This window comes from Sciurus vulgaris (genome assembly GCF_902686455.1).
Source record: "Sciurus vulgaris genome assembly, chromosome: 6".
Classification (NCBI taxonomy): Eukaryota; Metazoa; Chordata; class Mammalia; order Rodentia; family Sciuridae; genus Sciurus; species Sciurus vulgaris.
This window is the reverse complement of record NC_136466.1, coordinates 69,659,951-69,732,039: the sequence shown is the minus strand read 5'-3', so window position 1 is coordinate 69,732,039 and position 72,089 is coordinate 69,659,951. Positions and strand designations below refer to the sequence as shown.

The 72,089-nt window shown below is 38.0% G+C and overlaps 1 protein-coding gene across 2 annotated transcripts; it reads left to right on the top strand.

The window, feature by feature from the left end:
* The first annotated feature begins 15,370 nt into the window (after positions 1 to 15,370).
* On the top strand, positions 15,371 to 67,077 carry NDFIP1 (Nedd4 family interacting protein 1). Of its 2 annotated transcripts, none has more exons than XM_079146099.1 (8): positions 15,371 to 15,635; positions 39,568 to 39,655; positions 45,326 to 45,489; positions 50,316 to 50,403; positions 52,176 to 52,300; positions 55,589 to 55,655; positions 58,728 to 58,833; positions 66,082 to 67,077. In XM_079146099.1, the coding sequence occupies exons 1-7, from the start codon at positions 15,573 to 15,575 to the stop codon at positions 58,829 to 58,831; spliced, it is 699 nt and encodes a 232-aa protein (XP_079002225.1). In that variant the 5' UTR covers positions 15,371 to 15,572; the 3' UTR covers positions 58,832 to 58,833; positions 66,082 to 67,077. The 2 variants fall into 2 exon arrangements, with proteins under 2 accessions (XP_079002225.1, XP_079002226.1); XM_079146100.1 differs by having other exon boundaries at positions 15,372 to 15,635; positions 45,359 to 45,489.
* Positions 67,078 to 72,089: the final 5,012 nt, after the last annotated feature.

Genomic DNA, 72,089 nt, shown 5'->3' with positions numbered 1-72,089 from the left:
AGTCAAAACACATTAGGTGTTTATACCAGCTTAAAAATTAAACCTCAAAAGTACATAAACAAATGGAGTTACTTCAGCACCACTGCCATTGTTGGGGTTCAGAAAGCAACACCCCAGAGTGTGGCACTTTGACATGCTGAATTGGAAAAATAGTCTCAGATCCCCGCCTTTCAATCTTTTTTTCTTTAATATTAATATTGCTATTTATTGAGCACCTTTTCTTTTTTTCTTCTTTCTTTTCTTTTTACAGTACTGGGGATTGAACCCAGGGCCTGGCACACGCTAGGCAAGCACTCTACTACAGAGTATTTATTTATTCTATTCTATTTTGAGACAGGGTCTTGCTAAGTTGCAAGGCTGCCCTTGAGTTTGCAATCTTCCTGCCTCAAACTCCTTAGTACTTGTGATTATGGGCTTGCACCGCTATGCCCAGCCTTTCAATTATCCTTGACTCCTTTTCTCTTCTGAAGTATAGAAAAGGGCTTTCTCTGAATTTCCCTTATCTACCAAAAGATGGAATCTGCCAAGGAACACAATTTTCTTCAACTCTTCTTACTGAAATTTCATTAACCAAGGAAGATTAAATTCATATCACAGAGAAGGACACTGAAAATCAAACACTACACCTAGAACCCAGAGGAACTTTGTCCTAACCCATTGTCTGTTCTCTGGGCTCATTCATTTCTCCTAAAAAGCTTTTACTACCCCTCTGAAATCACTTCCCCCACATTTGCCTTTCCCTTTACCACTGTGAAGTCGGTATTTAAGATCCAACATCGAACTTTTTTCTTTCCTCCTCCTCCTCCTCCTCCTCCTCCTTTTTGTGGTGCTGGGATTGAATCCAGGCCTCACACAGCACGTGTCCTACCACTTAGCCACACCCCTCACTGACCCCTTCTTTGAGTTTTATATTTCTGTACGGTTCCCATGCACATGTGCATGTTAATAAATTTGTATACCTTTTTTTCCTCTTAATCTGTCTTCTGTCAGGTTGTTTCAGCAGGCTCAATCACAGAACTTTCACAGAGAAAAATTAAATTTCCCTCCACCATCATTATCACTGGATCCTCTAGAGCACCCACCTAGTCATGACACTACTCACCAGACTGCTGTTTTCTTAATTTTTTTTTTTTTTTTTTTTTTTTGTAGAAAGGATTGAACCCAGGAGCACTCAACCACTGAGTGATATCCCCATCCTTTTTTTGTATTTTGTTTAGAGACAGGGTCTCACTCAGTTGCTTAGTGATTTGCTAAATTACTGAGTCTGGCTTTGAACTCTTGATCCTCCTGCCTCAGCCTCCAGAGCCACTGGGATTAAAGACGTGTGCTGCTGTGCCCAGCTCTTTAATAATTTCTTAATTTAGTTTTCTTATTGGTGGTTTGAATAACATAGGCTAACAGGATTAAAGCACTCACAAATGAAATTGCATTTGGCTTCAGAGAAATAAGGCTAAGGCTATGAGCAAATAAACTTTTTTTTTTTTGGTACTGGGGGTTGAACCCAGGGGTGCGTACCCATTGAACCACATCCCCAGCCCTGTTTTTCAGATTTGGGAAATTTTCTGATATTATTTCATTGAATAGATTGTTCATTCCTTTGGTTTCTTTCTCTAAGCCTTCCTCAATCCCAATAATTCTTAAATTTGGCCTTTTCATGAAATCCCATAATTCTTGTAGATTCTGTTCATGATTTCTTACCATCTTCTCTGTTTGGTCAACTTTGTTTAAGATTAAATATTTTGTCTTCAATGTCTGAGGTTCTGTCTTCCAGGTGTTCTATCCTATTGGTTATGCTTTCTATGGAGTTTTTAACTTGGTCTATTGTTTCCTTCATTTCAAGGATTTCTGTTTGTTTGTTTTTCAGTATCTCTAACTATTTATTGAAATGATATCTTGCTTCCTGTATTTGGTCTTTTAACTGTTGATTGCTGCAATCATTTAATGCCTACATTTACTCTTTCATCTCCTCCTTCAATGCCTGCATTTGCTCTTTCATCTCCTCGTTTGCTTCCCTGATTGTTTTAATTATGTACATTCTGAACTCCCTCTCCGACATTTCTTCTGCTGTGCTGTCATTGGGTTTTATTGATATAGCATCTAGGTTTGTTTGGGGCATTTTCTTCCCTTGTTTTCTCATATTGCTCAGATGTCAGTGGGACTCTGAGATATTGCAGATTTCCTCTATTGGCTTACAGCGTCCCTGTAGATTTCCAGTGTATCACCTCCCAGCCTTCAGTAGCCTGAAGTCTTGGAGGAGCTTGATAATGCAGTGCTTCCGAAGAAATCTGCCCCTAGCCCGCTACTGGTTCCAGGGCTTGGAGCTGGCTCTGTGCAGAAAGGCTCTCACTGGGCAGTCTGCTCTGAGAAGCTGGCCGTGAAAGGAGCCTGTCACCGGAGGGAGCAGGGCTGCTTGGGGAAGTCCCTGGTTGCCCTGTCCTGGTCCCTGAAGCTGCCTGCAGGCCGGAGCTCACTGCTAGCTCCGTGACTTGGAGCTGGTTCTGTGCAGAAAGGCTCTCACTGGGGGGCCTGCTCCGAGAAGCTGGCCGTGTGGGAGGAGCCCACTGCCGGAGGGAGCAGGGCTATCTGGGGAAGACTCTAGCTGCCCTGCCCTGCTCTGATAAGCTGCCGCTATCCAGGCCTGCTGCCCAGGCCGAGTTTCACCTGATGGGGGAGACTCACCCCGTGGCTCTATTTTAGTCCGAGTCTCTCAATGCCTCCCCTTCTTGAATCCTGGGTTCTAGAGCAACAGGAGATGCAGTCACCCTCTAGTCCGCCATCTTAGATCCCCCCAGCCCCGATTTTTATATTTTATTTGAGATAGGGTCTTGCTGAATTGCTAAGTGCCTTGCTAAGTTGCTGAGACTGGCTTTGAACTTGAAATCCTTCTACCTCACCCTCCCGAGCGACTGGGATTACAGGCACACACCACCACACCTGACACAAATAAACTTCTGAATGGTACTTACACAAGTATATAACTGGTATTTGCATGAAGCACATAACTACATGCAAAATATAATGCTTTTTTTGTTGTTGTTGTTTTGTTTTGGGCAGTAATGGAGATATACTAGGCAAGTGTTCTACCACTGACCTATACCCTCAGCCCTGATAATGTTCCTTTTAAATCAAGTACATAGAACACTCAAGAACTTGTACACAAACTTCATAGCAGCATTATTTATAATAGCAAAAAGTGGAAATGACCAAAATGAATGAATACACAAAGTGTGGCATGTCCACACGAGGGAATATTTGACAGTAAAAGGAAATTAAATGTAGATACATGCAATAATAATATGGAACAAGTTTTGAAAACATCACACTAAGTAAAAGAAACCAGTCACAAAAGGTCACATTGTATGATCCCATTTACATGAAATGTCCATAACAAGCAAATCCACAGGGACAGAGAATTGATTAGTGGTTGCCAGGGGCTGGAGGAGGAGTGGGGAAGGACCACTTAGTGAGTAGGTGGAGGAGATGGCTGGACAACATAATGTAGTGAATGTCACTGAGCTATATGCTTTAAAATGGTTAATTTCATGCTATATAAATTTTGCTGCAATAAAAAATTACTATGGATGAACTTTGAGAATATGTTCAGTGAAAGAATCCAGACACAAGAGACCACGTATTGTCTACGACTGGCAAATCTATAGAGACAGAAAGGAGTTTAGTGGTTGCCAGCAGCTGGAAGGACTGGGAGAAAAGGGGGAGTGACCATTAATTGGTTCAGACTGTCTTGTGAGGTCATGGAAATATTCTGTTGAACAAATTTCAAAAAAATTTTGGTTTCAAAGATCATGCGCATGCACACATGCAAGTGTATGTGTATGTGTGTGTGTGTGTGTGTGCGTTCCGAGGAATCAAACCCAGAGTCATGCACATGCTAGGCCAGGGCTCTGCCACTGAGCTGCATTCCCAGCCCCAGTTTCAAAGAGCTAATTGTTTTCATTAGTGATTCATGAACAGGGCAGCATCTCATCTAAAGGGGAACTCCGATGAGCAAGGAAGAGTTGGTGAGTTTTACTGGCAGAGTAATGTAGAGGAACTGGTTTAATGGCCCTCACCTGTAATCCCAGAGACTCAGGATCCTGAGGCAGGAGGATTGCAAGTTTGAAGACAGCCTCAGCAATTTAGTGAGACCTTAAGAAATTTAGTGAGACCCTTTCTCAACATAAAAAATAAAAAGGGCTGGTGATGTAGCTCAGTGGTAGAGTGCACCTGGGTTCAATTTCCAGCATGATTGAAAAAAAAAAAAAAGAATGAGGTGGAGGAAAGCAGTGAAGGAGTTCAGAAAATGCCACCCCAAATACCCCAAATACCAAACTTTCAAGTACTTATTGCATTGAACTGAGGATTCTTGGGGAACAGGGTGCAGTCTTTCTCTGGGACCCCTTTATCTGCCTAAAAAGGGATCTTCCAAAAGGAACTCAATTGCCATGAATCCCCTTCCCAGGAATCTCATCAGTCAGTACAGACAGACTCAATCACAGGGGAGAGACTGGAGGTTGACTCCACCTCCACCACTTGTTCCTCTGGGGGCTGCTCTGAGACAACTTTATTTACCTGAGAGATTTTTCTGCAGACAACTGTTACCATGCTTCCCTCTCCTCCCCCTCCCTTTGTCACCATCCTCATAACATGAGCATAAATAAATTCCAACTATCTGACCTTCTTTAAAAGTCTCATGTTTAAAAAAAAAAAAAAAAAAAAAAAAAGGACTTGGGATATAGCTCAATGGTTATGCACCCCTGAATTCAATCCCCTGTGTAAAATAAATAAATAAGTAAAATTTTTTTTCACAGTTCTAGAGGCAAAAAAAAAAAAAAAAAAAAAAAAAAAAAAAAAAAAAAAAAAAAGTCTCATGTTTGGGGGAACTCCCATATGTAGGCAGAAAATTAGAATTTTTTTTCACCTGCTAATTTGTCTCATGTCCATTTAACTTGCAGACCAACCAAAGATCCTAGTAAGGAAGGGTGCTGAGGGTATAACCCAGTAGTAGAATATGTGTGTAATTTGCACAGGGCCTTAGGTTTAGTCCCCAGCACCAAATAAATAAATGAACAAAAACCTAGAAAGGTAGAGGGAAGCTTTTTTTCCTCTCCCTATAGCAGGAACAATGAACAACAGGGTTGTTTCAAGAATATTTTCATCATGGAGGTGTTAAAAAAAATCTTGCTGGCTCAATAGGATTTGGTAATTATCTCTCTCCTGAATTTTTGGAAGGTCAGATTTTACAAGCAAACAATTCAGGTTTTGGTTTGGTGATATGAAACATGAATGATTCCATGTTGGACTGGCTGCCTTTTCTATCACAGTTCTAAAATTGATTGTAGTGAATGTTGTGCAATGGCAAATATATTGAAAGCCATCAAATTAAACATTTTAAATGGGTGAATTACATGGTGTAGGAATTATGTCAGTAAAGCTGTTATAATAAAAAGAATATGTAAACATTAAAGCTTTTTAAACATTGATTTGGCCGGGTGTGGTGGCACAAGCCTGTAGTCCCAGGAGCTCAGGAGGCTGAGGCAGGAGGATTATGAGTTCAAAGCCAGCCTCAGCAAATTAACAAGGCCCTAAGCTATTTAGTGAGAACGTGTCTCTAAATAAAATATATACACATTAAAACAAAAAAGTGCTGGGGATGTGACTCAGTGGTTAAACATCCCTGGGTTCAATCTCCAGTATCAAAAAAAAAAATTGAAACTGGGCTGGGGGTGTAGCATGTGTAAGGTCCTGGGTTCAATCTGCAGTGCCACTACCACCACAAGAAAAAAGTATGTGTATATGCATAAAAAACATCTGAACATAAAAAAAAATCTTGGAAATATTAAAGGTTTTTATATTTTAATAGTGAAAATTCAGGTCCATTTTATTTTCTTCTTTATTACAACCAGCTGTGTTTTCTAATTTTTCTGCATTCGATATTGATTACTTAGAGGACCCCTGCTAGCTCACATGGAAACTGTGCAGAATGGGAGTATGCAATCCTTCTTTCTGGGGATGCAGCACATGCCAAGGTGAAATGTTTGGCCACAGGTGTGCCAGCTTGAATTCTTCCATTTTTTACCTGAAAAGCAGGCACAGTGTTCACGATGGCCCTAAAGCTTATGTAGAAAGTATTTAAAATGGAATAAGACAAACATAAAGAAAAATTTAAAAAAAATATAATAAATAAAAATAAATTCTAAAACAATGAAAGAAGAATAGTGCTGTGGCTTCCCCTCCTCCCCCAGTACTGGGGATTGAGCCCAGGATTTGTTCTACCTCTGAATTACATTCCCAGCACCTTCCCCTCTTTTTTTAAAAAAAATTGTTACTGATCTTCTCCAGGCAGTTTTTTAAAAAAAAAACTTTTTTAGTTGTTGACATACCTTTATTTTATTCACTTACTTTCATGTGGTGCTGAGACTCGAACCCAGTGCCTCACACATGCTAGGCAAGTGCTCTACCATTGAGTCACAACCCCAGCTCTCCAGTCCTTTATTCTTTTAATTTTGAATCGGAGTCTTGTATTGTTGCCCAGGCTGGCCTTGAACTTGGGGTCTTACTGCCTCAGCCTCCCAGCTGGAATTACATGTGTGCAGCACCATCTCTAGACATATTATGACCTTTTAAAGCAGGTATGGTGGTACATGCCTATAATCCCAGTGACTCAGGAGGTTGAAGCAGCCTCAGCAATTTAGCAAGAACCTGTCTCAAAATAAAAAATAAAAAAAGGTTTGGGGATATAGCTCCGTGGAAGAGCACCCCTGGGTTCAATCCTCACTATCAAAACAAAACAAAAACAAAAACAAAAACATCCACTCAGGGGCAGGTTACTCTCCTTTGACTGACAGACCATAGCAGGCCACTGAGCTCATTCTTCCTCCCTCCTCTTCCCTGTTTACTCATTCTACCCAAATATGACTAAGCCTACAGGACTGAGCTAAAATTGCCCTCCCCTATGGCTTCTTTTGTGGACACTTCAGCACAGATGGCCATTTTTTTCCTTTCCTGAACTTCTGTTGAACTTGGTAACAAAAAAAGAGACACATGGATGGAGAGAGGAGGTGGCTGGGTGATTGTTTACCTGGCAATTCCAGATGACTAGCAGTGGCTGCACAGTGTTGGGGAGGGTGCACCTGACCTCAGTGGGAACACCACCACCCATCACTGATGTCTGTCATGGGTGTGGGAACTGGGAATCACGTGCATTTTCTCTGCCAGGATTGGACATTAACATTCCCTGTACCCACCCTCACTTGAGTGAGATGATGAGCAGTCCTTTATGTCTTGTTCATCTTTTGGTTGGTTGGTTTGTTTTTATCAACCAAGCGAGAAGCACTGATCTTGTTCTTTTTTGTGATACGTCATCGCTTTTACATTCCCTCATAATCTGGCATGAGCTAGGCATAAAAATACTCAATAAATACTGTAAAAATACTATATAAAAATTATAAATGGTATGATGGCATTTTGAAAATAGTCCTTTCTAGAGCATGATAGTTCCCAGAAACAGAAAATAGCCCAAAAGGGACCTCTGGTTTATAGTCTGGGCAAGAAAAATGGCAGGGAGTAGATGCAATGGTAATAAGCACATTTTTACCTTTTGTATTTAAACAAACTATACTCCCTGTATATGGGCAGAAAAGGGAGGTGTTTTTTAAAACAGAGAAAGCTGCCTATGGAGTAAGAATTAAATATCTATTTATTGGAAGAGTGAATGCATGAATAAAAGAACTGAAAACATTTCTAACATGACAAGTTTCCATGGAACTCAAGCATTGCCTGGTTCTGGCAAGAAGCCAGCAGACAAGTCTTTGTATGATGACCAGCTCCAGGCTGAAGTGGCAACTGAATCCATTGCAAGATCCTCCCAGATGGAGCAAAATTCTTTCCTTGTCTGCCCAATTCTTTTGGCTTGTTTGAAACTCGGTTTTATCTGGCATAAGCGAAGCCTCAGGCCTGCTTTCTGCAGTGATTCTAATCTCATCACAGCACACAAAAAGTTACCCCCACACAGCCTGGGACAGGAAGTCTCCCTGGGTTGTTTGGCTGGAAAACCTATCCCTGGAGGTATCGTTAGTGAAGTCCCCTTCCACCCACTGAGATGTTGAAGAGGCAGGAAATGTGTGCAGAGTGTGTGATAGGTTCTGGTATTTGTAGATGACAAAGTACTTTTACGTACATTGTCCATGAAGTCGATCTTCAGGAGGTTTAAGAGGAAGCCAGAAACTCATACCCTCAAATCATGACAGACTGGGGTACAGACTCCTTGAAGTCATCCTGCTTTAGAGAAAGCAATTTTTGCTGAGATTCCTAGAAAAAGTCTTTTCTGCCCGGCAGGAGACCTTTTTCTCCCTTCCACGAGAAGGAAACCCAGTCTCTGGGTGGAGGAAAGCACACTCCCTGGAGTGGGAAGGAGAAAACACACACACACACACACACACACACACACACACACCCCGGTGAAGACTTTTTTTGTTTTTTTGTTTTTTGTTTTTGATACTGGGGATTGAACTCAGGGGCACTTGACCACTGAGCCACATCCCCAGTCCTATTTTGTATTTTATTTAGAGACAGGGTCTCATTGAGTTGCTTAGTACCTTGCTTTTGCTGAGGCTGGCTTTGGACTTGTGATCCTCCTGCCTCAGCCTCCTGAATCACTGGGATTACAGGCCTGCACCACCATGCCTGGCTTGGTTTTTTGGTTTTTTTTTTGGTTGTTGTTGTTTATTTTTAAAAACATTTTTTTGTTTGTTTGTTTACTGGGGATTGAACCCAAGGGAATTCTACCTCTGAGCTATATTCCCAAGCCCCCTTTTTACATTTTAATTCTGAGGCAGGGTCTCTAAGTTGTTGAGGTTGGTCTGAAACTTGCAATCCTCCTGTCTCAGCTTCCTCAGTCTGCTGGAGTTATAGGTGTGTGCCACCACGACTGGTGCAAAGGCTGTGTTTTAGAAGGGAGTGACATTTTTAGGTTACAAGCCTGTTCTGGGAGAGCTGGGGACTGATCTATTTTTAGATGTGTTCTCTGACATCCGTGAGGAATTCAAAAAGATAACCAAGCACCTGGCAGGTCCTGAGGGGAAGGGGCTAAGGGGCAGGGATGCCTATTTTGAGTCTACTCTGAGTTACCAATCTGATGCAAAGAAAAAAGAACACAATTTTTTTTTTTTTTTTAATCATAGTTTGGTTGTGTGCATGGTGGTGCAGGTCTGTAATCCCAATGGTTAGGAGACTGAGGCAGGAGGATCACAAGTCCAAAGCCAGCCTCAGCAAAAGCAAGGTACTAAGTAACTCAGTGAGACCCTGTCTCTAAATAAAATACAAAATAGGACTGGGGATGTGGCTCAGTGGTCACACTAGAATGGCACAAATCCTCAAAACATGACAGGCTGGGGCACAGACTTTGAAGCCTCAAGACTTCAAAAGCCAGGAGCATAGCTTCTATTCAACCACTAGACAGGTGCTTGCTGTGTCATTTAGAGATGAAATCTGACATTTTGTAATAATCAACTCTGGGAAGGCTTCATTTCCAGGGTGCCATCTCACCCTATACCACCATCTGTATTAGCTTTCTGTTTCTGTAACAAATAACCTGAGAAGATCAACTTACAAAAAGGAAAGGTTTATTTTAGCTTATGCTTTTTGTTGTTTCAGTTTATGGTCTTTTGGTCCTATTGTTTTTGGACCTGTGTCAAGGCTACACATTATGGTGAAGCAAAACTGCTCGTCTTATGGCTGGGACCCAAGCAATCCAAGTGTCTCTAAGTCCCAAGTAGCTGGAATTATAGTTGCATACCACTATGCCCAACTTTTTTTTTTTTTTGCCCCACCTCTTAAAGGTTCCACCACCTCCCAGCAGTGTCAGATGGGGACCATGCTTTTACCACATTGGCTTTTGGGAACCGTTGGGTTCCAAATTATAGCACCGTCGTATTATACCATGGCTTACTACAGAGGAGGAATTTGGCATCAAAAGGAGCGTGTCCTTATCTGTGGGCTTTGTTTTTGAAGAAGTGTGATGAAGGATAGTCCCTATTGTTAAAAAAGAAGTCCTGAATAATTTGGCCAGGATTTCAATCTTCCTTTAAAACTATGGTTTTGTGCCCTGGCTCTCATGTTTAGACTGGAGATCTGCTCTTACCCTTTGACCTTTGATCTTGCCTGAGACCTGCCGTAAGTCACCTGGGCAGAGTTCTCTGGAGACCTGTGTGAACCAACATGCATGCCCACAGACTCTGCTGAGTTTCCACCAGCCAGCATCCAGTGGGGGCCCCTGCAGGTGACTTCTCTTGTGTGTCATAATTAGCACATATTGCTTCTCCCTTGCCACATCCCAGGCAGTGCAGAGCTCCCAGCTTTAGCATTTCCCTTGTGTAATTTTGTTTCTTATGATGCTCCCTAAACATAGTGAGAAAACTGCCATCTTGGGAAATGGGAGAAGCCCTTGATTTACCTCATGAATGAACCAGGAGGCTTGGAGGAGTTAAGATCTCTCCCTATGCCCCTTTACTTTATTCAAGGAGCTCAGTTTGCTGATTGGAACATTGCATTCAAACATGAGGCACAGAGACTTGATTTCCTTGTGGATGGACTTTTTTTTTTTTTTTTTTTCTGTTCCTTCTTGTGCGGGAAGGGAAAAACAATTTTCCCTTTACTCTTCTAAACTCTTGACTGTAACAGTAGACATATGGGAGATGTCCAGGAGAATCAGAACCCTCAGAGAGGTGGCTTAGGGCTTGGGCTTAACTCTCATCTTCAGCTATAGAAAGAGAGGATTGGGGAGGTAAATTATGGAAAGGGAATCAGGAAAAATAGAGTGAGCATGCAAACGTGTGTGTGTGTGTGTGTGTGTGTGTGTGTGTGTGTTACTGAGGATAGAACCCAGTGGGGTTCCACTTCTGACTCCATCCCCATCTCCTCCCACTTATTAAAAAATTTGAGGTAGGGTGTCCTTTTTATAAAAACTTTTTTTAGTTGTAGATGGATATAATATCTTTATTTCATTTACTAGTTTTTTTTTCTTTTTTTTTTTTTTTAATGTGGTGCTGAGGATCGAACCCAGTGCCTGACATGTGCAAGGCAAGCGCTCTACCCCTGAGCTACAGCCCCAGCCCAGGCTATCCTTTTTTGATCTCCCTTCATGGTGGTACTAACTTAATATTTGTTGAATAAACGAATCAGTTGTATTCTAGTGGCCAGAAGGTAAGACAAAGAATTCCGAGTCCCACGTTGGATTCCTAGTTAACTCTTTTCCTTTCATTTTTTCCCCTCCAGAAACCATTTACCTGTCTGTATTTTAGGATCTTTTATTCATTCTTATTCTCCTTTCTCATTCCTGTCCCTTTCCAATAGGTTTTCTACATTACTCTCTGGCTTAAACTTCCTTCTCAAACTCTTAGCAAATAATTTTCTTTGTCTTGTTACTAAGCTGAGGGTTGGCAAAATATTGGGGTAGTGTGGGTGGGGGCAGATGGAGTCCACGGACTGTTTTTGTGTGGCCTAAGAGTTAAGAAGAGTTTTATTTTTATATAGTTGAAAAAATTGAAAGAATAGTATTTCATGACTTGTGAAAATCATGTGGAATTCACATTTCAATGCCCATAAGATAAATTTCATTGAAACACATCTATCTTAGTCCATTTTGTGCTGTTATGACAGAATACAAGAGTCTAGGTAACTTATAAAGAAATTTATCACAGTCTGGAGGCTGAAATGTCCCATATTAAGGTGCCAGCATCCTCCCTTCTTGCTGTGTCATTCCATGGCAGAATAAAGAGGGCAAGAGAGGACAAACAAGCAAGTGGGCAGTTTTCTTTTATAACAACTTGCTCTTGCAATAACTAACTTGCTCCCAAGATAACATTAATTCATTCATGACTTAATCACTTCTTCGGCTCCACCTCCTAATTCTGTTGTATTGGGAATGAAGTTTGGGTGAACAATTCCATAGCAACAGCCTTGCCAATTTGTTTGCTGTTGTTTATGACTCTGTGAGACAAGGGCAATGTGGAAGAGCTGTGACAACTACAGTCCAAAAAGCCTAAAATAGTTACTGTCTAACCCTCTATGTAAGATTGTGATAAACCCTGTGCCAAGCTCAATATAGCCGCAGTTAACTTGCTTTTTGCAAACACAGAACCAGGCACCTCACCCATGGTAGGCAAGCACTCTGCCACTGCCAAGCTCCAACCCACAATTTTTGTTATTTGGTTTCGTTTTGTAATTTTTGTACTAGGGATTGAAACCAGAGATGCTTTATCACTGAGCTCAGCCCCGCACACTGCCCCCCCCGCCCCCCCCTTTTTGAGATAGGTGTCATTCAGTAGCTTAGGGCCTCTCTTAGTTACAAATACTGGCCTCAAACTTGTGATCCTCCTGCCTCAGCCTCTGGAGTCACTGGGATTATAGGCATGTGCCACTGCTACCAGCTCCAATTTGCAATTATTATATTTAAAAAGGCCTTGAATATCTGTTTACTATTTTCTCTATTTCATTGTGAAGACCCAAAGGTTGGGAGTGGCCCTTCCGTGTCCTCTATTTCCTTCCATGTACACAGCATTTCTCATATTTTGGAATCAGGCAGTTTGCATTTCCACCACCTCCTAGCTGAGCAAGTGTCAATTTCCTTAATCACTTTATCTGCAGAATGGGTTTGTTATGGGAATTAGGGAGATGGTGTGTGATAGAATACAAGACCCAGGAGGTGCTCCACACAGCAGTAATTATGAGTGGATAAGTTCTTTATCTGTAATATGAAGAAATTACCTATTGCCTTTGATGAAGCTCATGGTAATGCAGAAAGAATTCAAAGAAGTGGTGAGTAGAAATGAAACTGCATGGTTCAACTGGAGCCCTGTAAAGATAAGATGGAAAAGTTCAAGGGCTCAGATGGGATGTTAGACTAATGAGGCTTCGAACAAATTGAACTTCCAGGTGAATTACTGAGCTAAGCACTGCCTAGGTCCAGCCTTGTGTGGATGCGAAGGAGAGAAGACCACATCTATCCTGAACATTTTTATCTAAATTTGGAGGAAAAAAGCAATACAGACATGAGCTATGCTCTTACTGGTCCATAATGTTTCTTCTCTCTCAGGATGGATGATTCAGAGTCAGCAATTCACATAAAAAGTATTGCACATGGAAAGGATTACTGTTATTCTGTGGGGAAATAAGTTTCTAAGTGCAGCAATCTGAAATTAATAACTTTTCTCTATGGAAACTCTCTTGACAACATCTAGAGATGAAGCCAGGGTGCAATTTTTATGGCCTTGGATTATCTTCTCTGTCTGCTTGGCTTGTAGCAGGCATGGATCTCGGGTATAAGAAAGTCAGTTTTCCCCTTCATTGTACAGTTTGCTTGCCAACTGGAGGCCTAATACAGCAGAGACTCAATTTCTCAGTTCTCCAATTTTTCCAACCATTGAATCAAGGCAAAAAATATAACTTACTTATTATTACAGACTTTGGGGAATTCAGAGGAGAGAAGAAAGAGAGAGACAGACAGACACCAAGGTCTTTACTGTTACTGCAAAACATTTTGATTGAGGACATCAGAAAAGGAGCAGGGAAGGTAAATTGAAAGTTAGAAATCAACTTTCTTTTGCTTTTGAGAGAAAATATTCCTATGAGAAAGCCTGTTATTTGTACTGTGGTAAAATTTATACTGTGTCCACATGTAAAAAGTTTATAGATACCGAGGAAGAAAGTAATTTAGGAAAGAAATAGATGGAAGGCAGCACTCCTTTTCCAGAAAAAGACACAGCACTGCAGACATGCATAAAGATGGCAGTTGTTTCTCCAATAACCATATGTGGCAGGACAGACATATTCTTTTTTATTCCTTCTTGTATATAAGTTTAGACAATCTGGACAAAGAAGCCTGGATTTCTATTTTCTACTGATGATAGTTTTTTTAAAAATTTCAAGTCAGACTTTTCCCCCCTTATATAAGGCCACAGGGAAGGACGTTATATTTAAATGTTGTTTCTCTGGGTTAAAAAAACAAAAACAATGAAGAGTGAGGAGCCTCTGAGGGTAAGGAGACCTAACTCTTTAGCATGTTGCTGAATTTGTTCACTTTCCCTGTATTTATATATGTGAGGCTAACACTTGGAAATAGGGACAAATAGGTAGGATTCTGGGTGCTAACAGTGACTTCAAAGTAAGGAAGGTAAATGTATAGAATTTTTATTGATTGCGATTTGCTGCTACATAAACCTCAGGGTGATCCAAAACACAGCTATGTTTTATGTAGTTAACTAAACTTGAAAATTAGAAGTTAAGATAATCATATTAATATCAACTCTAGACTTTCAACATGGAAAAGGCAATCAAGAAGAAATGGGAATTGCAACAAGCTTCAAAGACTGAGGGTGGTTTTTGTTTTTGATATTTCCCCCTGTGTTGGACATGTGGTTAGAAGCAATTCCAGATGGCTGGATGTGCTCAGAGGAAACAGACCCTGAATGTCTGCATAACTGTAGTATACTATATGTTGTGGACCATCAAAGACTGAAAAGACAAATATTCTTTCTTCACAAACCTTATAATTTAGTTGCTTGATAATGGCTAAGGGAACTGGCTTAATGGGCTTGTATGCCAACTTTATCCTTTTTTACCCAGTGACTAGCTCTGTGTCATTGGGTAAAATATTTAATCTCTTCAGGCATAATTTCCTCATCTGTGAAGCACTGATAATTGTATCTCTTACTTCGCAGCTATGCCAGCCTTCTTTCAGTTCCCCCACAATGCAAGCTCTCTCCTTACTGGCTTTTGCACATTCCTGTCGCTTGGAAAGATCTTAGCGGGGCTCAGTCCTTCAAGTTTTGACTTTCATGTTCCGAGATCTTTAATTCAGAAAATATGATTTCTGTATGCACAGATGAAGCTATCAAAATGCTAAAGAACCGCATAGATTTTAGGCTCTATTATTAACAACCCCCTCTAAGTAGGGTTTAGGATCAGCAAACTTTTTCTGTAAAAGTAGATAGCAAGTATTTTAGGGTTTCCAGGGTTATACTAGTCAAAAGAGCTGCAGGGTTCCAATAAAACTTTATTTATGGGCAGTGACATTTGAATTTCATGTACTTTGCATCAGGGTCACAGTGACGATCTGGCAGCCGCCCTGGGGCTGGCTGCCCCCTGACCCAAGAGAATAACAACTGGGAGTGGATAAGAACCTGGATGCTGCCGCCCAACACCGGGCGTCGGATCCCAGCTCTGTGGCTCCGCGGGCGCCAACGGCCTCTAGGACCCGGCTGTGGCCCCTCCGCCCGGGGCGGCGATGAGGCAGAGGCAGCGCAGGGCGAGGCCGGGCCCGGCAGGGCGGCGCGAGTCGGGGGCGGGGCGGCGGCGCAGCGTCGTCGTCGTGGTCCCCGCCTCCTCCCCAGGGGCCGCGGCGGAGCCTTGGCGGCGGCGGCGGCGCTCACATCCTGAGCAGAGCGTCTCTCCGGGAGCGGCGGCCATCGAGACCCACGCGAGGCGCGTCCCCCTCGGGCTCGCAGCGCTTCCAGGCCGCAGCGCCCGTGCCCCTTCAGCTCGTTCGCTTGCCTTCCTTCCCTGCGGCCGGCTGCGCCATGGCGTTGGCGTTGGCGGCGCTGGCGGCGGTGGAGCCGGCCTGCGGCAGCCGGTACCAGCAGGTGAGCAGCACCCGAGTCCTGCCGCGGACCCCGGACCCCGGACCCCGGCCCTGGGACCCGGGACCCCGGCCCGGCCTTGCCCGCTGGTCGCTTCAGGCCTCTCCCGGCCGTGGTCTACTCGACGCCGGGGCTTGGCAGGCCGCGCTGGGCCTGGGGCGGGTCCGCGGGCCCTGGCCTCAGTTCGAGGCCGCCGCGGGCCCGGGCGGAACCTGGGCGGTGAAAACCCGACGCCGGCCTCGTTGCCTACATTTCCCAAGGCGGGCGGGTCCCGGAGTCAGAACTCGCGACTTTGAGGAGACAACGACCTGGGGACATTTTCCCCCTTTTCACCTTTGGTTTGATGTCATTGGAAAAAAAAAAAAGAAAGAAAAAAAAGGAGGAAAGGCATGAAGTGGAAAGGGAAACTGGGTGAAGAGGAAAGATAAAATCGCTGTTACTGCCGCCGACCGCTCCCCGCAGCGAGATGCGATTACTCAGGGTTTCAGAGCCTCGTCTGTTTGTCGAAACCCATCCCCCTCGCCAGCGTTTTAAGACAAAAGTAAAAAATGTAGCCAGAGACAGACCCGCAGTTTGCAGCAGATTCGGAAGAGGCGATGTTTAGCTGGGGTAATGCCCCAAATGTAGAGCGACGGTGAAGCCACAGGGCGTGTGCCAGGGTGTATTTTAAACGCTTGGAAGTGACGTTTCAAGAGATTTAATAGCATAGCTAGGGAGGACATGTAAAAGAGATGATTGGATTATTATCTCGCGGGTGTGATTTGTAAATTGAGGCCCTAGGGAAAAGAGCTGCTAGTTTTACTCACGGTCTGTACCGGCTTTCCCTCGGAAATTTAGAGACCTGCGGAGTTTTTAAAGGTATTAATCTAACACCTCGTAATTGTGGGAATTGAGCCAGGTAGTGACTGATGTTGATTGGAACCACAAATAACTCCTTGTGTTTTGTCACGTTTCAAATGCTTTCGGTTATAATTCGCATACGATGTTAGTTCTGGTTATGAACTAGAAAATCCTGTCTTAGATATATCTGCAGTTTTATGTTTTAGAAATAAGGAAAATGGGTATGATTACAACGTGTAGATGAACCCCGGTGCAGCCAGTTGCTGTTCTGTTTTGCTGTTTTCAGCCCTGTGTTGTAATCCGCCTCCCGCCCCCACTACCGCCGCCTTCCGCCCCCGCCTCCAGCTCGGACTCCTGAAATGACTGGTTAAGAATTTAGTTTTTTGGTTCCATAAACCCACCCAAAATTGTGGCAGTGCGGTCTTATTCTCGGATCTCTTAACAGCTTGGGGTGTAGCACATGCTTTTCTGTATGACCTTGGATGAGACTGAGATGTTACCTGCTTTAATAAAATGCTAATCACAGATGTCACTTAACTGTCAAATCGCCTGTTTTCAAATCACCTGTACCTTGTAGTGTCATCTGATTCATTTTTTTCATCGTGTCTTGGATAAGGCAAACAAGCAAAAGAGCTCTGGTTTTCTTTGTACTGCCATCTTCTTGAGCTATTGGGTAATGCTGATGTACTGCTAGAATAGAGAATTTGTTGGAGTACGCAATTATGGATTCCGTGGTGTAGTATTTAATAGCTTTCAATTCTGCAGAATTGAGATATGTTGGGGTAGGCCATCTTTATTTCATTCTTTTGAAAATAATTATTTTCAAGAAATAATCTTCAATAAAAGAATGAAAGCATAATGAAGAAAATTTATAAAATATGAAAGCCAAAAAAAACAACATCTCCCCAAACATTAATCTATTATTCATAGATAACCAAAGTTATTACTTAACTGTGTATTTTTGTGGACTTATAGCCATGTAAATACACACAAGTGTAGATCAGAATACATGTGTACAGATAAGGAAAGCTAAAATCGATTTACTCTGCACCAATCACAGCACTAAGTAGTTTACATCCATTTTTTCATTTAATCCTTACAAGTCAGGGTTTGTTCTCATTGTGTATATAAAAAAGTCAAGTCTCAAAGAGGCTCAGTAACTTTTTTCAAGGTCACAAAGCTGCTGAATTGTGATTACAAGAATAAACACACCTACTTAAAACACAGGGCTTGCTGGGTGTGGCCACGAATGCCTATAATCTCAGTCTATAATCCCAGCTACTTGGAACACTGGGCAGGAGGATAGGAGGTTCAAGGCAAGTCTGGGCAATTTAGAGAGACCCTATCTCAGAATAAAAAAGAGTAAGGGACTGGGTATGGTGGCACTTGCCTATAATCCCAGCCATGCAAGAGGTTGAGTCAGGAGGATGACAAGTTTGAGACCAGCCTCAGTAACTTAGTGAGACCCTATCTCAAAATAAAAACTAAAAAGCACTGGGGATGTAGCTCAGGGGTAAAGCACCCCTGGGTTCAATCCCAGTACCACAAAAAATATATAAAACTAAAAAACAAAACAGACTAATGATTCAGTTATAGGCACATGAATTAGCAGATAGATGTGTACATATGTACTCTTTTATATCCATACATGTATATACAAGCATATCTTTATATGCTAATGTGCAGTTCTGTGGGCTTCTGGTCATACTTGCACATGGTCACTTTTGTACATGTGTCCATGTTTATTATGTTTTCAGGCATATACAGATATAAACTTGCAGATGTATTTTTGTGAATGTATTTATGAAGACTAGATATATTAAAATGGATTCATATTTTAGTACTCTTTTGTAATGTACCTTTTCACATAATTATGTTATGAATACATTCCTGTATCAAATATTTTATTTATTTTTTGGTACTGGGGATTGAACCCAGGGGGACTTAACCACCTAGCCACATCCCCAGCCCTTTTTGTGTTTTATTTAGAGACAGCTTCTCGCAGAGTTGCTTAGGGCCTTGCTGAATTGCTGAATCTGGCTTTGAACTCTTGATCTTCCTGCCTCAGCCTCTGGAGCTGCTGGGATTACAGGCATATATCACCGCACTCGGCTGTATCAAATGTTTTTAATGTCAGCATGGCGTGTAATTATATGCCCGAACTATAATTTAATCAGTTGCCTGTTGGTGACCACTAAGAATTTATAATTTTTTCATCCACTGAGGTGTCTATTACATACATCTTTATCTATTTCCTATATAAGTTTCTAGGTGTGGCAATGCTTGATCAAAGAATATACATATTTAAAAGACTTCTCAATTATAGAATGTTGGCGAATTGTCCCAGCAACTTGATAGGAGCTTGATACCCCTGGGTTGTCACAGAAGGCTGTTCTCATTTCTATTTAATCTAGTTAATCAAGTTGAGGTGGTCTCCAACTAAATAAATGTAACAGGAAATGGTATGATTTATTCATAAATGCAAACAGTTTTCTTTGCCTCTATGGTGTTTGTTTGCAGGACTGGGGATCAAATTCAGGTCTTGTACATGTTAGGAGAGTGTTCCGCCATTGAGCTACACTGCCAGCCCCTTTATGGTTGTTTTAGGATCAATCTCTCTCTCTCTCTCTCTCTCTTTTTTTTTTAAACAACACTGGGGCCTTGCACATACTAGGCAAGCACTCTCCCACTGAGCTCTGCACTTTTAGACCCACTTTGTGGTTTTTTAAATTGGTTTTTTAATATATGTATAACCTGAAAGACTCAGTTTGTAGGTTTCCTGTGACATCACTTGTTTTATTTTTTTTCCTTTTTTACATTTTGAAACTGCGGCTATGCATCCAACCATGTAGATACATTATTTTGAAAAGTACTAAGTAGGCCCATACCCAGTGTTGAGAAACTCGCTATGTGTAGCTTTCTGAGGTCATTAATTCCTGTTCATTTATTCCAAACCCTCTGCCTTACAGCAGATCTTTGTCTATGTCATGAATTTTACTCTTCATGCCAGATGTTTTGAGATTTGGATCTAAATGCAGTGTAAGTGGGTGATGATGACAATGCCATATAGGTTGAAAAATAAACTGCAGAATGTTCAGTTTCATACTTAACTCATTGCCTGCTAATGAATGTATGTATGCATTGAGAGCATCACCAGTAAATTTGTACTGTAGTCTGATAAGAATATAGAGTAGATTCGGGAATGATACTTTTGAGTTAAGTTCTCTCAAGATTGTGGAGGAACATTTTGATAGATCAGGGAATGAGTCATACACACACAGTATATTTTTTGGTACCTGGGATTGAACCCAGGGGCACTTAACCACTGAGCCACATGCCCAGCCCTTCTTAAAATATTTTATTTAGAGATACGGTCTCGCTCAGTTGCAGAGGCTCGTTTTGAACTTGTGATCCTCTTGCCTCAATCTCCCAAGCTGCAGGGATTACAGGCATGCACCACTGCACCCAGTGAGTCTCATATTTTAACAGGTCAAATCATATTTATATTAAAGTATTAGATGAAGTCATGATTTTGAAGGAAGGATTGAATAGTATCCGATTATTTGCTGTATGTGTGACCTACATTGTCAGTGATTAAAGAAAACTTACAAAAAACTTTTGTAAAATATTTTTTACAGAAGATTGAGAAGATGAATAAATTGTTTCTTTGACAATCTTAAAAAATTGTGGTAAAATACACATAAAATATACTGTTTACTTTTTTTTTGGGTGCTCTAACCTGAGCTACACCCCAACCCCATTTTTAAGTATGTAGTTCAGTGGCATCAAGTACCTTTACGTTTGTGCAACCAGTCTCTATCTAGAAGTTTTTCACTTCACAAAACTGAAAATCTGTACTCATTAAACAATAACTTTCCATTACTTCTGCTCTAGCTCTTGTCGACTACAATTCTACTCTAGGTATCTCTTATAAGTGGAATCAATATTTGTACTTTTTTGACTGGTTTATTTCATTTACCATAATGTCTTAGCGTTTCATCCATGTTGTAGTGGGTGTCAGAATTTCTTCTTTAAAGCTGAATAATTTCCTATTTTATGTGTATACATTCACTTTATCTAGTCATCTGTTGATGGACCTGGGTTTGCTTTCACTTTTTGGCTGTTACACATAATGCTGCTATGAACATGGCTGTATTCTGAGTTTCTGCTTTTAATTCTTTTGAGTTTATACCCAGAAGTGCAATTCCTGGGTGATATGGAAATTCTATTTAAAAATTTTTGAGGAATTGCCATGCTGTTTTTCATAGCAGCTGCACCATTTTACATTCACATCAATAGTGCACAAAGGTTTCAATTTCTCCATATTCTTGGCAACTCTTGTTCCTGTTCTGTTTTTTGATAGTGGCCATTTAATGGGTGTGAAGTGGTATCTCATTGCAGTGCTGATTTCCATTTTCCTAATGATTAGTGATATTGAGCATTTTTTCATTGCATTGATGATTGTATATCTTCTCTGAAGAATATCTATTCAAGTCCTCAGGCCAGTTTTGAGTTGGGTTGTTTTGTTATGTTGTAGGAATAGAGTTATTTCTTAATGATATATTTTCAACTTTTTACTATCAGGATTTCAAACATACAAAAATAGATTGGGGGAGGGGAATAGGAAAGACAGTAGAATTAATTGGTCATAACTTTCCTAGCCTTGTATTTGTATACATGATCAGGGTAACTCCACATCATGTACAACAAAAAGAGTGGGATCCTGGGTAGAATAAGTTATACTCTATGTATGTATATTCTGTCAAAATACATTCTACTGTTTCGTGTAACTAAAAATGAAAAAAAAAGAAGAAAATAGATTAGTAAATTTTATGAACCCATCACCAAAGTTCAGCAATTATCAATAAATAGCCAGTCTTGTTTCATTTATGTTTCTCATATTTTGAAGCAAATCATATCATTTATAAATATTTTGGGGTGAAATATCAAAATATGGTATGATATTTTAGGCAGATATTAGCACATGAAGAATATATCACGAGAGCTCTTTTGTAATATTAGGAATATGGAAACAGGATTTGTGAATGTCAGAAGCTGCAGATCTGTAACTGTCCTTTGTATTTGTTTTGACTCACTCTTGGTAAACCTTGTTCCTCATGTTGTTTTGTAGCAGTGATGGATTCTTATTGATTTTTGCCTGATCTCACTGATGACTCCTTGTTAAAGAAGATTTGTTTGGCTTTCTCATTCTGTCTGTCCCCTAAAACAGAACAGGATTTCCTGCTTTGGGCAGAGACCAAGATCCAAGTGAGCTGCTCTAGAAGTCCTGCTCTTAAGATTATGCCACCCACTTATTCTCTACCTAACTTCAAATTATTTTATTCTGGACATCAATTATAGCACATTATAGTAAATTGTATAATAAAATAAATCCTGTCATGAGAATGACTTTGAATTTTTTTAAGAAAAAAAAAAAGGACTTGAAGAGATTCAAGTTACATCCTCTTATTTGTTCTTAGGGCTTCAAAATAAATGCTCTGGTTTTTTAAAGTATTCTTAGGTTACCTTCAAATAAATACAATTGCTTAGCAGATCCATATTCTCATTATAGTGAATAGTGAACATTTAGATAAAGCTATTTATCTTACAGATTAATGTTGAAAATCATATTGATCAGTCTTTTTTCTCAAGTTACTGTTGCCAGTAACCTAAACAATTGGTAAACATCATATTAAATTTATTGAACTTTACAGACTTTCCATTTGTAATTGCTTCTAGTGACTGGCTAGGTAGAAATACAGTATGTATTATTAACTTCAAGTGTAGTCATACAAAGCAAGTGTTGTCAGACACCACTTAACACATTCTGCTGTTAAAATTAGGCTAACTCTTATTTTTCTGAATAACATAGTTTATATTAAAGGTCCCAAATACTACTTTTACCAGTCAAGTTTAACAATATTTGTAGTGAAGTATTTTCTTAGTGCTTATAGCAGTTCCTTTCACATGTATAGTAATAATAATAAGAAGAAGATGAAGAAGAAGAAGAAGAAATAAAAACTCTTCCTGTTATACAATAATACATAGATACATTCTTCAAATGCTGAATTCAAACAGTAAATTGATAAAGGAAAACTTGGTTTTCCTTTTTCTTCTGGTCTTTCTCCAGAAGTGTAACTGCTCAAGTTTGGTGTGCATACTTTAGGCTTTCTTACCTTTTCCTTTGCTGTTCAAAAATTTTTATTTTTTATTTGCGTGCACGTGTGTGTGCACACACACGTGTACTGGATATTAGACCCAGGGCCTTGGGCTGCTAAGCATTCATTTTACCACTGAGTTACACCCTCAGCCCTTTTTCTTTTTTTGTTTTTCTTTTTGATGGCACTGAGACTTGAACCCAGACATTTCACATACTTTTAACACTGAGCAACATCCTTAGTCCTTTTTGTTTTATTTTGGGACTAAATCTTGCTAAGTTGCTCCAGTTATTCCTTAACTTTGTGATTCTCCTGCTTTAACCTCCTGAATAGTTGGGATTACAGGTGTGCATTATCACATCCAGACCTAGTTCATATTTTTAAATGTGCTTTTTGGAGAATTTTTATGTTAACAGAAACACTGAGAAGACAATATTGAGTTTCCATAGTCCCACACCCAGTTTCTTCTGTTAACATTTTACATTAGTATGATAAAATTTTCATGATTAATGATCAAATATTGATAGATTATTTATTTATTTGCAGTACCGGGGATTGAACCCAGGGGCAATCTACCATTGAACTACGTCTCTTGCCCCGCTTTTGTACTTTTTATTTTGAGACAAAGTACCCCTAAATTTCACAGGTTGACCTCAAATTTGTAATCCTCCTGTCAGCCTTCTGAATAGCTGGGATTATAGGTATGTACCACTGTGCCTGGCTCATATCTAGGTTTTTTACCTAATGTTCTTTTTCTTTTCCAGGATCCCATCTAGTACATTACATTTAGTCCTCATGAACTTGACTATGATAGTCAAACTTTTTGTTTTTGATGAGCTAGACAGTTTTAAGTAATACAGTTTAGATATTTGTAAAGTATACCTAAATTTAGATTCTTTTGATGTTTTCCTTATTGTAAGACTTGGGTCGTAGGTTTTGGGAAATAAGATCACAAAGGTAAAGTGCCAATCTCATCACATCATATCAAGAATACATGCTGTTATTGTTTAGATGTTGGGTGTCCCCCAAAAGCTCATGTGAGAGGTGCAAAAAGGTTAAAGGTGAAACTAGAAATAATCTCTGGCTTCTCTGAAGTTCCACATGACTTTACTTGTACCTCCTTCATACATAAGTTCTTAAAGGTAAAATGATTGGATTATGAGAACTTTAACCCAATCAGTGGATTAATTCCCTGACAGAGATTAACCGAGTGGTAAATGCAGGCTGGGAGACTGTGGCTGGAGGAGGTGAGTCACTGGGGGTGTGCCTTTGGGGTATATATTGATGGGCTAAGCTTAGTCTGTCTCTCCTTTCCGATCATCATGTGAGCTGCTTCTCTCTACCACACTCTTTTGTCATAATGTTCTGCCTCACCTTGAGCCCCGAGCAATGGAGCTGGCTTCTGTATACTGAGACCTCTGAAACCATGAGCCCCCAAATAAACTTTTCCTCCTCTAAGATTGCTCTCATCAGTCTTTTAATCACAGCAACAAAAAAAAAAAAAAAAAAAAAAACAAAAAAAAAACTGACCAAAACACATGCTGTCAACATGACTTATTACTATTGTAATATTTGTCAGGTTTCTCTCCTATAACATACTCTTTTTCCCTCTTCCCATACTGTACTGTTTGGGAGGAAGTCAGTATGCAACAGCCTGTACATAAGGAGTGGGGACTTAACACAAAAGACAGGGTATTTACATAAATAATGCAGAAATGTTTGTTTTTTCTCTAATTTCTATGTACTTTCTCTTAATTTTGGTTTATATCTGTATAGATTCATAAAAATTTATATCCATATGTACTCATAAATATTTATAATTGTTTTAGGTCATAATTCAGTAGCACTTTATTTTGTCACTAGAATTACTTCAGCTTTGGTCAGCAGGAACTCCTTGAGATGGTACCTGTGCCCCCTTGACAAGTGAGGACCATCATTGTGGCTTTGTTTATTTGTTGTTGTTGTTTTAAAAATACTCTTTTGCTTTTTGGTACCGGACTCATCTTATGTATTTCCTCATCTTCCTAGAATTGGACATTTCTCCAAGGAAAATTGCTTTTATTGGGGAATAATATTAGAATCCAGTTCTACATTCCTTTCTATTAGGCTGTTGTTTCTTCTAGACCTTCTAAATTAACAAAGCAAGAAAATATATATGTATATATTATCCTGTGGGTATACCCATCTATAAATATTTCTTTGCTTTTTTTTTTTTTTTTTTTTTTTAGTGTTGGAGATTGAACCAAGGGCCTGGAGCATGCTCAGCATGCACTCTACCATTGAACTATACCCCAGTCTTATAAATATTTCTATATGTAATCATCTGTCTATATGAAGCTAAATATAAGTTCATACTAATATCTTCACTCTAATCCATTACCACAGGATCAATCTAGCCTACTTCCCTTGTAAACTCCCTAACCACGAGATATTGGGCTCCCACCATCTGGCATCCATTTACTTAGTTCTTCAGTTGTGATATGCATGTGTAGTGAGCATTGGACTTGTTAGCTCATGCCCATGTGGGAAAGCAGTTTTATTCACTAGAGGACAGGATATATATTCAGTTGCAGACTACTCATTTCCAGAGTTACTTAGCTCAGCCTTTTCACTCATACTTTTGATTAGATTCTTTCATACATTTAAATAGTTTTCTCACATTCTACATACTATTTTGGGTCCTCCTGGTCACCTAAGTCAATTTTTAACATTTACGTACATTAAGTTCACTCTGCTGTAAAGTTCTATAAGTTTTGACAGTATCCTTTTTTCCCCTGCTTTATTTTGGGGGGGGGGGGTGCTGGGGGAGGGTACAAGGAATTGAACTTATGGGCACTCGGCCACTGAGCCACATCCCCAGCCCTATTTTGTATTTTATTTAGGGACAGGGTCTCACTGAGTTGCTTAGTGCCTCACTGTTGCTGCGGCTGGCTTTGAACTCTAAATCCTCCTGCCTTAGCCTCCTGAGTCACTGTAATTACAGGCATACACCACCAAGTCCAGCTCCCCTGCTTTTTAAAAGGTACATCTTAAGAAAAATGGTATGATTTTTTTTTAATCTTCAAAAACTTTTTTACTTTGCCCTTAAATTTTTAATTAATTAATTAATTAATTGATTAATTTTTTTGTGGTGCTAGGGATTGAACTGAGGACCTCATGCCTGCTGGGCAGGCACTATACCACTGAGCTAAATCCCCAGCCTTGCCCTTATGAAATTTTGATGAAATTTTGTGAACTAGGGAATGAGCTGGTCTTTTTTGAAGCTTTGTTTTTTAGTGCATTATTATCTAGAAGTCAGGCTTTTCATATAATATTTTGCCTCTCTAACCCTGTCTTTCCCTTTTGGTGCTGGACTTTGAATCCAGGGCCTTGCACCTGCTAAGCACATGTTCTACCTGTGAGCTACATCTGGTTTTTGAAGCTTGTAATGAAGACTTATGTACTTGGAAGGTTCACACTGGCTCTATGTAAGTAGGACCCAACTGAGGAGAACATAGAAGGTCTATTAAAACATTTAATTTGTACTAGTCCACTTTCTGCCATGACTTAAGTAGCTATGTGACTGTGGACAAGAACATTTCCTCTTTGTAACCTTGTTTTCCTTTGTGAAATGAAAATAGTTGGATTAATTTTGTTTTGATGGCTCCTTCCAGTCTTTTAATTGATTGTGTGTGTGTGTGTTATGTGGTGCTGAGGATCAAATCCAGGGCCTTGTGCAGGCCAGGCAGACACTCTACTACTGAGCCACGTTCCTAGCCCAATTGATTGGTTTTGTTCTGGTTTGATTTTTGGGAGATAGGGTCTCACTCAGTTGCTGAGGCTATCTTTGGGCTTGCTGTCCTCTAGCCTCAGCCTCTCAAATTCCTGGGATTAGCAGGCATGTGACACTAAGCCTGGTGCATAATTGTTTTTGTGTGTAGAAACTGATGGCTTTGATCCACACAGACAGCATTGTATTGATTTTGCAAATTTCTTTGTAGATGAGTTTTTTATTTTTGTTTCTTGGGTCTTTTTTTTCTTCTTGCAATACAAGAGGTTGGATCCAGACAATGCTAAGCAAACTCCCGACCACTGAGCTATACCCCCCCAACCCTTTTTATTTTGAGACAGGGTCTTAGTAAGCTGCTGAGGCTTACCCAGTAGACCCAGACTGGCCTTGAACTGCAGTCCTCCTGCCTCAGCTTCCCCAGTAGCTGAGATTATAGGCATGTACCACCATCCCCACTTGATCCACCCCCTCTCCCCCCGAATTCTCTCTTTGGCTTTATTTGAATCTTGGGTTTTCTTTTTTTCCCTTTTGGTCCTGGGGATTAAGCCCATTAGTGATTTGCTACTGAGCTGTATCCCCCAGCTCCCTCTATTTTGTATTTTGAGATAGAGTCTCACTCAGTTGCTGAGGCCTGGCCTTGATCCTGTGATCTTCCTGCCTTACCCTTCTGAGTCACTGGGATTATGATTGTGGGCTGCCACACCTGATTCTTTATTTTTATTATTATTATTTTCTTTTTTTCCCTTTTCTCATACCTGTCATCTTTTTTTCCTTTTCCTATATCTCCCATCTGTTTTTTCTCTCATGTGAGAGTTTCTTAATTTTATCTTCTAATTCATTGATAAATTGTTATAATTTTTAATTTTTGAAAACATCTTATTTCCCTTCCTGTTTTAAATAGCACACTGTCCTTGTTTTAATATTCTAATTTTTTCTGTCTTAGTTCTCTGAGATTACTGAGGGTTTTCTCTAGTGAGTTTTTTCTTTCTCTTTTTTTTTTTTTATTGCTGGGCATTGAATCCTGGACCTCATGCATGCTAATTAGAACACGCTTTTCCACTGAGCTACACTCCTAGCTCCTTTTTCCCCTTATTTAAGTTTCCATTTGCCTTTGTAGTTGTTCATTCCACATTGCTCTCTTCCCTTTGCACTGATCCTTTATGAACCCTTTATGTTAGAAACTTTCACTGGTAATCCTTGACTGCACATAAACAGAGTGCTGCAGCAGTAAAGCAGTTTAGAAGCTCATTTTGTTTGATGGAGCTTCTCACTGTGGCCTATGCCATAGTGTGACCCAGCTAGACTGTTCTGAGTGTTGTTGTCTTTGGGTCTTTTCTAATGGACTCTGGGGGACTGGTCAGTTCCCCCAGAGAATATATGTGGCTGCTAGCAACCTGGGAGGTGACTGGAAGAAGAAGGATGGGAGCTCTCAGCATTTAGTGCACAAATCTTTCACTCTTTTCCATAGTTATCCTTTCCCTTCAACTCTGACGTCTTCAGTCCAGATCTCTCAGCTTTACGGTCTTCTGAGAATAAATCTCTGTAGTCTTCTAATGAGAATCCTGGGAGCTATATATGCTTAATTACTCCTCTAAACTTCCTGTTTTTAAATCCCTTTTTCACTCCTACTTAACTGGTGTCTGGTGCCACCGATTTCTGAGCTTTTTTGGGTGCAAACAGGTTGTTTTTCTGCTTCCTGGTTCTAGAATTCTGCTTTCTTGGGTCTCATGAGTCAGTTACCACTTGTCCTTCCTACTTCTGACTTTCAGGATTTTATTGCTCTTTCCTCTCCTATTGCTTATCTTTGTAGATATTTGCTTTTAAGTGAACAACATTTTACTAATGTCTCATTTAAGAGGGTTTTGGAAGGGATTAATGGCAAATGTGTGTGTTTAATCTTCATTATTATTATTAACTACTTTGTCTTTTTTATTTGCTAAACTGCAGAGTTGTGAGGTCAAAAACATCAGCCACATTCACCATTGGCCAAACCGACATCAGTCAAGGCCTGGCACATTTTTTGAGTAGGGTTGAATTAATCTAGCAGTTAAGCACTTAAAAAATGAAATATTCTGTGATAATAGGATAGTGGAAAAGGTATTAAATGATGTCTGCATCCATTTCTTGCTTCTAACAGTTGTTGCCAGAGAAGAGGACCTCACAACCAGGCCCGAGTCAAGGTGGACCTTTTTTCACCCATTATTTCTGCCCGAGTGTACTCTATGCCAAATTAATAAGCAAGCATAACTTCTCAGCTTGAGGGCTAGCTCTGGTAGCACAGGCTGCAGTCAGTGTTTGTATTTGGGTCCTAGGCTCTGTTTGTCTTTCAGTGTCTGTACGTTTGATTTTACTGTTTTTTCAATGTATAATACTCTATTTGTTGGTTATACCAGCTGGTTGTTTTTACAAGGAAAAACATTTTAGAAATTTTAGTGTGATCAAAATACCATCTTTTCTTTAATTAGGCCACAAAAACTATTTGAACATAGTATGCTATGCTAAGTGTTATAGGTTGAATATTCAATGTTGTATGTTTCTTATTTTTTAAAGAGATAAAGATTGGAGATGTCTTTTTCTCTCCTTTTCTTTTCCTCCCTCCCTCCCTCCCTCCCTCCCTCCCTTCCTTCCTTTGTTCCTTCCTTCCTTCCTACCTACCTACCTACCAGGGATTAACAGAGGCGCTTATCCCTAGCCCATTTTATTTTTTATTTGGAGACAGGGTCTCAGTTGCTGAGGCTGGCTTTGAATTTGAGATCCTCCTGCTTCAGCCTCCTGAGCCACTGCCAAGCCCAGTCTAAGCCACTTTTTTGGGTAGGTTTTTGGTAGAACTGTATGTATCTCCATGCCTCTTTTGGCCAATAAGTGCTAGTTACGTATCTGTGATGTGCTGCTTGATGTTAAGTGCTGGGGGTGAATGCACCAATAAACCATGCCAAGGTTCCTGTTGGCAGAAGGCTCATAGTTTATGTTGCTAATCCTCTGATAATCTCCTTTTTGCCCTCTGAATTGTTTGTGAAATACAGAAACACACATACTATAAATGTGGAACGTAAACTTTTACATACTGAACATGCACATTTAATTAGTATTTAGGTCAAGAAACAGCATTATCACCCCTCTGAGAGCTCCTCTAGTTACCCACTTCTTTAGGGTAACCACTTACTGGTGTTTTAGGTTTGTCTTTTTTTTTTTTTTTAAATCTTTTTGTAAATATAATTATATTTATATTCTTTTATGTCTGACTTAGTTTGTTCAACATTATGTTTGTATGTATTTATAATTTATTCATTTATATCATTGGATAGTATTGTACTGTGTGAAGTTAATACAATTTAGTTACCCATTCTACTATTGATAGGCACTTGAGTGTTTTCTAGTTTTATGAATAGTGTTTCTTTGAACATCCTTAAAAACTTTCTTTTGTGTGTATGCAGGGTATTGAACCCAGGGCTCTATGCATGCTAGGCAAGTGCTCTACCACTGAGCTACACCCACAACCGTTTTTATTTTTTATTTTGAGGGAGGATCTTACTGAGCTGTTCAAGCTAACCAGTGATACTCCTATTCCAGTCTTCCAGGTAGCTTGGATTACAGGTGTGCACCATCTCACCCAGCTATCCATGTGTAAAATATTATTGGAGGCTAGAAATGTTCTATAAACCAAGCCTAGAATCATTTTAGCTCTAATTTGAGTTTATAAGTAGCAACAAACAATTTTTAATATTGTTCTTGAAATCAAAGAATTCTTGAATAAATGCCAACTGTAGTTCGTGCTGTGTTGAGAAAATTTCTTTTTCCAAAAACAGGCTGTTTATATATCATTTTAAATGGTGACTACTTAGGAGCTTGGTTTGCTTTCATGTTTCTGTTTTAGAGCTTTAAAGTATCATAGTTGAAAATTTTATAGAGTTTTAAAAAATGGATTGTATTTACCAACTTCACCTTTACTTTATGGACTGAATTTTATATAAATTATTTAAAGTGATAATTGTACCTACTATTTTTAATATTATTTACTCTGTAAACAAAAGATGTATAGTTTCTGCTGTCTTGTCAAATTCAGGGAAACAAACTAGGTGACTAATCTCCATTTGGACCTTTCTTGCTTTAGGACTTAATTTTTTTCCAAGTACCCTGGAGTTCTGAATTAAGTGTGTGTGTTTTATTGAAACAACTAGAAAGGGTATAGGATTCAGAACATAACCAAGGACAGGACTGGCAAGGACACGGACTGGTTATTAGCTTGAATGTTGTTACTTAAAAGATACTATGTTCAGTGGCAGAGAGATCTGCTATTTCCTATTTAAAACATCCAACAAGTGTCTTTCCTTATTTCCTCAGTTTTTGTGAAGTCATGACCCACTGAGGTCAAACCATTAACCTCGAAGGTTCTTGACTACAGGTTTTACTGAAGCTGTGTGCCAGGAAATACTGGGGACCATTTGGTTGATGTTATCTTGGTGGAGCCATCAGTGGTAGAAATATTTGGATACAGATCCCAAGGGTTGGCAGGTTAACAAATTTATGATGCTGCTCAAAAATCTCAGTGCTACATTAGCCATAATTGACTAATTTAGTGTCTTCATGGATGTGGGGTAATTTCTCCAAGAGCCTTGGCTAAGGAAAGTTGAGGTTGGAGGAGTTGCGTGCCTACTGCGTTGCCACCTTCTTTTCTTTCTTGTTAATTTGAACCTAAAGGAATAGAGGGTTAAGTAAAACAATCAGAATGATAATCATAGTTCACAGGATTTGCTCTCTCATTTCTAAGGACTTATATAAATACTGAGAATATCTTCTCTCCTGCCAAACCAAATGTTCATCAGTTGTATTTATGTTAACAGTAACAACCACAAAAATATTTAAATAGAAAGTTTTACAAACTAATGGGCTTTCTAAGGGGATTTACTACAATATTATTTTCTTCATCCATTGTATTGATTTTAAAATCATTCTAATTACTTGATTTTCCTGTTTAGGTGAATTTAATTTTTAATTGTTTTCATTTTGGCATTAAGAAAATTTGTATATATCTTTTCTTTCTGACATGAGTGATACAGTTAGGAATAGTCTAAGTCCAGTGTACTTTTTACCTCAGTACTGGGAGTTGAACCCAGGGGTACTCTACCACTGAACGAGATCCACAGCCCTTTTTATCTTTTATTTTGAGACAGGCTGCCCTTGAACTTGTGATCCTTCTGCCTTAGCCACTCAAATAACTGGGATTACAGGCATGTGCCATTTCACCAGCTAGGTTTGAGGATGTTGATGGGATCAGAATCCTTTCCTTTTTGTTGAGGGGAATAGTCACTGACTTAGTGAGAGATCATGATTTGGAGTAATTTTGGGTTTTGTTTAAATAAAATTTATATAATATAGTTTTCCTTTTTCAAAATTAGGAGATACTCTTATCCTGTTTTGGGGGGATAAAGTTCACATACCATAAAAGTATTCTACATGTAGCATAGCTACATCCCCAGCTCTGAAATATTCTTTTAAAGTGTAAAGTTAACTGGGCATGGTATGGTGGTGTGTGCCTGTTAACTGGGCCTGGTGTGGTGCCAATTTGGGAGGCTGAGGCAGGATTGAAAGTTTAAGTTCAACAATTTAGTGAGGCCCCAAACAACTTAGTGAGACCCTGTCTCAAAATAAAAAATAAAACAGGCTGGGGATGTAGCTCAGTGGTAAAGTGCCCCTGGGTTTGATCCTTAGTACCACCAAAAGAGAAGCATACAGTTAGCCAGATGTGGTGGGGCATGCCTGTAATCCCAGCTACTCAGAAGGCTGAGGCAGATCACAAGTTTGAAGCCATCCTGGGCAATTTAGGGAGACCTTGTTTTGAAATTAAAAAAAAAAAAAAAAAACAAAGGTGGAAAGAAAGAACTGGGCATGTAGCTCAGTAGTAGAGAGTACTTGCCTAGTATGTGGGAGGACCTGGGTTCAATCTCTGGTTCAAATAAATAAATAAATAGAAAAGCATGTACAGTTGAGTGTTTTTTGTTATATCCACAAGGTTATACAGTTATTATAGCTGTCTAATTTAAAAGCTTTTTTCTTTTTAATCAGGATCTCACTATGTTGCCTAGAACTCTTGATCCTTTTGCCTCAGACTACCCAATAAGCAGATAACAGCTGAGAGCACCCAGCTCTCAAAACATTTTTTATCACCCCTTCTGGGTGTTGTAATTACAAACACCTGTAATCCCAATGACTAGGGAGGCTGAAGCAGGAGCATCATTAATTTGAGACCAGCCTCAGCAACTTAGCAAGACCCTGTCTCAAATAAAAATATTTTAAAAAGGGCTGGAATGACCCCCAAAAGAAACTCACTTTGCTACTCCTCCTACTCTCCTCCCTCAACCTCTGGCAACCTTTGATCTTTATGTATTTTTGCCTTTTTGAAAGATGTTATATAAATGGAAGAGTATGACATATGGTCTTTTACTAGTGATTTCTTTCTCTTAATATAATGTTTTCAAGGTTCATTCGTGTCATAGCATGTGTCAGTAGTTTGTACTTTTTTGACTAAATAAATGAAATGTACCACATATTATTTATTCTTTGATAAATTGACAAGCATTTTGACTGTTATGAATAATGCTGCTGTGAATGTTCATGTGCAAGATTTTGTGTGAACATGTGTTTTCACTTCTCTTGAAATACACACACACACACACACACCTAGGAGTAGAATTGCTGGATCTTACTGTAACTGTTTAACTTTTTTGAGAAACCCTCAAACTTTTCTATAACAGCTGCACTATTTACATCTCACCAGCAGCATATTAAGGTTCCACTTTCTCCACATAGGCAGCAACATCTTTATAGTGTTTTTTATTTAGCTTTCTTGTGAAATGATGACTTTTTGACTTGAATTTCCTTTATTACTTAATGATGTTGAGCATTTTGTGTCTACTGACCATTTGTGTATTCTCTTTGGAGAAATATCCATTCAGATTCTTTGTCCACTTTTAAATAGGGTTGCTATTTTTATTGTTGCGTCTCTCTTTGTCAGAATTATTTAGAATATCATCCCCTAATTTATAGCAATTGGGCTGAATCTCAGTGGTGGAGCACTTGACTAACACAGGCAAGGCCCTGGGTTCCATTCAAAGGGGGGAAAAGCATTTAACAGAGAACTTTTTTTTTTTTTTTTTTTTTTTTTTTTTTTGCAGTGCTGGGGATCGAACCCAGGGTCTTGTGCTTGCAAGGCAAGCACTCTACCAACTGAGCTATCTCCCCAGCCCTCAGAGAAATGTTTTTGAATGGGAAGAATTTGGAGATGTTAGAGTGACACAATTTATAGTTACATTATAGAAAAAATAAAGAATAAAGAATACAATAAAGAATTTACCTTCCTCACAAACATTGTAGCTATTTCTGAATAATAGTAAAATTCTTACTCAGTTGTTTATCTAAAGGAATGTGATTGTTACTTCCTGGTAATTATACTGTTTCCTTTGGTAGGATTTAGAGTATACAGAAGTAGTAGGTTGGTAATGAAAGGTTTAAAAATTGCATTTTAAGGTAAAAATTTTATTAGAATTTAAAATGGTAATTAACTTTTAAAGCTAGAGTTTAGGCATCGACTCAGGATTTTCTCAGATTTATTGTTAGTAACTTAAAGAAGGAACTTGAAATTTGCAAGAATTATTTATTTACTTATTTTGCAGTACTGAGGATTGAACCCAGGGCCTTATGTATACTAGGTAAGTGTTGTACCACTGAGCCATTAGGGATTGGTCCATGGATAGCTGAATGAACTAGGGAGGTAGGACTTTAATTGAAGGAAATAGGTCAGTGGTAGTGTACTGTGAAGGGTTTATCTTTTTGCTGTGCTTCTCCCATCCCTTCCTGACTGCCACGACCTCAGCAGCTTTTTCTCTGCCACATCCTTCTGCTGTGATGTTTCTGTCTTGGAGCTAGCCAACCATGAACTGAACATATGAAACTATAAGTCAAAATAAATCTTCTCTCCTCTAATTTGTTCTTGTCAGGTGTTTTGGTTACATCAATGAAAAACTGACCAACACGTATTGGTACCTGTCTTGGAGTGTATGATTTATGGGGTGGGTTGTTTGTTTGATTTGTAGTACTGGCATTTGAACCCAGGGCCTTGCACATGGGAAGCAGGTACTCTACAACTAAACTACATCCCCAGCTCTTTTTTTTTTTAATTTTGAAATAGAGTTTCCCCTTGTTGACCAGGCTGGCCTCAAACTTGAGATCCTCCCCCTGCTTAGTTGCTGGGATTACAGATGTGCACTGCTGGGCCCAGCTTTTATTTAGTAGGATTTTTTGTTGTTTTTCCATTCTTTTAATATAGAGAATTGAAGAATGACTTTTAAGTGCCTATAGGTACTGACATTTGATGAAGTTATAAATCGTTGCCCCTTATTGAGCACTAATCCTAAACCTGGCTCTGCTGTTGCTCAAAAACAGCCTGTTTCTAAACTGAAGATCATCTTTAGAACTTCTTATGGGAGGATGGTAGTGAAACCTTCTTGCTGGGGTGGGAACTCAAATACAAATTAAAACCTGTCGTGTAAGTGTCTTTAAACTTGTTAAAGGTTTGTTTCTTTTAGAACTAGAGCTATGTACCAGAGATGTTTTTCTTCTGAGATGGGATCTCATTATTGCCTCAAAATTGCCTCTATCTCTTGGGCTCAAATGATTCTCCAGCCTCAGCCTCCTGAGTTGTTAGGACTATAGGCATATACCACTGCACCTGGCTCTTGGAGAGTCTTTAAAAGATCATATTTATTTTGAATAGCAATAGTAGTTGGATGCAGAAGAAGATGAGAAGGGGTAGAATCCTTTATTTTATTTGCAGGCTTAATCTTGAGAACAAATAGTAGGATCTGTTTGTAAATAAGTATTTTTTAAAAATTAAGAGTAAAGCTGGGCATAGTGGTGTGTTTTGTAATCCCAGAGACTGAGGCTAAGGCAGGAGAATCCCAAGTTCAAGGCCAACCTGAACAACTAAATGAGACTTTGTCTTAAAATAAAAATAAAAAGGTCTGAGGATGAAGCTCAGTGTTAGAGTGCCCTTAGTACTGTGTGCGTGTGGCAGGGGGATTGAAAGTGATGAAAGCCAGAAGGCACAACAGCAGATTATGATGTATCTAGAGTGGGAACATAGAAAAGAAAGTTATAGTGTAGAGTGCAGTAAAATGAAAGGCCATCTGAATTTTCAAATGATTGGTTGTTCTCAGTGGTAGAGACAAAGGTAGTTACAGGCAGTTTTGTATTAAACTCAGTACTTTAAATTTTATGTGTAAGCAATTGTATAGTTCTGTTTGGGAAAAAAAATGCCATAATCATAGTAGAGAGGCTGAAGTTTAGCTTAGTGATAGAGAGAGCTCTTGCCTAGCATGCTCTAGGTCCTAGAGATGTTCAAGCCCCAGGAACACAGTAAATAAATTAATGTAATTAATTAAATAAAAGTAAAATTGGTCAGAATTTTAACAAAAATATGATGAAAAGAATCCAGTCCTCAACAGTTATTATCACAGTCACCCAACAGTGCTGTGCACTGAGAGCAGAAATTCCTATTCCTTTTAGGCCTCTTGGAGGATCATCTACAATCCAGATTCCATGAGAGTCAAGATGGGACTTGAGTGGGTTCCTACTGCCCTAGTTGATATAATAGACTGAACCTTTTCAGTTGCAACCCAAAGTTTCAATGGTACTTATTCTCACAGTGCTCTGAAGACAGCCTGAAGATCTTTGACCTCCGGGATGTGGCTGGGAGATCTGCACGGGAATGTTCCCAGACATAGAAAAGGAGAATCTTAAAAATATATTTTTGAGTTGAGGATAGGGGGTATATACCTGTAATTCCAGCTACTTGAGAGACCGAAGCACGAGGATGGCAAGTTCAAGGCCAACCTCAGCAATTTAACAAGAGTGTCTCAAAAGGACTGGGGATATAGCTTACACTTGGGTTCAATCTCCAGTAGCATTAAAAAAAAAAAAAAAAAAAAAAAAAGGAACCAGGTAAATAATTCATAGCCGACTCTAGTTTTAGTGCACATTCCCTCTCCTTTCTTAGGGAGTGCCTGACTTGTATTTCCCAAAGTGTAAGAATATGTATGTTTTAAGATTTTGGGGGCTGGGCATGGTGGTGCTGGCCTGTAATCCAGGGGCTGTGGAGGCTGAGACAGGAGGATCATGAGTTCAAAGCCAGCCTCAGTAATTTAGCAAGTCATTAAGCAACTGAGTGAGACCCTGTCTCTAAATGAAATACAAAATAGGGCTGGGGATGTGGCTCAGTGGTTGAGTACCCCTGAGTTCAATCCCTGCTTAAAAAAAAAAAAAAAAAAAAAAAAAAAAGTTTATTGTCCAGCAAGTTATTATTGAACATGACAGCGATCACTAAATGCCTTTTTTTTTTTTTTTTTAAGATGATTGCTTCTTTTTTCCCCCACACTTTAGTGTTTTATTTTAAATCCACTTTCTTGGTAACTCTTAATCTTACCATCAGCATTGTAGAAATAAGCCAGAGTGGGAAGGTGAGGTGAGGTTTTGGAATCATCCCAGTGTGTGGAGCCTCCATAGTCACGTGGTTTTTTTTTTTTTTTTTTTTTTTTCTTGCTTGTTTTGCTTTGTGTTTTTGTTGCTGGGGATTATTGAACCTAGGGGTGCTCTTCCACTGGGCTGCATCTGCCCCAGTCCCCTTTTTCCCCCTAGTCCTTTTAACTTTTTATTTTGAGATGGGGTTTCACTAAGTTGCTGAAGCTGGCCTTGAACTTGCGATCCTTCTGCTTCAATCTCCCAAGTCACTGGGATTACTTGTACTACTGTGTCGAGCTTGTTTTTCCTTTCTTACAGATGGAAATATTATTACATGATTCTAAAGTAATAGTTTTAATGGAGCAAAAACTTTACCTGGTAATGTTTCTTTTTTCCTTACCAAAGAGAAAATTGGGGTTTCTGAGAAGGTTGGAATTTCTTTGCTCTGTTATCTGTTACTGTAGTGGCGGGTGATCAAATTTCACATTTCCAGGTTGCTAGGAGACTGACAGCCTATCTTATAGATAATGACACGTAAAACCTCTTTACCTCTTTACTCTTTGAACGTCTGTATTTCTTAGAATTGCCATGTTTCCTTTCTGAAACCTAAATTATACAGAGGAAATATGATTACTTTGACCAAGTTCAGGAAATATAAAACAGGTCAGAAATCAAGCAAGGCTTAAAGGACATTCCTTGTTGCTTTGTAGTAAGGTAACATTTTGAAAATTTGTTTTTGCCTCTGATCTTATGGCTGACACTTTTGCTGCTGATTTTTGTGATCTTCCCTTAGCACAAGAGTGGTTAGTGAGGGAGCTAGGGCTTCAGATTATATTAAACCCAGTAATGCAGGTAAGCCATGGTTCCAGGAACTTTACTCAAATAATTCACCCATTTAGCATCCTATAAAAGTTTGACTTTCCTATAACTCTTTTGCCCTTACGCTTTCATTTATAAGAAAAAAAATCTCAGGTTACGATACAGTTATTTGGAGAGTGCCTTCAATTTAGATTACTAGGGCTCAAAACATCTGCCCAGATGATATATACTGATGAGAATATAGCATGAGAATTCATTTGACGTTGAATGCTTTGCAGTAGTAATCAGAAAAGTTTGTTGGGATCTGGTTCTTAATAGCATGGGGCTTAGAGATTCAGATGGTCACTTGGAATTTAATGGATTAGGGAGTTCTTCGTATTATGACACCTTAGGTCTTGTTCTGTCTTAATTTATGATAAGGGTTTGTAACAGTGTGGATTAGAGGTGGTGTGTGTTTTATAAGTACCTCATTTGGCTCTACATATTATGACGACACTGAAGCCAGGGTCAGACTCTTAAATTGGTTATATCAATGAATACTCTGTTAGTACTTTACATATTGGCTCCCAGTTCTAGCCAGTTCATCTTTTAAATAAATATGGACTGCAGATTACACTAGAAAAATTAGAAGAGATGTCTTTTTTCTATGATGGTAACTTGGGTAGACTGTCCATACCAGAAATAGCAGGTAGACACTTTCACTGTGAGTTATTTAAAATAACTGAAGAAAGGCTAGGGATTTAGCTCAGTGGTAGTAGAACATGTGCTTGGCATGCCCTAGACCCAGAGTTCCATCCCCAACACCCAAAATATAAGTAAAATAAAAATAACCTAACAGAAAATTTGGCTATTGAAAAAGTTGCTCAGATAGGAAAAAGGGAGATGTCCAGAGTTTAGAATTTTATGTTTTCATAACTATCTCAATTATTTAAGATTTAATTTCTGTGTGTAAACTGAATATAATGTTAAATCTTGAATTCCCTTGATTTGTGTTTGTCCTAACACATTATTTTTCTGACTTTATAAAATTATATAAGTGATACTCAGAAAAATAGAATATATATATAAAAAACAAAAAGAAAAAGATTTGCTATACTTCCATTTCTTAGAGATAATAGTGCTGAATTGTAGATGTCTATCATTCTAGATATTCTTTCCATAATGAATCAGTCTTCTGTGTGTATGTGTGTGTGTGTGTGGCGGGGGTGGGGGAGTGTTACTGGGGATTGAACCCAGGACCTTGCACATATTAAGCAGTCTTTTGCTGAACTACACCCTGAAACCTTTAAAAAAAAATTATTTTGAGACAGTACCTCACTAAGTTACCCAGTCTGGCCTCAAACTTGGGATGCCCCTGTCTCAGCCTCTCAAAGCTGGAATTACAGGCATGCACCACATACCTGGTTTATATCTGTCTTTAAAAAAACAAATTATGTGATGCATCCTCTTTGGTAAATTTAGCTTTTTCTTTTTCATGCAACAGTTTGAATATCTGGCCAAGTTGTCAAATTTTTATTTCTTATGGCTGCCTAATAGTCCTTTGTAAAATGTACTGTAATAAATCCTCTGTGATTGGAATTTAGACTGCTTCCAGTTTTTGCTGCAATAACATTTTTATCGAACTTTTTCTCTTTGATCAATTCTATAGAATGATTTCCTGGGAGTAGGAATTTTTTTTTTACGTTTTTAAATTTTTTTTTTTTTTTTTTAAAGGATTTGCATGATTTAAGGCTTTTGAAACACATCACCAGCTTTCTAGAAAGGATACTCTTATCTTCAGGTTCTCTTCTCTCTAATTGGTTTTATATGTGCTTTAATATCTGAAATTTTTATTTAGTTGCAGAATGAAGAAGAGCCTGGGGAACCTGAACAGGCTGCAGGTGATGCTCCTCCACCTTACAGCAGCATCTCTGCAGAGAGTGCAGGTAGGTAATGGGGCAAGGTGATTACCGAATTCAAAAACACACTTAGACCGTGTCTGGTATTATGTTTATTGGCATTTGCCTTTGCTTGGTTTTCCTTAAGTTGTCCTTGGCCTCAAAGATGAAAAAAATTCACTTTACTATTCTAAAAAAAACAGATAAAAACCTATTTCATTGTGGCTTTTTTATAGAGCTCAGTTTTATTCCAGCTGACTCTTAATTAAAGGAAGTAGAAATTGAGGAATTGGGCAATCGCTTTCAATTTTAGAATCCAATTCTTCATTAGCCCTTTGTGATCTTAGTACCTATGTATAGCCTGTAAAAGCAGTAATACACTGGTATTGAATGTCTTTTATGCTAGTAAATCCTTAATGAAAAAAAAAAAAATAGAAATCTTTCAGCTCTTTCATTCTATTTCGTTCTTCATAGCTTAGACTTTTTTTGTTTCGTTTTCAGTCTTCTAATCTTATGCCAGATTATCTGTTATGTATGTGTGAAAGAGTTGGGGGAGAAGAAAGAAAATGTCATTAGTTGAGGGTTTTTGGTAACTAGAGTTTCTGAATACCAGTTCTGCTCTAATTTCTCAAAGTTGACCAGTTTTGATAGAAACTCTTCCATCTTTTCTGAAACAGAACTATGGTAGAGTGGCATACAGATGACCCATGTGCCACGACTGAATTCAGCCTTCTTCCAAGATAGATACCGTAGATGAATGGAGACATCATTCATGGTGCAGAGCTCAGACACAGCCTCATTTCAATACAGCAGTTTTGGCAGTTGTTAGTTGATATGAGATTGATAATTTCTGGCTCTGAGGTTGCCATTATATAGTTACAAGAAACAGGTCATTCAGTGTTTCATCTCTGTTCTGACTTCAGTTTCTGAACTTGTGTTAGTCTCCTTGTATTTCTGTCACCTTGTACTAGTTATGATTCTTTTATTTGTAAGCACCTGAAACCAATCGCACTAATACAAGACTTGGAAAATTTCTAGGTTATCTTGTGGAACCAAGTTAAGGCTGGAACATAAAGACTTGGAAAAGAAATCACAATGCCATCATCCTTTATTCTCTTCAGATCATAAATTCTGCTCTTCATTTAAATGCACCCATTAAAAAACCCAACTCAATAAGAATTTAGTTTTTTTTTTTTAAGGATTCCTTTTTTATTAATGATAAAAGTTCTTTACATTTAGCTTCTCCCAATCATTAGAATGTAATTTTTTTTTCCTAAGTAGTATCCGAGTTTCTGTCTTCTGCGTTGTAAAACTGTAAACCACTTTAGATAGAACTCTTTCTCAAACACCTTTGTGTCTTATTCACTTACATCTTGTACTCTTTGTTTAAATTTTTCTGTATGGTTAGGGATTACAATTAGAAAGTTTCTCGTAGATGTCCTGTTCTATAGTACAGTGATGACTTCACTGAGTTTTTTTTTTATTTTTTTACTAAAGGGGAGAGTCATTATGCAAAATAGTGAAATTCATTCTGATATATTCATATATGTACTTCATTGAGATTTATAGAACTTTGTGATTAAAGAATAGGTTCTCCATATTTGATCCCACCTTCCCCCCATTGTTAGATGATATGTCTTGTTGCCACCAGTTTGAGGTCCCTTCACCTCTTTCTCATGTGTTTGTTTATTTTACTATGGACCTGAACAGCAAATAGCAAAGCTTCTTAAGATTGGGTCCAAAGTAAAGGTAGACTGTTTCTAGAATACAGGCCTGATGAACTCTGTCTTTAAATATATAGTCTTTGGGGTTTGCAGTATTTCATCTGAACACCCAGGCCTTGAAGCCAGGGCATAGTAGTGCACGCCTATAATCCCAGCAACTCAGAAGGCGGAGGCAGGAGGACCACAAGTTCAAGGCCAGCCTTGATTATTTAACAAGGCCCTAAGTAACTTAGTGAGACCCTATCTCAAAATTTACGAAGTAAAATAAAGGACTGGGGATGTGGCTCAATGATAAAGTGCCCCTGGGTTCAATCCCAGCTACCAAAAAGAAGATAAAGTGCTTAATATTCAGGCCTTGAAAATAGAAGAAAGGAAGCAGAGAGGGAGGACTTCCTACCTCTCTCTGTCTTTTAAATTCCTATTAAATGAAGTGTCAGGAAAATGTGTTTAATATGTAGATTGTAAATTATACAAGAACATTAATCTTTTAATCATTTTTGAACTAGAGTTTTCCTTTTTGGAAAAAGTAGACCTTTAACATGACCTTTCTTTCATTGAAGGGGCCTTGCTTATTTTTGAGATGAATGTTGACTATGAATACCTTTTAGTCCATTTTAAAAAAAGATTAAAATCTGGAGGGGATATGTACTTATTGTTGGGGAATACTCACTTAACCTAATACTACTTTATTTTATATTTTATATTTTATTAGAGTATTTAATAAGTATTAGATAATTATTGTTTTGAATATACTAAATAAACTTGGAAACATTGTCATTAAGCTTTTCATAAAAATTTAACATTATAGGAGACACCCATATTGATGGATTGCATTTTTTAAAAGAAATCTTTTGAAATAGAGAAAAATGTTCTTTGATTGTGTGTTCACTTGGTAATAAGTAGGTATCAGTTATATTAATGTATTCAAAATGACTATGCCAGTAGTTTAAAGTTATAGGTTTCAATTTGTAATATGTCTTTATATAACTGGGTTAAAAGTAAAAAGAAATTGCCTAGGAAATTATATATGGAATGTTTATAATGTACATGCATGTGCTTTTATTTTTTTGTGTACATGTACATTAAATAGTTACTTTGATGGAGAACAAAGTAAGTGCTTTCTTTTTCTTTTAAGTAAGCTCTTATATTGATTACATGGCAAGTTTTTTTTTTTTTTTTGCGGTGCTGGGGATTGAACCCAGGGCCTTGTGCTTGTGAGGCAGGCACTCTACCAACTGAGCTATATCCCCAGCCCTACATGGCAGTTTTAATTTTCATAATTTTTTTTTCTTTTTTTGGTACTGGGTACTAAACCCAGGGTACTGAGCTATATTCCTAGTCCTTTCTGTTTCTTATTTTGAGACAGGGTCTCATTAAGTTGCTGAGCCTGGCATTGAACTTGATCTCCTTCTACCTCAGCCTCCCTAGTTACTGGGATTACAGGCATGTACCACCACAAGTCTATATTTTCTTTGAAAAGTTTTTATTATTTTTCTTTTCACATTTAGATCTGTATTCCCTCTGCAGTTGATTTCTCTATATAGTATAAAGTAATGGTCAAGATTAATTTGTTCTTCCATGTGAACATCTAGTTGGCTCAGCACCTTTATTGAATAGACCATCTTTCTCTACTCTTCTGTAGTATTACCTTTATTATAAATTAGGTGACCATATTTGTGTGGATCTCTTTTTTGCCTCACTATTCTGTTCTTTGATTTATTTGTTTTTGTGTACCTTGCTGTTTTAACTTTAGAGTTTTATGATCTTGATGTCTGATTATAGGTCCTTCAGCTTTTAAAGTTTTTAAAATTTTTGTATTACTGGGAATTGAACCCAGGGCCATGTGTGCATGCTTATCAAGTGTTCTGAGCTGCAGTGCCAGCCCTGCGCCCCCTCCCAGTTTTGTTTTTGTTTTTTTTTTTTTTTCCTACTGCTAGCCCTTTTTATTTTTTACTTTGAGATAGGGTTTGCTAAGTTGCCCATACTGGCTTTGTACTTGGTGATCCTCCTGCCTCAGCCTCCACAGTAGCTAGGATTACAGGTGTGTGTCACTATATGGGTTTGTTCAGTTTTTTTTTTGTTTTTTATAATTGCTTTGACTGTTCTTAACATGTTATGTTTCCATGTATATTTTAGAATCAGCTTGTCAATTTCCATAAAACTGGAAAAAACAAAAGCCCTGTTAGAATTTTAGAATTTTACACTGTATTTGTGGGTTAGTTTGAAGAGAAATAATGTCTTTATAATGTTTTCTTCCAGTTTATGAACATGATCTATTCCTCCATTTATTAAGGTCTTTAACTTCTCTCCATATTTTGTAATTTTCATTATAGAAGTCCTGCACACTTTTTATTCCATTTATTTTTAAGTGTTTGAAATATATTGATGCTGTTGTAAATGATCCTTTATGATCTCATTTTCCATTTGTTGCTGGTATAGACAAATATGATTGGTGATTTATATTACTATATATTCAGAGACTTTGCTAAGCTCACATATTTTAATAGTTTACAGATTATTTTGGATATTCTGCATATGCTATAATGCCTCTGTAATTGACAGGGTTTTTTTTTTCTTTCTAATTCTTACATCTTTTGTTTCATTTTCTTGCCTCGTTGCGCCAGTCTAGTACTTTTTAAACATTTAGTTAGAAGTGGTTGATAATGCGTATTTTTGTCTCATTCTATAATCTTAGAGAAGAAAGCTTTTAGTAATTTACCATTAACTGTGGTGTTTACACTGTTTTATTTGGGGGCGGGGGGGTAGAGATTTGTGACCAGATTAAGTTTTTTGTTTTTTTCCTGTTTTACTAAGTGTTTTAGTGGATATTTGTTTTATCAAATATGTTATCTGTCTGTGTCATGATACTAGAATATTTTTCCCTTTTTATTAATGATGTGCATTATGTTGACAGTTTTAGTAACATATTACAGTAAGAATTTTGAAAGTGAATCATAAGAAAAAGTTAAATTTGAACTATAGGAGTATTTTTTCAAATTTTTAAATTTTTTTGAAGAATCATATAGAAATTTAACTTACAGATATATGTTTTCTGATTGTATTGAATTGTTCATAATAGAGGACTATGAGAAATGGAGATGGCAATGTTAAAAAGAGTAAATGAAAATTTTAATAGAGATAAGTAATTGTTCTGTTAATGAATTAGTTAGCTTAAGCATACCAGAGAAAATAATATGTGGCCGAAAATCTTGTGAAAGAGTAAAGTACCAAAATAAGAAATGAATTTTAAGCTTTGGCTTTTTTTTCCTTCCAAGTTGACAATAGTAGGAAACCCCAATACAGATTTACGTACACATGTGAAGTATTTTTAGCTGAACTGTTTTCCTTATTCCACTGTTGAACTTAAGTGACTTTTGAAAACCTATATGATGGTCTAAAATAGTGTTCGAAAAGCTGTTGGGGGACTGGGTCTGGGGCTGTGGCTCAATGGTAGAGTGCTCACCTAGTACATGTGAGGCACTGGGTTCAAGCCTCAGCACCACATAAAAATAAATAAAGGTATTGTGTCCATCTCTGACTAAAAAAAATTTTTTTAAAAAAGTAGTTGGAAATAAGGATGCAAAGTGAGTCTGGATTTCCAAGCACTGAGAAGTGAATAAATTTAAAAATTATCCATAGTCTCTTACATTCTTTTTTATTTTTATTTTTATTTTTTTGGTACTGGGGATTGAACCCCAGGGGCACTCAACCACTGAGCCACATCCCCGGCCCTTTTTATATCTTATTTAGAGACAGGGTCTCTCGGTAAGTTGCTTAGAGCCTTGCTAAGTTGCTGAGGGTGACTTCAAACTCACTCACAATCCTTCTGCCTCAGTCTCCTGAGCTGCTGGAATTATAGGTGTACACCACTGTGCCTAGCTCTTTCATTCATTTTTAAGTGTCTTGGGTTTTTTTGTTATTCTATATGTACTCTTAGGAATAGAATGGGTTTTATTTGCCACATAATGCAACTCCTTTTATTCTTTTAATTCAGCTACTCATCAGATAATGGTGACTTTTCCTGCAGCCTATTTTGACTACAAAGATGAGTCTGGGTTTCCAAAGCCCCCATCTTACAACGTGGCTACAACGCTGCCCAGTTATGATGAGGCAGAGAGAACCAAGGCGGAAGCTACCATCCCTTTGGTTCCTGGAAGAGTAAGTATTGTTTACCATTCATGATACTTGATGGACTGCTTTATGGTAATTGTTATTTCATTATCCACTTTTGTTATTTCTTGGGATAGTATTAATTAGTAAAAGTACAGATAATTTTAAACAAATACATTTTCTTTTTGGATAATAAATATCTCTTCCTGAAAAGTAATAAGATAGAGAGGTATGAATGAGCAGATAATCACTAGTTAAGCAGATAATCACTAGTTAAGTCATTTTCTCTGTTAAGTTCTCAGTTAAGTTATTTTCTCTGTGACTTAAACTGCTGCCACAACTTTTGTAAAGTTTCCTAGGGTGCTCAAAACATCTTGGAGCAGGGGCTGATTTAGGAAACATTCTGACTGCCTTGATTCTGCACAATTAATAGGTCGGTGTTAGGTGGGTAGTTGCTAAGGAGGTCTATGGAAATAACAAATATGTGCAAGTCCATAGAATTAAACTCATAAAAGGGACCTTAACAGTCCGTTTTATGCCTTCGGCAGTCCAGATCATACCATTTGAGGGGTATAATGAGTTCAGATCTCATCTAGCCTGCTGTTGATTCACAGGGCTGGGATGTGAGATAAGCCAGCAGAGATTTTTGGGGTGCTTTTGTGTCGCTGGCTCTTTGCGGTTCCAAAAATCTGTGGATATTTGTCACCGCCTGCAGCAACAACTTGCACGGGTCTTATGGGTGGTGGAGTGGAAACTGAGGCACTTACATTCTTTCTCTTTGGTGCACTGCTTTCTTGCTTGTTTATAGAGGATAGAGGAAATGAAGTTTACTTGCTTTGAGAGGAGAGAGAGACCCCGCTTATCAGAGAGAAAGAAACTTTGCTTAAGAGAGAAACTTTGATTGAAAGACAGGCTTTTCTTAGAGCTTAGAAGGAGAGAGGCCTGCCACGCCTTAAAGTCCTGCATCCTGTGAACTAAGGGTGTGTCTACCTAAGGTCCTCTAGTGATGCTTCTCAGTTCTCCGTTCCGCAATCTGCCTTCTGCAGCTGCCCCTACTCGCTGCTGTGTTTTTCCCTCTGGCTGCTTCTAATGGCTGCTGTGGCGTGTCTTCTTCTCTGGCTTCTGCTGCGCCGCGTGTCTTTTTCTCTGGTTGCTTCTAATGGCTGCTATGGTGTGTCTTCTTCTCTGGCTACTGCTGCGCCGCGTGCCTTTCCCTCTGGTGGCTGCTAATGGCTGCTATAGCGTGTTTTTCCCTCTGGCTGCTGCCCCGCGTGTGTCTTCTTCTACTAGCTCTTCTGGTAATGGCTGCTGCGTCTCTGTCTCGCGGTGCCTACGTTTATATCACCTCCAGGACACGGAGAGCAGGGCCACGCCTCTTACGCAAAGATTAGGCGAGATGCTGGAGCAGGCAATTAGTGCTTGAGAACACATGGGCATACATTGTGTGCATGGACGAGAAAATCACCTGAGTGTGCTTATGTCAATTAACCTCCTCGCTGCCGATGTGATCAGGCGCCATCCTGGCGCCGCCAACATGGCACAGCCCCCAACACTTTTGGCTCTTGATGTTAGATTTGTAAGTGATAAATATACAGTTTCATAAATATTCATGCAGGTCAAGATTGATGCATGTAGAACCTTGGGCCACATATTGGGGGAATGGTGGCAGTCAGGGTTCTAGGCTCTAGACCTGGCAGGAGACTGGAGGGAATGATAAAATAAGAAAAGAAGCCCAGCCAGGCATAGTTTTGCACACTTGTAATCCTACCTGCTCAGGAAACTGAGGCAGGAGGACTGCAAGTTAGAGGCCAGCCTCAACAACTTAGCAAGACTCTGACTGGGGGAAGAAAAGAAAGGTGGGGGCGGGGAGCAACTGGGGGTTGTAGCTCAGTGGTAGAGCACCTGTATATTCAATTCCTAGTAATGGGGGCAGGGAGGACAAAAAGAGAGAAGTTCCCCTTATTTTAGGATAGTGGAGCGCTTATAGGCTGTGCCTACTATAAGGAATGGAGCTCTTAAAACCACTTCTTGGCAGAAATAATTTATAAGCTCAGTAAAAGCTGACCCTACATGATGATGTGCATTCAGATTTTGTTGGTTCTAAGGAAAAACTTAAGAACCCTCATGGAGTTTATTGTCCAAACACAAAACAGTCCTAACATAACTGCAATATTGATTTGAAGCAAAAAATGTGGATGAGTAAAAAGCTTTGTATATGTTAGGATAAAGAGCTTAAAATCCAGCTAGGTTAGGACTGGAGTTGTGGCTCAGTGATAGAGTGCTTGCCTAGCACACAAGAGGCACTGGGTTTGATCCTCATCACCATATAAAAATAAATAAAGGTATTATGTCCATCTGCAACTAAAATATATATATATTTTAAAATAAGCATATTTTAATATATATATATATTTAAATCCAGTTAGGTTAAAAGGTCCACAGATATTTATATCTACTCTGTGTAAGAGCAGTGGCATCAGGAACTGACTTTTTACTAGGGGATCATGGGGAACAATGGGATGTGTAGTAGGTCCACAGTTTTGATGGAATAAGAACATTCCAAAGCGAAAAAGCCCAGAAAGCAGATGTAAATTTAACCTGGTATAGGGCAGTGTTGTGGATGTAGTCATCGGTTTTTCATGAGCAAGGACCTTGTAAAGGGAGAGAGAAAGATGTGACCAGAGCTGCTGTTTGTATAATCCTTGGAATGCTAGGCTGACACTTTTAAATTTAGTATCTGGCTCATGTGGAATCCTTTGAATCAGGATTCAATCAGGAATATGAAAGGAATAGTCTAGTATTTTGGAAATATTAACCTGGCAACTATTTATAGGAGAAACCATGATAGAAGAGAGCCCAAGGACAGGAAGAACATTTAGAAGGCATTTACAGTATTATTAGAAGTTACTTCATATATTTTTGGTGTATAATTCTGAATAGCTATGCAAAACACAATTTATTTCTGCCAGTCGTGGCCTTGCACACCTGTAATTTCAACTACTCAGGAGTCTGAGCCAGGAGGATCACAAGTTCAAAGTCAGCTTGGATTTAGTGAGATCCTGTCTCAAAATAAAATTTAAAAGGCTGGAGATGAGCTGGCACAATGACATATAATCCCAGTAGGTCCAGATGCTGAAGCAGGAGGATCGTAAATTTGAGGTCAGCCCCAGCAATTTAGTGACCCTCAGTAACTTTGTGAGACTCTGTCTCAAAATAAAAAGGGCTGGGGATGTAGCTCAGTGGTAAAGTACCCCTGGATTTAATTCCTGTTACTGTTATAACCCTCCCCTTAAAAAAAAAAAAAAAAAAAAAAAAAAAGATAGGATTTTATTCTGCTAATGTAAACTCATAATACTAGATATTTAATATTTTTGAAAAATCAATTTAAACTAGACATAGGGGTGCATGTCTATAATTGTAGTGAGTAGGGAGGCTGAAGCAAGAGTATCTCAAGTTCAAGGCTAACCTAGGCAACTTAGTAAGACCCTGTCTCAAAATAAAAAATAAAAAAGGGCTAGGGGTATAGCTTAGTAGTAGAGCACCCTTGGGTTCAGTTCCTGGTACCACAAAACAAAACCTATAAAACAAAACAAAACATTCCTTTAAAGATTTCAAACAGTAGAGGAAGTGTATTCGGTTAGAGAAAATAACTGCCACTGATGCATCCTTTCTCTAGTTCCCCTCTCCAGGGTAACCACTGGTAACAGTTGGTATAGATTGTTCTAGACCCTTTTCTGTGTAGGACAAGTTTTGATTGTCCCTAAAACATTTTTTTTTTTTTTTTTTTTTTTAAATTTGAGGCACTTTCATTGAACTGCGTAGAACTCATTACTTTCAGTTTTAAATATTTCAATACATACCTATATCAGTTGGAAAGATAAGTCACATGTTGGTGTTGGTCAGGATCATATATTCCTTTTAAACCTGCAATATTGTGTTTTCAAGTTAAGATAGAAAAGATCTATATGCCAATTAGACTGAAGGTGAGTTTGTTGCAGACCTGTATATCAATACAAATAAATGCTTACGGACAAGTTGAGCAGTGGGCAGCTCTAGAAACTCTTCATGTATCATCATGCTGTCCTTCCCTCCCCACTGCCCTACCCCCATCAGCACTTGAACTGGTCAATTTTATCCCCTCAGTAAGCTTAGTCCTGGATTACTATTATATTGTAGCCCTAAACAGGTGCTTGATTGCTGATTTTGTAATTTAAGCCAAATGTGTAAGCAGTTTTTTAAAGATGATTTTTAAAAAGAAAAATAGTCCTTAGTGAATTTTTTAAAAAAATTGTTTTTTCACTTTACCACTGAGTTACATTCCCAGCCCCTTTTTATTTTATATTTGAGACAGGTTCTCATTAAGTTGCTGAGGGTCTTATTAAATTGCTGAGTCTGGTCTTGAACTTTCAAACCTCCTTCCTCAGCCTCCCACATTGCTGGAATTACAGGTAGGCACCACTGCTCCTGGCTGTGAACTTTTAAATTATTGAAGTGTGTTGTTAAAAGACTTTCCACTGGAGCTGTGCAGCTAAGTGATATAGTATATCCTTAGCAGGCAGGAGGCCCTGGTTTCAATTCCAAGTGCCAGAGGTGGGGGGGAAAGAGTTTGGGTTATAAAATGAAAAATTCATTTTGAAAACCATGGAGATTAAAAAAAATGTTTCAACTCTAATTATATCTTTTACTTCATAAGTGCAAAATGAAATTCTTAACACATACAGAACCTTTAATGTTCATAATTTTGAATTGAACCAAAGTCATACATTTTCTCCTTGGTTTTTATATTTGCCTCTTTTAAAAAATTTTTTTTTCTTGATGTCTTTCATTTGCCTAGAAATCATTTTTTATTAATTTACCTTTTTCTTTTTAATTAGGATGAAGATTTTGTGGGCCGGGATGATTTTGATGATGCTGACCAGCTAAGGATAGGAAATGATGGGATTTTCATGTTAACTTTCTTCAGTAAGTATACACACACAACAGAGTCTCTTTTTAAAAACCAGGGTTCTAATCGACAAATGGGCTAAGGAAATGAACAGACACTTCACAGAAGATCTACAAGCAATCAACAAACATATGAAAAAATGTTCAACATCTCTAGTAATAAGAGAAATGCAAATCAAAACCACCCTAAGATTCCATCTTACCCCAATTAGAATGGCGATCATCAAGAATACAAGCAACAACAGGTGTTGGCGAGGATGTGGGGAAAAAGGTACACTCATACATTGCTGGTGGGGCTGCAAATTAGTGCAGCCACTCTGGAAAGCAGTGTGGACATTCCTTAGAAAACTTGGAATGGAACCACCATTTGACCCAGCTATTCCACTCCTTGGCCTATACCCAAAGGACTTAAAATCGGCATACTACAGAGATACAGCCACATCAATGTTCATAGCTGCTCAATTCACAATAGCCAGATTGTGGAACCAACCTAGGTGCCCTTCAATTGATGAATGGATAAAGAAACTGTGGTATATATATACAATGGAATATTACTCGGCCATAAAGAATGATAAAATTATGGCATTTGCAGGCAAATGGATGAAATTGGAGAATATCATGCTAAGTGAGATAAGCCAATCTCAAAAAACCAAAGGACGAATGATCTCGCTGATAAGTGGATGATGACACATAATGGGGGGTGGGAGGGGTTAGTGTTAGGGTTAGAGTTAGGGTTAGGGATGGGGGCAAGAATGGAGGAAGGAAGGACTGTATAGAGGGAAAAGGGGTGGGGGGTGGGGAGAAGGGAAAAAACAACAGAATGAATCAAACAACATTACCCTATGTACATTTGTGATTACACAAATGGTATGCCTTTACTCCATGTACAAACAGAGAAACAACATTTGTTTACAATTAAAAAAAAAAAACCAGGGTTCTTTGGATCTATGGGAAATATAATTAAAGCAGTTATTGGAAGGCTACATTTTTACATGAGCTAAGCTTCTTTTTCCAAGTCTATAGGACCTCTTAATAATATTCCTACTCACACCTAATCTGTAGTGTAGGAATTAAATGCCGTAGTGTGATAAGTTTTATTCTATAAGCTTCTATTTTTTTTAGTTGTTAATGAACCTTTATTTATTTATTTATATGTGGTGCTGAGATTCAAACCCAGTGCCTCACACATGCTAGGCACATGCTTTATCACTGAGCCACAATCCCAGCCTAGCTTCTATTTTTTGATAGGTTAATCATCTTCATTTTTCCCTTTGATGATATTGTGCATTTATCTTTCCATGAGTTTTATTTAGAAGTGAGCAACATTTCTTTTTTTCCCCCCCTCTCTTTATTAAAAACAGAAAATGCAGTGTTTTTAGAGGTAATGGTATATAAACTGTCAGAATTCACAACAGGACAAGTAACTTGAATCAGATTATTTGGGAGCACCAATTTAATGACCAAAGCTTGCATTTTATTTGCTGAAGTATGTAACGTACAGTAAAGAGCACAGGTCATGAGTATTGAGTTTGGTGAATGTTAAGACATTTTTGACAGTGAACAGAAATAGACACAATAGTATAAAATGCGATATTCAGATAGGATGTTTTCTTATTGCTTTTAGGGGAAGACAGAAGGATGGTTGTTTGGGGGAGGTGGGTGAGGGCTGTGAAGGGCAGGCTGTCTTTTATCCTGGGGAAAGTAATTGAAACAGGTAGATGTAAAGGGCATTCCTGCTTCTTGTCTAGTAAGACAGGTTGGCATCTTTTTTTCCCTTCTGCTTTTTACAGTGGCGTTCCTCTTCAACTGGATTGGGTTTTTCCTGTCTTTTTGCCTGACCACCTCAGCTGCAGGAAGGTACGGGGCCATCTCAGGATTTGGTCTCTCTCTAATTAAGTGGATCCTGATTGTCAGGGTAAGTTGTACAACAGGAAAGATAGATTCTGCAAAGAGACAGTAGTCAGAATGATTTTGAGTGTTTGATTCTTTATCATTTGCATTTTTGAAGTTATTGCAACATTTAAAATTATGCTAATCTTTGTTTCTGGTTTAATAATGAAGTTGAACCAAAATCAGTTGCAAGTGGTTCCTGCATCAAATTTTTGTAGTCAAATATAATGAATATCGGTCTATTCTACAGGTTGTTCACCACTTGCTTTTTTGTTTTTGTTTATTTTTATTTTTCATGGTGCTGGAGATTAAATGTAGGCTTCGTGCATGCTAGGCCAGCACTGTACCACTGAGCTATACCCCCAGGTCTGCTTTCTTTTTTTTTCATACTTATGATAAGTTGTGTACAATTGAAAATTTTATAATTAAAAAGATATCATGTCTTTGGTGTTCATCAAAAACAGGCAATCCTCTCATTAATTGTTCTAAAATTTTAGTCTTAATTTCTTCTTTTCTTCCCCTCTGTTTGTTTTCACTCCTTCTGGGCTTGGTTTGGCCAAAATGTTTGTGGAGCCAACAGTATTTAACAAATACTGCTCCATTAGGGGTCTACTTCTGAAGCAAATTAGAGAGCTGTGTATTCCTTCAGTGATTTGGGAGTTGCCAGTTAAAATTGTATGAAGTTATTTAAAGTTCTAAAACATCCCAACTTTTAAAGTATTCTCTTGATTTTTTGTTAGGTTTATTGCTGTTGTCATCCTTCTAGACAAAACCAATTTATTCATTGTAAGTTCGCATGCTTAAGTAATGGATGTTGATTGACAACTTTGGTTTTTTAAAGAAGTTCCACTTTATTTATTCTGAAGCAGTTAACATTTTTAGGTTTCCAGAATCCTTTAATAATCTGATAAAAACGATGAGCTTTTCCCTGAGGCAGTTAATGTATGCTTATCTAAAACATGGGCTTTAAGTTAAGAACTTAGACCCCAAAGAAGTTTTCATTCCTTCTCAAAATCTTGTTATGCTTTATTAAAAAATAAAATACCATATCATAGTCCTCCTGTGTTTTCGGTTTTGCTTTCCATGGTTTCAGTTCCCTGTGGTCAGTCCAAGTCTGAAAATGTTAAGTGGAAAATTTTAGAAATAAACAACTTGTAAATTCTAAATTGCATGCCATCGTGAGCAGTGTGATGAAATGAACCATCACACTCAAGACCTGAGTGATTGTTCTGCTAGTGTACCCATGCTGTATATACTTACCGCTTTAGTCACTTAGTAGCCATCTCGTTTTCAGATTATCATGGAATCAAAGTGCTGGTGTTCAGGTCATCCTTATTTTACTTACTAATGGCCCCCAAAACAAATACAGGGATGTTCATAATTTGGATATGTCAGAAAGAAGCCATAAAATGCTTTTTTTGTGTGTGAAAAGGTTCTTGACAATAAAAGGGGGAGAATCATAGACTAGGGTTCCTTTTTTTTTTAAATTTTTTTGTGTGGTACTGAGGATTGAATCCAGGACCTCTTAATGGTAGACAAATGCTCTACCACTGAGCTACATCCCTAGCCCTTTTTATTTTTATTTTTGAGACAGAATCTCACTAAGATGCCCAGGCTGGTCTCAGACTTGCAGTCCTCCTATCTAACTGGGATTGTAGGAACATACCACCACACCTAGCTATTTACTGAAGTTTCCAAGATTTATAATACAATATGATATTTTGGGAGAGAAACCATGCTAACTTTTTTCACAGCATATTGTTAAAATTGTTTTAATATTAGTTATTGTTAATTTCTTCCTTTGCCTAATTTATAAATTAAACCTTATCACAGGTAAGTATGTATAGGAAAAAACCTTTTATATGTAGGGTTTGGCAAAATCCACAGTTTCAGACATCCACTGCAGGGGGTGGGGGTCTTGGAAGTTATGCCCTATGGACAAGTGGGGGACTACTATATATGAATTTTCAAATGGCATTAAGTCCTTTGATGCCAAAACCTCCAAACAAAACAAATAGAATTAGTTACCGGTCTTTTTTTTTTGTGGTGCTGGGGATTGAACCTGCAGCCTTGTGCTTGTGAGGCAAGCACTCTACCAACTGAGCTATCTCCCCAGCCCATTACCAGTCTTTTTTGAAACTAAATTTTAACTAATTTTTAACTGACTGAAATGAATCCATTTAAATCAGGATGTTTTTGAATGTGAGTAATTGAAAACCCAACTCCAAGTGGCTTAGAAAATCAGAAAAATGATGGGGAAAGTTTATTTCCCATGAAAAAGAGTCCTGACATGGAGGTTAGTTAAATCTCTAGTTCATCAACATCATGAGAGAGAGCTGACATTAGCATGTTGCTATCATTCCCACTGAAGATGGCAGTTTCGGATACTACATTGAAACACAACATGTTCAGCAAAACAAAGGGAGCTACAGGTGGCTCCTGCATTTGTGATGGAGTCATGTCCTGATAAACGCATCATAAGTTGAAAATAGTGAGTCAGAAATGCATTTGGTAACACCTAACCTACCAAACATCCTAGCTTAGCATCAGAGGTATACTATAGAATTGCCACTTGTTCTGCCTCATGGCTGACTGAAAGATATGGTTTACTACTGTGGCCCAGCATTGTGAGAACACTGTATATCACTAGTCCAGGAAAAGATCAACATTCAAAGTATAGTGTCTACTGAATGTGTATTGCTTTTGCACCATCATAAAGTTGAAATTTTTTAAGTTGAAAAATCTTGTTGGCCCTTCTGTATTTCTTTTCCTCCATTGTTCTTTAAGAGCATGGAAGCATTCTCAGAAACCCTGAATATCTGCTGGCCACAATGATACCCTGTGTCCATTTCTAAACCACTGGCAAAGGCATAGGATTACCAAGGTCAAGGCAAGGCTGAAGGAGTGGGAACAAAATTGGACCTCGTAGAAAGGAGGCAATATTAGGGAAACAATTGTTTTTACCACTGCATAAGCCAAGTGAAACATCATTGAAACATGTTTCTAGAAGGGCAAATACTATGTGAGGGGGGAGTTTTTTTAAAAATCAAATTTTATATACTTTCAAAACAAGGAGGCCATAAAGCTAATGCTATAAAAGGATTGCTTTCTATGAGATGAAATAGATTTGTATTTATCAGACCGTTTCAAATCAGTAACACATAAAACACTTCAACTTACATTTTTTTAAACTTTTGTAAGGGCTAAATGATAGCAGTGGTTTAACAAATGACTTGTATGTTATGTGCCCTTAAATTAATGTGTAAAATTGTGTTTATTAAGCTGATATAAAGTGTTTTCCTTATTTTTTCAGTTTTCTACCTATTTCCCTGGATACTTTGATGGTCAGTACTGGCTCTGGTGGGTGTTCCTGGTTTTAGGTAAGCACTTTTAGTATAAAAAAGTAGAGAAAAATTTATGTTAAATTTTACAAGTAAAATTACTTTTAGTAAACCCTCATCTCACTTATTATATAGCAATATAATAATTATCAATTAAAAGTGTAATTTTGAAAATGTTTCTTTCTTAAAGATTAGGCTGTTGTCACCATAAGAGTAATATGCATGTTAATGACAAGTCCGTAGTGGTTTTTCTTAACCCATTTATATATACTCTCCCCCATTTTATCAGTAGGGTATTACTGATGAGTGTATAATCTGTGGAATTTCCCTCCTATTATTGCCACAAATTGTTCACAAACTCAGCCTCAAATTGCTCATAGGTGTATTGTAACCAATTGCACTCCCAAGTGTGAGTAGTTTATCTTTGGTTAGATCTCAGTAGACAACAGAGATGAATAGCCTTATTAGACATAACTTCTGAAATGACTGTTATTGGGTTTCCAGAATTCTTTAGTTCACCAGTTAAGAACTACTTTATAGTGGGGATGAAACTTCCAAAAAAAATACCCAGGTATTTCAGACTATCAGTTTTAAGATTTTATTTTTTACTCTAATTTCCTTTAGAAACAAAAAGAAAAAGAAAAAAAAAAAAAACCACTGGGGTGAATTGTTTTTATGTGGCTTATTCATTGTTCATACAGAAAATGTATGTGATACAATATGAGAGGCCATCATCACTGTTGTTAGGTCTATGAATCAAAAGTGGGCCTAGTTACAGCTGTTAAAGATGATGTGATTGCCACATTGCCCATTGGTGACACCATTTTCTCCTACCTCCTGGTTTGGGCCCTTTTTTTGTCTCTTTATTAAGATTCTTGGTGGTATTCTATTCATGGACCTGGCACATACCTAATAGGTCTGAATAGATTCAGGACCTGCTTTGCTTAGTGTGACAGTCACGTAATGCTGACCCTGAATTTTGCATCGAAAATACAAGTCATCTATCACTTTATTCGCTGCCCTTTTCTGCCTGTAGGATCATCCACTCTGCTGTTGGTCATTGGAATTCCAATAATTGGAGAAAGATAAAGTGATTTTTCCCCTCCCTTGATTACTGAGAACTTTAATGGTAAAAATGCCTACCAAGACAGTAACTTACGAGGAATAATTTTTTGACTTGCTTATTCTCTAAACTGTATTTTCAAGAGAACCTAAAGTTAAATCTAATCCTGAATGAACCAGAGTTATTAAGTATGTTTGCAGAGTGGTTGACTGTAGCATAAATTATTTTAAAAAAAATTAATGGATTGATTTCCTTTCTATGTTAAAGTTTCATGGAAAATGGATTTATAATACTTTCCTCATTGATTATTCCTGCTGTGTACTTTTTTCTTGTATGCGAAACATGTTAAGACTTTAGTTATACTTATATGCATTTGCACCCAATGTTTGGATCATGTTTGGATCATTTTTGGATCTTCTTGAAAAGTATGTTTTATGGAGTTTCTTCTGCAAGGGACTTGGCAGAGCTCTCAGGCTGGAAGCTCATAAGCTACATCCAGCAAGTAGTTGTGGTTTGTTTCACTCTTGTTTGTTTATTTTTGCAATACTGGGAATTAAACCCAGGGGCACTCTACCACTGAGATATATTCCCCAGCTCTTTTAAAAAAATTTTGAGACAAGGACTCGCTGAGTTGCCCAAGGCTGACCTTGAACTTGTAGTCCTTCCGCCTCAGCCTCCTGAGTTACTGGGATTATGCTACTATGTCCCGCTGTACCACAGTTTTGTTTTGTTTTTTTTAACCTTTTTAAAATTTAGTTGTCAACATTTGAAAATCAATTTTCATAGAAATCATCTGTGGGATTTTTTTGTTTGTTCATTTTACTTTTCTTAAAAGTTGGACTGTCTAGCAAAACTGGTCTACATTCTTATCTCACACAGCACCCTTTGGTTGGATCTGAGCTGAATTATAGCTATCCTCTCCACACAGGTCATATGCTCTCCATTTTAGAAGAACTCTGCCTCCCCCCTCGCCCATCCCAGTATTTGGAAGGGTAACCCTTATTTTATAGTTGTGTGCTTTTGATGCCAAACAGAACGGTATTCACTGAGCCCAACAATGACAACTCTTGCTTATTGTCCAAAATAATTTCTCTTGAGTACAAAGTTTTCCACCACTGAGTATATTTAAATATGTGTCCAGGAAAGTTGATAAATTGTTGCCTGGACTGAAAAAGGGGGAGTAGGGAACAGGGGTAGTGACTGCTAATAGGGCACATGGTTTGGGGGAATGAGAAACATGTTCTAAAATTAGATTGTGGTATGGCTGTACAAGTCTGTAAATGCACTAGAGCCCAGCTTACTGTATACAGTAAGCTTATGATATGTAAATTGTATCTCAATACCCATGTTTAAAAATATACTTAAAACTCAGGGATCATCTCAGAAGGAGCGTCAGAAGTGTATGGTTTCCATTGGAGGGGGAGCATCACCTCCACACAGACCATTTCAAGAAGTGCAAACTTCTGTGAATGAGTAGCTTCTGGTACAGTTGTAAAAATCAAAACAAAACAAAACAAAAAAAACAGTATTAATAAGAGTACAGAAAGAACTTAACAATTGAGAATATGAGAAATGCTATCATGTGTTATAATAGGTGAAGGAATCCTGACATCTAGTGGACAGCTTTATGTACTGTTGACAAAAAAAAAAAAAAAAATCTCTAGGAAGGTTAGAATACTATTTACCTGAGAAAAACACTGTTCTAACTTCTCCCTGTTTTGGAATTTATTATTGGCATTCATTTTTTCTTTTTTGGACTCAGTAAAACGGTGAGGACTCAAATATAAATGTCTGACCTCATCTTATTTTCTTTTTTCTTTTTAGACTTAGTAGATTTTCAATATGCAAAGTAGACTTTTGACTCTTGATATTATGCCTTTTCATTAAGGAATGGATAATTTGGAATAAAAAAACCTTCTGGAAATTGCTCATGTTTTAATAGCCTTTAGCAGAAAAACAACAAAGAATTGCTGTCAGGAGGAATATTTCTGGGGTAGGGACTTAACATGAAAATTATAAATTCACTTGACTTTTCTTTTTTAAATTAGGCTTTCTCCTGTTTCTCAGAGGATTTATCAATTATGCAAAAGTCCGGAAGATGCCAGAAACTTTCTCAAATCTCCCCAGGACCAGAGTTCTCTTTATTTATTAAAGGTATGGGGCAGCGAGGAAGATGTGTTTAATCCCAGTGCTTATTTGCATTCAGTTTTAGAGTAAGTGTCTGTGGTCGGAGGTACATAGAAGGTAAGACAGACACAGTCCCTGTCTTTTGGCAGTTTCTACTTTATTAAGGGGATGGTCTACAAAAAAAATTGATAAAGGCAAGTAAGAAAACTGCTATAGGAGAGAACATCATCTCATACTTTGACGATATAAAAGAAGGAGAGGCCTTAGTACTGTCATCAGGAAGATCGGATATTGATTGATTGATGGAATTACACATCCTGTTACAGTTCCCAAGGACAGCATTCAGAAGGAACCTTAATGCCTAATCACTCTTTTCCAATCATGTAGAGCCCCTAAGGTCAGAGTGAGGAGAGACTATTAAGAATAGTTTAGGAACTCCATTTGCCTGGGCTGCTAATAAGCTCACCAAAGCTTCAATCTCTCTCTCTCTAGTGGGGATTTGACCCAGGGGTGCTTTACCACTGAGCTACATCTCCCCAGTCCTTTTTGAAATTTTGAAACAGGCTCTCTATAAGTTGCCGAGGGTCTCACTAAATTGCTGAAGCTGGCTTTGTACTTGTGATCCTCCCACCTCAGCCTCCTTAGTCATTGGAATTACACTCATGTGTCACTATGACCAATAGGCTTACATCTCTTAAAATTTATCATTTAACCTTTTCTGATGCCTCCTTTCACATCACACTCATAGGTTATTACTCTTGTGGTGAGGTGAGTCAAACCCAAAGAAGGAAGGGAAGAAAGTACCTTTTTCCTTGCTTAGAACAGAAGGACTAAGACCTGCCAAAGCTCTTTGATTCACACATGGTTTTCTCAAGAGGCTGACTCCCTCTCACAGCAGTAGACAGAATAACTACCTAAAGGAAGAGATAGAAAAGCCTGAAAAAGAATATGCTAGACAGAGCTCTCTGGTAAGGCAATCTAGGCTCTCTTGACGCTATTCCTTGGGCTTTTCAGAGCTGTGTGGATGATAGAATGGAATGTTGAGTACCACTCAGAGACCAGTTCATTCGAAGGCCCCACACAATGTGTGTGCAGCAGTAGTGACAAATATTAAGTGACAGAGTTTCAACAAGTGGAAATTAGATAGCATGGGGAAGAATTTCAAAATCACTTGAAGAAGAGTAAAGAGCAGAAATAGAGGCAGGGAAGAACAAGTGATAGCAACACGATGGGCGCATAAAGGAGTATCAAGGGTCAAGGCTGGAAAATCAGGTTGAATCAGTGCTCTTAAATATCTTGAGTACTAAGACCATTTTCAGTGGAAGCATCAAGTTCATAGAGCTGCCCTTTAACCCACTGACATGTTGACTGGGTGCAAGCTAAGCCCATGAGAACATGAATTTTTATTTGCTATCTAGTATCATAGTTTATGTAGGTAATGATATACTAAGAGTGAGGTTTTCAGTTTTGAAGGTTTAAGATGGTCTCAAGATGTATGTGCCAAGAAAATAAAGTACTGTATTTAATTTGCCAGGTATTGGCAATATGGTGTTAAAAGCTTTTAAGCAACTGAATAATATGATACCTTCTTGAATACAACAAAAATTTTTTTCAAGCATAATGTAATCAAAATAAGTTTCCCATATGTCAGATACTGTATTAAACATTTTATATGTGTAATTAAATATACTTATGTAAGTAACAGATGGCTTAAACTTGTGTTTTAAGTTATTTCTTTAAGGGATTATGTACTTTGTGTTTGTTTTTTTTTTTTTAAGGGGGAATCTTAATATTGCATGCTTGAAAATGTGTGGCATGTCATGAATTTGATTTTTGTCACAAAGCCTGGACACGGATGTACATTAACACTGGCTTAGGCCCTAAGGCCTGTGGTGTGTCTTTGTGTTTAGGACATCCTAACTTTAAGAGGGTTATCAGATGTTCTGTGTGGTTTTATTCAGTTACTGTTGTCGTCTTTCATCTACATATCTGATTATAATATATAGTTAGCCTTAGGGTTAACTCTCACCCAGCAAAGATCAAAAGTTAGTGCTTTGGGGTTGTTACAAGGCTTTCTTACAAAGAGGTCTGAAATCACACTGAAATTTCCCCTAAAACATTTTTATGCAAAAGATCCCAAGGGGCCTGGTGTGGTTGTGGTACACGCCTATAATCCTAGTGGCTTGGGAGGCTGAGGCAGGATGATCACAGCAGGTTCAAAGCCAGTCACAGCAAGGGTGAGGTGCTAAACAACTCAGTAAGACTCTTTGTCTAAATAAAATACAAAATAGGGCTAGGGTGTGACTCAGTGGTTGAGTGCCCCTGACTTTAATCTTCAGTACTCCCACCCCTGCAAAAAAAAAAAATCTCAAGGGGACAGATTTCGTTCTTCTTTTAAATAATGAATTCTTTAGGTAGCAATGAATTTCTCAGTGGACTGATGTCATGACCCCTTTGTCTGTTCTCTGTATTCTTCAGTTAGATAAAAATTTGAATTTTTGGGGCTGGGGAGATAGCTCAGTTGGTAGAGTGCTTGCCTTGCAAGCACAAGGCCCTGGGTTCGATTCCCTAGCACTGCCAAAAAAAAAAAAAATTTTTTTTGAATTTTTATTAGAGGAATGCATACCTTCATGTTGCTTTTAATCTATAACATAGTATCAGATCAAAGAAAGCCCAAAATACTCAGACTTCCTAGATTGTTGGGGACTTTAATGAAAATTTTTGTTTTTATTTTCTAAAAATTTGAAATGTTTTATGAATGTTTTGAATTTAAGACAATACATCTAGCTAGGCATGATGAACACCTCTGTAATCCCAGTAACTCCAGAGGCTGAGGGAAGTGCAGGAGGATTGCAAGTTTGAGGCCAGCCTCACAATTTAGCAAAGCCCTATCTCAAAAATTTTAACAGTAAAAAGAGCTGGGGATGTAGCTCAGTAGAAGAGGTCCCTAAGACTGCAGAATAAATTATTAAATAAGAAATAAATAAGTAAATAAAATCTTTAGGGTTATGATTTGAAGCAGGCAGTCCTTAATAATAATGCTATGTGAACTGTCAAGGAGCTTGTTTGAAATCAAGACTCTTGACAGAGCTTCAGCTCTAGGGAAGTAGGTCAGTGGTATAGCACTTGCCTAATATATACAAGACCCTGAGTTCAGTGCCCAGCACTGCAAGAAAAAAAATTTTATGTACAGTCAACAAGTGTTCCCCCAGCAGAGGGCATGATAGCATTTATTTACTTTTTCTGCCCAGCAGTGAAACCCAAGGTGATTTGAAAATCATTCTTGACATAGAGGATTCAGTGCTCCAAATTAAAAGTTTGGGGGACTTAAAGTGGCGTTTAGAATTCTAATGACATTAATTCTCAGGATCTCAGAGGGAACCTGAAAAGACATAATATACTATGGGATTGAATGTCCTTTGTCCATTGAAGGGGATAAGAATTCTGCATTCAGATCCAAATGTGGATAACTTTCTTCCTCTAGTTCAGAGTAAATTTAGTTAGAAGATGTACTGGAAACCCATCAGGTGTGAAGGCTTTTCTTTTATTGACTTCTGCTTTCTTTGATGGTAATAACACTTGTTAAAAACTAACTGTATCCAGGCCCTGTGGCACATGCCTGTAATCCCAGTGACTGGGGAAGCTGACACAGGAGGATCACAAATTCAAAGCCAGCCTCAGCCATTTAGTGATGCTCAAAGCAACTAGGAGAAACCCTGTTTCAAAATAAAAAATAAAAAGGGATTGGGATGTGGATGAACTTCTGGGTTCCATTCTCAGCACCACATATAAAAAATAAATAAATAAATAAAGATCCATCAACAACTAAAAAAATTAAAATTAAAATATTAAAAATAAAAACAACAAAAAACAAAAACCAATCTGGAAATGATCCCCAGAGACCCAAGCATATGTTACAAAAGCCTACTGACACTCTGTATTCCTGTTAAGCGCATCATCAGAGCCTGTAGAGGTTCTGGAAGGCAGGCAGGGAAGGTATACAGATAGCTCAGTTAACCCGTCTTCTACTTGATAACAAAAGCCAGAAGAAACTGCTAAAAGTGGACACAGTGTTATCTACTGTGTGATTGAGAAGAAGGAAAAGAAACAAATATTCCTTATTATTGTTCAAAAAGAAGTATACCTTTTAGAAACATCTTTACTTGATGTGGTAAAAAATCAAAATTCACACTTATTTTGTTCAGGACTGGGGATATAGCTCAATGGTAGAGCACTTACCTAGGATGCATGAGACCCTCCCTGAGTTCGATCCCTAACACCACTTGAAAAGTAAAAAGTAAATATATTGTGTTCACTGAAAAGTACACTGTTATGGAATTCTACCTTCTCTGATGCTGCCACGTAAATGAGGCATGAGCTTCAGTAACTGTAAGGTGGTAGCATAATTAGTTGACTTTATCTAACCCTATTTGTGTTGTACCAAAAGCATTTGTACATATGAAGTATAATATATTTAGAAGTCTATTGAAAAGAAGGAAAACAGTCATTAAGCCCTGACATTAATGAGCTAGGGCCCTTTGTAATTAAAAAGTGATTCCTATGTCCAGGTATATACCTGAGGGATCAAATATTTTAATTTTTCTATATGATAGAAATTCTATATAATGGTCCCCCAGTTCCTTAGTATCCCTCATTTTATTAAAGGAATTTCTTCTCAAGGTAAAGTTTAATTTAATGAACCGCATTTTAAGTGGCAATACAATAGAAATGGTGTTTGCAGTGGATTTTCTATTTTTAAAAATTCACAAAACATCCACAAGAACTGGTTTGGTTGTCTTCCTACCTCAATTAAAATGATCTATAGGCTTTTAGATCCTTTTTGTTTCCAAAGTGATCTGATTCATAGTTTAGTAATGATGTCCATAGTCCCCAAAATCTGTTTGTCCTTCATCTTATGTAGCACCAGTGTTTGTGTGACACTGCCAGTCAAGTGGATGTGAACAGGCCTCTAGTAGACAGCAGTGCCTTTTAGAAGACTCTTTCATTTAGTTTGTATGGTCATTAAGATTATCTACGGTAACCTATAGAGGTCCCCTTAAGGGATGTTTTTGTTTTAGTGTGTGGTGTTGGGGATTGAATTTAGGTGCTTGAACTTGCTAGGCAGGTAGTCTACCCCTGAGCCACAACCTAATCCTCTTATTAAATTTTTTATTTTCCACAATCCCACAGTGCTGGGGACTCGAACCCGGGCCTCCCGCATGCGAGGCAGGCACTCTACAAGTTGGGCTATATGCCCTGCACTGCTGAAATTTTTATTTTGAGACAGGATCTCACTAAGTTACCCAGATTAGCCTTGAGCTTGTGATACCCTTGCTTCAGCCTCCCCAGTATCTGGAATTATAGGCATGAGCCACTGCTCCCAGCCTCTTAACAGATTTTAAATGGTTGTTGGGTATCAGGCTTTGACTTTGAAAGAGTTAAAGCTGTTTAGAAACAGTTAAGGCTGTTGATGAAGTAGCATGAACTAACACACATTTTCTTTACTCTATCATAATGTTCTTGAAAACGCTAGTGTTTTGACCTAATAGTCATTGTTTCATCAGTTTTCATCTGTTAATCAAAACTTACAAAACAGAAATTACTTTGGTTTGTAATGAGTGTGACCTTATTACAGAAGCCTCCATTTGATAGCAGTCTGCCAATATTCTTTTTTCTTCTTGGTTTTCTTGGTTTTCGTAGTTCCTTACATCCTGTCTCTCTGTCTGTGTACATTCTGAGGCCTTTCAGTCTTTCACATCTCTCAGCCTAAATAACAGTTACACTTATAGTCAGTGTCATTGGTTTACTGAACATAACTGAATTTGGAATTTGTAAAAATGTTGACAGATTTTAAAGACTATGTTAATATCCTCCAGTATTGTACCTTGTCTGCATTTGGACAGCCTTTTAAAGATTCTAGTCAGAAAAGATTTTAAAAAGGGGGGTGAGCGGAGTGAGAGAAGAATGGAGGAACTTTAGATTATGTAGAAGGAAATGAGAGGGAGGGGGCATGAAAAATGGTGGAATGAGACAGATATCATTACCATTTGTACATGTATGATTACATGAATGCTATGAATCTACATCATGTACAACCATAGAAATGAAATGCGGTACCCCATTTGCGTACAATGAATCAAAATGCAGTCTGTAAAAAATAATAAATAAATAATTTCTTTAAAAAAAGAAAAAGTTGAATTCCTGTGGCTTTTACAGTAATCTAGAGAAAAGTAAACTAAAGGCCTGTACATGAACCCAGTCAGTTGTCATTGAGCCCATCCAATTGTCACTTGGTGCTGGGTACTACAAGTAGTTTCTCAATAAATGTTTACTAAAATGATCAATGTAATCTCTGTAGTGTTTCCTCTTTTAGCATTACAATAGAGAGTTACTGGTAGTTTTCCCCCAAGTTATTTCCATGAGAACCAAAACAATTTATTAAGCCAATACAGAAATGCCTCAAAATATTAGATGAAAACTGCATTTAACAAAATGTATGAACAGGTTGGGGATATTGCTTAGTGGTGGAGTGCTTGCCTAGCATGAGCAGACTCGGTTTCAATCCCCAGTACCACCAAAAAGGGGAGAGGGGCACTACGACTTTATTCTGAGAGCCTGTATTTCAGCCATATGTAACTTTCTTAAGATTAGTTCAGGTCTACATATATTTATTATTTTCAGAAAAACATACCCCCAAATACTTTGACTTTTTATAAAATTTATTTTGAATTTATTTTTAAATAATATTTATGGAAATTGTGAGTTTATAGTGTTTTTGTTTTTTAAACTTTGCCATGTCCATTTAAATACAACATGATACCGTCATCGACATCCTCATTGAAAATGAGTGAGATTGACAGAATTGTCTGGTAAAACAGTAACTTCAGAAATGTGAGGAAGATTACCTGTGCATTTGAATTCTGTTCTGTTCTAAGTTTCAGTCATCTCTGACAGGGTTAAGAGTAAGATGAAGAATTGTTACTTCCATTCTGTTCTTAGAACAGAATGTTAGAACAGAGGAGAGAAACTCATAACCTCATGGGTTTTAGAGAAAGCAGACCAGTTCTTTCTAGTTCTTGAGATCTTGATAATGTTAAGAACTAAAAATTAATGTTTATTGAATACTATGATGTCAGTATATAGTAATCTGAAAACTATGTTAAAATGCACTTCTCGTGTCTACAAACATCCTGCTTGCTTTTGTGACTACATCCTTCTCTCAGCCAAAATAACAAGCTAACTAGAGTTTCAATATTCAATATCCTTCTCTGGCAGATGTTTTCTGGCAAAGGCCTTCCTGCGTTTATGAATTCTCTCTCAAGAAGCAAGAGAACACCTGCAGGAAGTGAATCAAGATGCAGAACACAGAGGAATAATCACCTGCTTTAAAAAATAAAGTACTGTTGAAAAAGATCATTTCTCTCTATTTGTTCCTAGGTGTAAAATTTTAATAGTTAATGCAGAATTCTGTAATCATTGAATCATTAGTGGTTAATGTTTGAAAAAGCTCTCGCAATCAAGTCTGTGATGTATTAATAATGCCTTATGTATTGTTTGTAATCATTTTAAATAGCATGAGCCATGTCCCTGTAGTCAGTAGGGGGCAGTCTTGCTTTATTCATCTTCCATCTCAAAGCAAATTTGGAATTAAAGATTTTAGTGTAAGATATGTATAAGGCTGACTATTTTAAAGGGGTTTTCTCAGAAGTTAAAATTTTTGTTATGACTGTATTTCTGCACATTTTCCATATTTGCTGTTAAAATTAATCTAGAAATATTCAATTATATTGTGTGTGAACACCTGGAAGCAAAATCATAGTGCAAAAATACATTAAAGGTGTGGTCAACAAAAGTATGTTCTTAATTGGTAAATAAATATTAATTTTTTATGGTCTGTATTTGAAATTTTGCAGTACCTTATTGTTCTGTGGTGTGTACCTAAGGAATTCTAAAGGTGTTGTCACTGTATAAAATAGAAAGGGTAAGGACAAATTCAACTTAATTACTAAAATGTAATTCTTGACACTGTATAATTAGAGTCCCAGAGGATTAGGTACTAGGAGCAAAGAAAGAATTAGCGTGGAACTTTTGAGATGATCCCTAACATACTGTACTACTTGCTTTTACAATGTGTTAGCAGAAACTGATGCGTTATAAATGTAGAATGATGTGCTTTCTGCCCAAGTGGCAATTCACCTTGGTTTGCTATATTAAAACTGTAAATACAACAGAGCATTAATAAATGTCTCTTGTGTAGCACCTTTTACTGTAGATTAGTGTTTAATTTTTTTGGTTTGCATTTGTTGATTGCTAAAATGAATTTTTCTAACATTACAGTCATTCTGTAAATATTAAAAAACTGGTCTTGGGTCAGTTTTCAGCACATGAAATCTCTTCAGTATATTCCTAAAAATGTATGTGAACATTTTATGGACAAAAATGGGGAAAAATTCTAGAGATCATACAGAAATCATTCAGGAATTTCCAATTATGCTTCATTTCTTTAGATACTCTTGTAGGTTACTTCCAACCAGTGTTTTTTCCACTCATTTCCTGTACTGGCTCCTTTTCTCAGTCGAACACAGCCTGTGGTTTAAGTCCTGTGTGCACTCAGTTAAGGCTAAAGGTTTCTCATTCCTCCTAATCTCTATCCTTTTCTTAGTTGTATTAAATTATCAGCCATTTATGAAATATGCAAGAGAGTCAAATTATTACACAAACCCAACACTAGCACAGTATGATAACTGTAAAGGTTTATTCATCTGCCCATGAACATCCAAAATCAGCATAAGAAGTCTATTGGGGGTGTCAGTATATGATGCACAGAAATGTAGGTTGTTTGAAAGCCAAACAGGAAGATCAAGAGCCTGCTAGAATGATATTTCATTGATTATTTTAACCAGTTTATTGATTACTACAAGTAATAGTATAGTACATTCTTGTTTAACAGTTACATTTTGAAATGGAGAAGGGGAGTTGTGAAACCTATGGAGATATTTTTAAATTTTTGAATCAGATTATACCAACAGTAGAGTTTGGAACTTTTTATGGTCTATTGTATTCTAAGTTCCAGAATGAAAAAAAATCTCTATCTGAAGAACTGTGAACACATAAAACAGAACTATTTAAAGTTATTTTGCAGAACAAAATAAAAGGTCCCGAAATCACATTAACTCAAACATTGTAGACCAATTTTGTGTTTATTCTGTAGGTCCTTGTGCCTTATTTGGTTATGTGTATTCAGTGAACTGAAATACTTCGAATTCCTATTTGTACATATCTGGTGGCCTGTAATACTTTGTCAAATGTAAACCTGCAGTTTGATATGCCTTGAAACACTTAGTTAAGAGAATGATTTTTCTTTATTTTTTTAAATATTCTTAAAACCAAAGACTTTGAGGTACATAAAATTGGTACCATATGTTATCTAAAGTCCTTGCTATTCAGAGTAAAAATATTTATTCTACATTGTTACTTTTTATTTTTCTCTCATTTTCTTTCTTCCGTTGTTTTTTTTACCCCCTATGTGTTTTGTTGTTGTTGAGACAGGGTCTGTGTTGCCCAGGCTGGCCTTGAACTCATGGGCTCAAGTGATCTTCCTGCTTCCAGTGATCCCTGTGTCTCAACCTTCTGAGTATCTGGGACTACAGGTGTGTGCTACTGACCCTGCCATGGTTCGTTATTAAGAGTAACCCTTTGGATGAAAGATGGCTCTTTTTTTTTTTTTTTTTTTTTTTTTTAAGATGTTGATAGACCTTTATTTTATTCATTTATTTTTATGTGGTGCTGAGAATCGAACCCAGTGCTTCACATACGCTAGGCAAGTGCTCTACTACTGAACCACAACCCCAGCTCCCAAGATGGCTCTTCATAATAAAGATTTTTGGAAAAAGATTTGGAAGAACCACTGTTATTTGCTGAAGGCTTTGGAATAAAGTGGCTTGGATCCTGGTTACAGGACAATCAAGGCTCACCAATGATGACAGAGGCCCTATGTCTCTTTACTTGTTGCTATTTGAACCATGCATGCATACGTTTAAAGGATTCTCTGTAACCTTTTTTTTTTTTTTTTAAACCAGAAAGCTCTAGATAGTTTTCTGTGGAAACAAAAAGCATTATTAAAATTTGCTTGTTAAATTATAAGAATAAATATCTTTACTAATTTTACTTAGAATTTTTCTAAATAAACAATTTTTTTTTCTTTGTGGTACTGGAAATTGAACCCAGGGCTTTGTGCATGCTAGAGTGCTACTGAACTACAGCCTCAGTCAAGATTTTTAGTGAATTTAAGATAATGTCCTTCCTTCCTTCCTTCCTTTTGCTTTCTTGTTAAGACTATGTGACTTGAGCTCTGGCCTACCATGTCGGTAGTAGCACACGTGAAATTTCTTTCAGGCTTACTGTGTTCTTATACTCTGCTTAGATAGAAATTGTTTATATTTACTGGGGGAAATAAGTCAAGAAATAACTATTGACGTGGAGTGTCAGGGTCAGTTGAAGCGACAATTCAATTCTGAGTGATTACCTAAAGGTGACAAGACTGGGTGAGACTCAACAAAAGTGAGCCCTCTTTCCCACTGTCACACTAGCCTTCTTGAGGACTGGTGTAGATTAAGTAGAGACAAAATGAAAAAAAAACTCTTGAACCTGATTCTTGTAAATATCAATAATCACTTTTAAATTATGCTAAGAATAGTTGTAGAACTATAATTTTATATAAAGGAACAGTATAGTTTATGACAAAATAATTCTGGTATTTGGTCTCTATTTTTCAGCTAGAAGATTTTACTTTTCTGGCTTTCTGCAGATGATATGAGGATGAAATGGGACAATATTTCTATAGATGGTTTGTGTATTTTTAAAATTTTTATTTTGTAACTCAGTGGTAAAGTGCTTGCCTGGACATGTGTGAAGCCCTAAGTTTAATCCCCTACACCAAAAAAAAAAAAAAAAAAAAAAAAACGCAGAATGTAGAATTTTTGTTTTGCGTATTTTTAAGCCTAAATACTATTTATGTCTGTAATGTAGATAAGAGCATTTATTAAGCCAGTATTAAAGTACTTTTGCTGCTGGTGGGCACAGCTAAGGGCTAGAGCCCTTGCCTAGCATGTAAGTCCTTGGGTTCAATTTGTCAGCCAACCCCTTCTCCCTGCCCACCACCAAATTAAAGTGCTCTTGGTTTAACTTTCTCTTTGGCATATACCTGTATACTTTTCATATGTGTGTAGTTGTACTCATGTAAACCACAAAAAGTGTTCAACATGTGGCCTTTGGAAGACAAGGAGTACACTGGGAGAATTAAGTTTAGGTTAAGAATAAAAGAGGTTTTTAGGAGGAAAAAGGTGATTATAGAAATCGATTTTGTGTCATACCCATTCTAAAAAAGCCTATTTTTTAGCCTATCTCATTGTATCACCTACAACTTTATGGCCTATAGAAAGAACTGCTTTTATGTAAAATATATGAAGAGCTATCCTCCTGAGACCAGTTTCCCTGTCTAAAATAGGAAATACTCCATCTACTACACAGAATTTTAATCTCATACATCCATTATTCTCAGTTTGCCACTTAGAATATATTACTCAAAGGTTTTGGGGGACTGGTGATGTAATTCAGTGGTGGAGAGTTTGCCTAGCATGCACAAGGTCCTGGGGTCAATCCCCAACACTGCAAAAAACAAAAACAAGAATTTGGTTTAATAGGATACATGTTTTCACTTAAGAATTCAGTGCTGGGAATTATAGGCATAAGCCACTGCTTCCAGCATCTTAAGGGATTTTAAATGATTGCTCAAATGTGCTCGGCAGGTCTACTGAGTCACAACCCCAGCCCTTTTATTAAATTTTTTAATTTTGAGACAAGTTCCCCCTAAATTCCTTAAGCTGGCCTTGAACTTCTGATCATCCTGCCTCAGCCTCCCAAGTATCTAGGATTACAGGTGTGCACCACTGTGCCTGGCTGATTTCAAGACTTAATTCTAAGTTAATCAGTTGAAAATTTTGTAAAGTGTATATTTCAATGCAAATCTCTTAAATCTAAAAATAGAATATGTGAAATGTAGATGAGTCTCTTGCACTCAGGCAGGATTTCACCCAGGTCAGCAACTGAGCTAGCAGATGTGTGAAATACGCACCACCCAGCCTGTTTTGTATGCTGTTTGTCCTGCTCTGCAACCAATTAATTAAAATCATTTATGGAATAAGGATGCAGCTCGGATGTAGAGCACATGAGGCATGCTGCTCAATCCCCAGCACTGCACAAAACAAGTCATTTATATGTGAAATGAAATGTTCACAAACTACCCTGTCCATTACTGTTCACAGATTTATAGACACCAAAACTGAGGGAAGTAGTTTTCCTTTAAGTCTTCCAAACATTAGTGCAGTAGGTCTGGGAAAAGGCAGCATACAAGTATACAATATTAGTTTCCAGTTGTCTAGAAAGGTTCAGGTGTATACACAGCCTGGAAAACAAGAAAATGGGACAAAAACCTAAAAAGAAATCTCACATGGAGGAGGCGATTCCCTAACAAAGCATTACTGCAAAAAGTAGAGTCAAGAATGCACTGCCTCTGACTGCAACCCAGCCTGAGCCTCTGGAGTTCATCCAGAATGCCAGCAAGCTCACCTTGCAGAGTTTGCATTCATGCCCCCACTGAGGGCAGCTTCCCCTCCCAAGCCAGCCATGTGCTGAGCCAAGTGGAAAGGCTTGGAGCAGCTATTGTGGTGGCTAGGCTTGAGTTACCCTTGGTGAAGCATCTCTTTTCATTTGTAGAACAGACAAAGATTTTAGAAAGAATTTTGCCATCTGCTTCCCAATTCCACATCTTTATTTTGACAGAACATTTCCTAGTCTACATTTGCCAGGCATTGTGTTTAAACGTCATTGTGGTCATTTTGGTACGTTCCGTTTTTCTCTGATTATCAACATTGATGACTTTTACCTATATGACTTATTTCTGGTTTATGCTTTAACTGGAATTTGCAGGTAAATTGAACCACTAGATAAAGCACAAACCTTTTATTACTAGCATAGTTGGTGCTATGTGATTGTTAAAAATAGTGACTACTGGTGTTGTAAAGAAGCAAAATTAGCAGTCCATTTTCTTCTAGGTTTGACTCAGTGACTTCCAAGTCATGTGCCTGACAAAAATATTATTTTCATTTTTTTTGATTAGTCATATGTTTCATCTCTGGGGCTGGATGTCTAAAAGGGGGTTTAATCTGTACCTAGGTCTCCAGCCTGTTTTTGGCCTTAAGCTCTTGGCTTGAGAAGTTACTCGA

Excerpts from the sequence above, each read along its gene's own strand:
- NDFIP1 (XM_079146099.1), top strand. The coding sequence starts at position 15,573 with ATGGCGTTGGCGTTGGCGGCGCTGGCGGCGGTGGAGCCGGCCTGCGGC. Across the intron at positions 45,490-50,315 it reads TCCCTTTGGTTCCTGGAAGA|GATGAAGATTTTGTGGGCCG; the intron begins GTAAGTATTGTT and ends CTTTTTAATTAG. Across the intron at positions 50,404-52,175 it reads TTTCATGTTAACTTTCTTCA|TGGCGTTCCTCTTCAACTGG; the intron begins GTAAGTATACAC and ends TGCTTTTTACAG.